The sequence below is a fragment of the Squalius cephalus genome (assembly GCF_949319135.1).
Source record: "Squalius cephalus genome assembly, chromosome: 24".
Taxonomy (NCBI): domain Eukaryota; kingdom Metazoa; phylum Chordata; class Actinopteri; order Cypriniformes; family Leuciscidae; genus Squalius; species Squalius cephalus.
The window spans coordinates 9,585,021-9,645,968 of NC_137145.1; the positions used below are offsets into that span (position 1 = coordinate 9,585,021).

Here is a 60,948-nt window from a genome sequence, read left to right on the forward strand (position 1 = left end):
ACGCTGGAAAATCCCTCTCTTCCTTCAAAACATCAAACCGCTCTTTCATTAGAAACGATTATTATCCCCTCTCTCAGTTACTAACAATATTATTTGATTTAATTTCGTTTTTATTATAAATTTACTTATATTTTGAACTGTTTTGGGATTATTTTTGTTGTTGTTTTTTTGTGGTCTAATTTTGAACTCTGTCAAGTCTGTGTGCAACCGCGCCGGTATTTCAGTTAAACGAAATTATTTATTTATTTGCTAATTTCTGAGAGCTTACTGCTGGACACTGAGTGAATTAAAAAAAAAATTTTTGTTTGGTGAAAATTTATATGCATGGACTTAACGAAATCAGCAAGTCTCTTGTTGTGGTTTTCTGTGTTTTCCGCACTCGGACAATAAAATTGTTTGTCAGTTATTTAAACTGTCTGGCGCCCAATGTGAACATTTAAAAGTTAAGTAACTCACCGTTACATCTTCCAAGCAGACCAGAACCACGAGAGAGGGACGGCTCACGTTTTCAACAGATCAGCTTCAGGCCAGATAATGGTAAGTATGCAGGTAATGACTCTTCTTCCAGGCAGGCCAGGTCAGCGAGAGATGAATAACTCACAGCTCTGTATAATACACTCAAACACTGGTTAGTAAAACCCGACGCCCCTCAAGGTAGGCGGTACAGCAGGTCGAAGGCATGAACACCGGCGGAACTTTTACTCCCCACACTCGTGTATTTAGCAAGACACTTCAAAGAATTTCACACATGCAAATATCCACCATAAGCACTGCAATCCACACACTCACAGTGAACTAGGGCCTTTGCTCGTGGCTCCGACCGGGTTCCTCGTCTTTGATGTAAGGATGACTCGGAGGCAGCCGGGGATATAGTTGTCAATGAACAGCACTGGATGCAAGGGCTGTATCCTCGTCCTCAATACCTTCCAACTCAGAGACGACATGAAGGGTGGACAACAGCAAACATGACTGGTTCGAGAGATCAAAACATCAGGAGGTTAGTTTCAAGCAAACAATCATCGGTCTGGTGCATACAGGCAGAAACAGGATGTTTCGCTTCAAGGAGATTATAACTCACAGCAGCGTGAAAGATGGACAACAACAAATATACTGGCGTCGAGAGGTTAGAACATCATAATGTTGATTGGAAGCAAACAATCATCACACGGGTGCGTAAAGGCAAGAACAGAATATCCAGCTTCGAGGAGATTGTAGCTCAAAGACAGCGTGAGAGATGGACAACAACAAACATGCTGGCATTGAGAATTTAGACCTTCACAGTGTTTAGCTTCCAACCAGCGATCATCCAATCATCACATCCATGTGGGAACAACAAGCTTCGAGGAACAATATAGAAGGTAAACGTGGTACTTAACTTGTTCCAAATATACCGTACATGTGCACATCCGTTCTTCGTCCCCCGTGAATCCTCTGTTGCAGAAAAGATTTTACCTCCAATCCACAGCCTGCGAAAATCCGTTTCTGTCACACTTCCTCTCTTCCCGGTCTCTCTCTCTCTCTCTCTCTCTCTCTCTCACGCTGATTTCTCCCGCAGCATACTTCAACCTCTCCTTCACCCCAAAGTGTGCTTTTATAAGCCGCATTCCTGCTACATGTCCCAATCACCGATCGCCACCCTCTCGTCACGCACCTGATACTCATTTCTTCGCTTGATCTCTGCGTCTGAGCATAGCTCATGGGGCAACCGGAACCGGCCAGGTGTCGCACCGGAACTACTCCGGCGGGGAAACATCCTCCACGAGAAATGGTTACGCCTGTCTCTCGTCACCCCGTGACACATACATCCCCCGTAGGTATACTTCTCTGTCTAGAAACACCAGCTAGACCTGGGCAGACCACCAGCTGTAAGTTTGGTTAGGGCGCCTTGATCGTGTGCCAGATAGGGATTGTTTTTTAAAATTTTTTATTGGGGGTTATTATAGGTTAGGGGTGGGGTCCTTTTTGTTTATTTCTTTGCTTTGGTCTGTCCAGCGCTCCCCTTTTCCCAGAAAATTATTATTGTTTATTATTTACACTATTACCGTGGCTAAATAAAAGCTTCGTTGGTGTTTGTGTCCTTTTCTCGCACCAGGACTCCATACCTCCTTTGCTGGCATCGGTGGGCCCGAGCAGTGGGTTGTCGGGCTTTCCTCCCTTTGGGAGCTAGAACGTAACATTCAGTTAAACACATGTACAGTATGGCTGATGTCCTACATTTCATATTTAAATGTGTGACTGACAGCTTGTACCTCGTTGTTCCCTAGCAGTTTTGAAACTGGGGAGCTGGTTCAGAGCACCATAGAACAGAAATAAAACACAATGACACAGATAAATTAAGAAAAAGCAGGAAAGACAACTAATTAGAAGGGAGTGGAAGTTAAATTATGGTAAGCAAAGTAATTACATAAGCTGACACAGTATATTTCATGTTATATAAAGGGTGGACTGGTGGATTGCGACCCAAAAGTGGGTAGATAAACGTGTTGTCCTGATTCATTATCTGTGGTCAAATGAGATGTTGTCAGGCTATAAATCAGGATCATTATTCTAACATTATTTTCTTACGTTGTTACGAAATAAAAATAACTTTCCTTTCCTATCAGCCATTATATTTTTCTTGTAGTGAGCACTCTTCAATTGCACATGCAATTTAGGCAAATTCCATTTAAAAAAATTGGGTTATGGCTTAATGACATGGGAAAATTTGGGTCCCATGGCCAAACAAGTTGAGAACCATTAAAAAAAGTGTATATATCAAAATGCTCTGTTCTATAATACATTTTCTAGCCAGCTATCCAGCTAACGACATGAAATTGCTTTTCTTAGGTAAATGTAACATGTTGTGACAGTCGTCAATGTGTTTTTCCTATTTCGTACTGGGGATGGCGCTGTTGCGCGTATATCCGGGGAACCAGGTGGGAAGTTATTTAAGGAAGTGTGATTGCGTCTCTCTCTCTCTCTCTCTCTTGCGCGCTCGCTAGCCTTTGTTGTCAGGCGCGGGACATTTCGGTCATGGCCACGCTAGCGGATGGCTTGTGAGTATTGTTGTTGTAGCCCGCGTGGCATCGATTGTGTTAATGCTGCGGTCTTTTCTTGGGAAGTTGTTTAGAGCGATTCGGTGTTTTGCAGGTAAATGGAGCGGTTGAGAGAGAGCTTGTTCCAATCCGGTATATTGTGGTTTAGACACTAATTCAGGGCTTTATAGGTAGTATGTTTTGAGGAGGTTTTGGTGTAGGGAGGGTTTTCTTTTGGGGTTTATTTTGGCGCTTGAGTTGCCGAATTATTTTTGTAAAAATTGTGTTTGATGTAATGAATTACATTTCGGGCCCAGTAGTTTTATGAGTGACATGGTAAGCAAACGTTTTTTCTTTATGGCCGTTTTCTTATGCGGCTGCTGTATTTGATTTAGTTGTCATTCATATATTGTTGTGAGGTAATTAAAAGGTAAATGTTTTTTGCATTACAGTTGATTACATGAATTATTTCATAGATTTGATATTTATTGTTGTGCGGTAATTAAAATGTAAATGTTTTTTGCATTACAGTTGATTACATGAATTATTTGATTTATTTGATATTCACTTATTGTTGTGAGGTAATTAAAAGGTAAAGGCTTCTTGCATTGCCATTCATTACATGAGTTAGGCTATTTATTTGATTTATTTGTCATTCATATATTGTTGTGAGGTAATTAAAAGGTAAATGTTTCTGGGCCTGAAATTAATAGGTGTTTTGTTTAATTAGTTTTTTTTTTCTCTTCGTTTATTTCTTTTTTGAATTGAGCGCCTTGATGTACTGAGTGGTAATATGACTGGAATGGAATTTGAATAGAAAACTTCTTTTCCTCAATTTTCTTGTGGTTCCTTGGTCTGTTATTTCCTAATTTATTGTCAACCCTTATGTGTAGTGTTCCTAATGAGGGATTAATTAAATAATTGTGGTGGTTTTTACCCCTGGCGCCCGAACCCAAACCTTTAAGGCCAAATAATGTCACAGAAGTGGCGCCCGAACAGGGACCCTCAGATGTTGTGTGTTTATTGGCCTCTTGTGATTATTTGTGTAATTATGGAACCCTGTTCTCCTCTTATAAATTTTACTGGATCTGGAGATGATAGCAGACTGGGGCCATTTCATGATAGCCCTTCCACTCCTCGGGATGTGGAGCGGTCTTTATTAGACGATGACACAGGTTTAGAACAACCATTTCTTGGTGTCCCTCTGATTGGCTCAGGGAACCAAGCAGATGATTTAACTATATTTTCTCAAGCAATTGATTCATTGAAAAGTGTATTTGTGGACACTGTAGCCTGGCAGAAAAAATGGTTTGAGGAAAATGCTAAACTTTGTGCTAGAGACATTCCTAAAGAGACATTAACACTAGTTGAAAAGGCGAAAACTGATTTTTTGGAGGTTCTTAATGATCGTATGAAGAATTTTACCAATCAAACATTTGATGCCATTAAGTGGAATGCAAAACAGTCATGTACCGAGTTTAAGGAATTGGTTGAAGATGCTAATAATTCATTACTTTCTTCTTTTAAAACAGCTATCAAAGAACATAGTGTAGGTGGAAAGGAGTTGCAAGGAGAAGTACGCAGTCTGAAGCAGCAAGTGTTTACTATGCAAACTTCTCTTGATGCCCTTATGCAGAAAAGCCCACAACTTGACAGTAAGATAGTTGAACGGGAGGATGTTGCCCCTACTCCTTCTCAGGTATGTTTAGGTTCAACTGTACCATGTAATACTGGTGACTTGGTCAGTCAGGTTTCTGTTCCATCTAATTTGACCTGTGGCCGTGTCCTGCCTATTAAGATGATATTTCCATCCTTTGGGGGGGGTGCATGATGAGAACGATCCATTAGTTTACTTGGAAAGATGTAAGGATTTTTTGGCTCTTAGACCAATGTCAAATAGTGAAATTCTTGCAACCATGCGTAGTGTTCTGCATGCTTCTGCCCGTGATTGGTGGGAGACAGTGAGATTTAAAGTTGACACTTGGGAAAGTTTTCAGCAAGCTTTTTTAGCTGTCTTTTTGCCCGAAGACTATCAAGACGTGTTGGAGGATCAAGTACGAAATCGGTTACAAGGAGTAAATGAAAGTGTTCGTGATTTTACTTTCTCATTTCAAGCTTTGTTTAAGCGTTGGAAAAAGGAAGCTACTGAGGATGAGGTTTTAAAAGCTCTTTTAAAAGCTATGAACCCTTGTTTTGCTAGTCAGCTTCGGGGTCGTGTACAGACTGTTGAGGAACTAGTGAGGCTGGGAACTCAAATAGAAAGGGATTATGATCATCAGAGAAAGTATAATCAGCTTCAGTTGTCCAAGAGCACTACATTTGACCAGAATTCACAAGCTAGGAAAATAAAAGAGGTAGAACCAAAAGCTATCTTGCCTTCAGAGCAACGAAATCCAAGCTTGTTGTGTTGGAGGTGTCATGAAAATCATTCTCCAGGTTCTTGTCCTAATTTCAAGGCTTCTTTGAGTGGAAAACACTCTGGAGGGCACATGCAGGGTGGTAAAGAACAATCCCAGGGTCGTAGTCATCAACGCGGTGTAGTATCTGCTTATGATGTTCAACGACTTGAAAAGAAAGATCTAACTAGTAGCAGACAGGACAAGAGAGTTGGCCCTGTAGCTCTTAAACAGTTAGTTGTTCCCTTAACTGTGAGGAACTGCACTGGGAAAGCGCTTGTAGATACAGGGGCCACCTACACATTGTTACATTTTGATTTATGGAACAAGATGAAAGGACCTAAGGAGCAACTTGATGCATGGCGTGAAGGACCACTTTATTTGGCTAATGGTGATGCTACTGTTCCTCTTGGACAGAAAATGCTTGATCTTTATTTGCATGATTGGCACTTTCAGGTTCCTGCAGTAGTTCTTCCAGCGCAGAAACTTGTCTATTCGATGGTGCTGGGGTTAGATTTTATAGCGTTGACTGGTTTGCAGCTTAATATCAAAGATCAGTTGTACAGTTTTTCAGGGGATCTGGAAAATCGTGTTTTCCCCTTCCAGCCTCCAATTACTTCGGGAGATTCTTGGAGGTCTTGTAAACCACCTGTGGATTGTAAACCTACTGCTTCTCTTTATTCCTCTGTTCCTCCTGTCCAGCTTGAGTGGTCAGGGAGTGGGTATATGGAGAATTATGTGCAGGAAAAAACTGTTACAGATCTTGTCGAGCTAGTGCAAAGCAAAGTCAATGAGAGTAATTTACCAGACAAAGAATCTCATGTTCTTTTTACGCTTTTGTATGATCATCCTGAAGTATGTACTCCTTCTCTTGGTAGAACTCATCTGGTTCAGCATAAGATCGCTGTCCATACAGATGTGGTTGTGGCGCAAAAGCCCTATAGGTTACCAGTACATAAAAAGGAAATAGTTAAGGATCAAATTGATGATATGCTTTCACGAGACATTATTCAGCCATCTCATTCTCCTTGGGCATCTCCTATTGTACTGGTTCCTAAAAAAGATGGAGGCCAGCGGTTTTGTGTCGATTATCGACGATTAAATTCTGTGAGTGAAAGTGATGCATTCCCTCTCCCTACTGTGGGTGAAATTCTGGAGTCACTTGCTGGAGCCAGTGTGTTCAGTACTCTGGATCTTAACAGCGGGTACTGGCAAGTGGCAATGGACCCAGACAGTATGGCTAAGACTGCCTTTGTGTCCCCTTTTGGGTTGTATGAATTCAGGGTTTTACCTTTTGGTTTGAAGAATGCCCCAGCCACATTTCAACGGCTCATGAATAAGGTGTTGGCTGACTGTTTAGGACAGTGTTGTTTGGTTTATCTAGATGACATAGTCATTTATTCATCAAATTTCAGTCAGCATATACAAGATCTCCAAAGGGTTTTGAATTGTTTACAAAAGGCAGGATTAACTCTGAAACTTCAGAAATGTCATTTCTGTTTAACAGAAATTAAGTTTCTTGGCCACGTGGTGACCACCGAAGGGGTGAAAGCAGATCCTGCTAAAACGGAGGCAATCCAGAACTTCCCTGTTCCAAAAAATCTAAAAGAACTTCAGCGGTTCTTGGGGATGAGTGGGTGGTATCATAGGTATGTTCCTAATTTTTCAGCTATTGCCGAACCCTTAAACGCCTTGAAACGAAAAGGAGCCCGTTTCCAGTGGTCAGCTGATTGTCAGGCTGCTTTTGAGAGTTTGAAAATGCACCTTTCTTCTTCACCAATACTGGGACACCCTAACCATGCTTGTACATTTATAGTTTATACAGATGCTAGTTCAACCGGTTTGGGTGCTGTTCTGGGTCAGCGACCATCTACACTGGGTATGACTGAAGAAGTACTAGCATATGCAAGCCGTACACTTACTGGTGCAGAAAGGAATTATTCCACCACAGAGAGGGAGTGTTTGGCTGTAGTTTGGGCTGTCGAGAGGTGGCGGCATTATTTGGAGGGCAAGTCTTTTATTGTTGTGACTGATCATGCATCTCTCCTTTGGGTGTTTAACACTACCAAGGCAAACTCTCGCCTGATCCGTTGGGCTTTGAAATTGCAAGAGTTTGAATTTACTCTTGAATACCGCAAGGGAAAGCTTAACAGTGCTCCCATGCTTTGTCCCGCATCAGTAACCCTGACTCTACTCCATTAGTCGCTGCTTATACTAAGCAAACCCCAGATAGTCTGGTCTTGCAGTTTCCTCTCTCTGATGAGGATATCTGGACAGCACAGCAGCAAGATATAGAGGTCCAAAGAGTATATCAGAGTATAGTTGATAATATGCAGAGTCCTGATGAGTCTGGATCTGGATTTGTTATTTTAGAGGACAAGGTTTACCGGAAGGTGACTCATCCTTCCAAGGGAACCTATTTCCAAGTGTATGTCCCACAGATCCTTCGCCAGACTATGTTGGAAGCATATCATTCCAACCCATTAAGTGGGCATTTTGGTCGGTATAAGACACAAAAAAGGTTAATGGAAGTTGCTTTTTGGCCAAAGATGTGGGGGGATGTTTCAGAGTTTGTTAAAAACTGTGTCAGTTGTCAACAATGTAAGCCTGAGTGTTGTAAACCAGCGGGCCTGTTACAGCAGACTGAAGCACATGAACCATGGGAATTGCTCGGTGTGGATCTTATGGGACCGTTGCCTCGTAGTACGCAAGGTAACACCCAGCTAATGGTGGTAGTAGATTATTATAGCCATTGGGTGGAGTTGTTTCCACTTCGAAAAGCTACTGCAGTGACAATTGCACAGACGCTAAGGAAAGAAATTTTGACACGGTGGGGTGTTCCGAAATTTTTGTTGTCGGACAGAGGTCCTCAATTTACCTCTGAAATTTTGCGGGAGCTGTGTAGCAGGTGGGGAGTGGTGCAAAAATTGACAACAGCATACCATCCCCAAACCAACTTCACAGAACGTGTGAATCGGACCGTTAAGGGGATGATATCATCTTACGTGTTTGGTGAGCATAATCATTGGGATCATTATTTGCCAGAGTTGAGGTATGCTATCAATTCTGCTGTTCAGGAGAGTACCGGATACTCCCCAGCAGAATTACTCCTGCAAAGAAGGTTGAAAGGACCTTTTGAACGCGTTTTAGAACCACACCAGACTAGTCTCAGGGTTCTTAAAGATTTGCAGGAGATCGTAGAAAAGAACTTGTCTCGAGCTAAGGAGAAACAGAAACGTTTTTATGATGCCGGTCGTAGGAATGTGACTTACTCCAGGGAAGATAGGGTTTGGATGAAAGCACATCCCCTCTCTAAGGCCTCTCAACAATTTGCAGCCAAATTTGCAGCAAAATGGGTTGGGCCTTATCGAATTGTAGAAAAATTAGGTCCAGTAAATTATCGGATTGTACGTGAAGACAATGGAGAGGACTTGCGTACAGTCCATGTGTGTAATTTGAAGCCTGCCTTTCCCGCTGCTGCAGAGTTTGATCTTAAGGAAAGGGAGGAAGTCTTGAAAGTTTTTACTGAGGAGTCTGATGATGAGGATTTTCTTGGGTTTTAATATTGATAAACTTATGTCCTGGATTAATTAGTACGCTGTATTGCAAGGCCAAATGATTTACAAATGACTGAAAACTAAATGTTGAAGGCAGGAATTTGTGCTTTATGCTGTTGTAATTGCAGGGTTTCATGTATTGACATTACCCTGATGATGAGCATATATATATTTAATGTTTCAGAATATTAGGGAATCTTTCTCCATGGGGGGAAGAATGTGACAGTCGTCAATGTGTTTTTCCTATTTCGTACTGGGGATGGCGCTGTTGCGCGTATATCCGGAGAACCAGGTGGGAAGTTATTTAAGGAAGTGTGATTGCGTCTCTCTCTCTCTCTCTCTCTCTTGCGCGCTCGCTAGCCTTTGTTGTCAGGCGCGGGACATTTCGGTCATGGCCACGCTAGCGGATGGCTTGTGAGTATTGTTGTTGTAGCCCGCGTGGCATCGATTGTGTTAATGCTGCGGTCTTTTCTTGGGAAGTTGTTTAGAGCGATTCGGTGTTTTGCGGGTAAATGAAGCGGTTGAGAGAGAGCTTGTTCCAATCCGGTATATTGTGGTTTAGACGCTAATTCAGGGCTTTATATGTAGTATGTTTTGAGGAGGTTTTGGTGTAGGGAGGGTTTTCTTTTGGGGTTTATTTTGGTGCTTGAGTTGCCGAATTATTTTTGTAAAAATTGTGTTTGATGTAATGAATTACATTTCGGGCCCAGTAGTTTTATGAGTGACATGGTAAGCAAACGTTTTTTCTTTATGGCCGTTTTCTTATGCGGCTGCTGTATTTGATTTAGTTGTCATTCATATATTGTTGTGAGGTAATTAAAAGGTAAATGTTTTTTGCATTACAGTTGATTACATGAATTATTTCATTGATTTGATATTTATTGTTGTGAGGTAATTAAAAGGTAAATGTTTTTTGCATTACAGTTGATTACATGAATTATTTGATTTATTTGATATTCACTTATTGTTGTGAGGTAATTAAAAGGTAAAGGCTTCTTGCATTGCCATTCATTACATGAGTTAGGCTATTTATTTGATTTATTTGTCATTCATATATTGTTGTGAGGTAATTAAAAGGTAAATGTTTCTGGGCCTGAAATTAATAGGTGTTTTGTTTAATTAGTTTTTTTTTTCTCTTCGTTTATTTCTTTTTTGAATTGAGCGCCTTGATGTACTGAGTGGTAATATGACTGGAATGGAATTTGAATAGAAAACTTCTTTTCCTCAATTTTCTTGTGGTTCCTTGGTCTGTTATTTCCTAATTTATTGTCAACCCTTATGTGTAGTGTTCCTAATGAGGGATTAATTAAATAATTGTGGTGGTTTTTACCCCTGGCGCCCGAACCCAAACCTTTAAGGCCAAATACCGTCACAATGTTTACAAGCTGTTAAAACACTGAGCGATTACACCAGACATTACGGTACTGTACTGTATCTTTCAACATACCTCCTAATATGTATTTCATAATTATTTCACTAGTAGTAGGCTAAAGAGGATGAGATTATTAGTTCACATGCACAAAGCTCTGCGCTTCGCTTGAACTTGAACTCTATTAAAATCACCTTGATCACCATCTGATCTCTCACCTTGGCCAGAGTAGGAATTAACAGACAAAGGGGAGGGAATGTGTAGAGCAGCACGTTGGGCCATGTCAACGAGCGCGTCCTCGTGACCTCGTCCCATAGCGAGAAGAACATAGGACAATGGGCGTTTTTGGTTGAGGTTTCATGAGGCTTTACTTTATGAAATCCCTAATTCTCCGAAGACCCAGAGGCAGGAAGAATTTAGGCTTTTATACACATACAGTATAAACATTTACATTTATCTGGGCCAGTGTTGCCAGATCCTAATTTCACCAAGTGCAACATATTCCTGGATCAACATCTTTGTCAATCCTCGAATAACAATCCAATCAACAAATTAAATTTGAGGGACAAGTATATAGTTTATAGTTTAGTCTTAGAACCAGGGTTAGGTCCTTCTACATCAATGTTATTCACCTATCGTTACCCTCTGATTTTAGGGATAACTCACGGGTTGGGTAAAAGTTAGGGGTAGGGTTATGGTTAGGATTAAATTTATGGACAGGAATGTTGTTCCAGGATCAACAAAATATGTTGACCCAGGAACGTGTGTAACTCGGCAAAATCAGGACATGCAATGTGGACAGCTGTTATTTTTAATGTCACCCATGCGCTGAAGTATATGTTGTAATGTGTGTTCTATAAATTATTATGAATATTAGTTATTGGATGATTTGAATTTTAGATAAATATTATATGATTTGGTATGTTGTATTTTGACTGAATAATGTCAAAGGTCATGAACAGGCCCTCACTGTATAAATGGCTTAGACTAGTTACTCCTCTTTGAATTTATGTGAAAAAAAAAAAAAAAAAAAATTAAATTAAAACTATTTAGTATTGCCATACTGGTGTGTGGATTGATGGTTCCAGATTGTAATGCATGATATCTTAGCCAGTTGCAAAAAAATAAACAACAAATGAACACACACAAAAACACTTAATAGCTAAACCATTAAGTAATAGCACCCTTCCAGTTATTACTCAATTACTCAGAGGTTTCTCAATTTAATGTTATTCATTTAACTTATTGCAAGAGATCAGGTATGATTTTTTTTCCCCGTCAACAACTTAAAATTTCGTTATCTTCCTCATACAAATCTTTAGTAATTCAGCACATGAGTCTGAGACTTTAAAATCACTTGAAACATTGTATTATGATGCACAGCTTTAGAAGTGTAAGAATATTGACAAATCTCCAAATAGGTTTTCCTATTTTCTTTTTCTTTATTTTGAAAACAGACAAGATAGCAACATACCTACTGTATTTCTTGTCTCTAATGTGAACAAAACATGCATCACAAACATTTTTACAATCATCCATGATTATTAACACAATAATGAATAATTGTATCAATATAATAATATTATGATAAAACCTTTAAGTGGTTTGGTACAATTCTTTTGCGCAAAAATACATCTGATAATCGTTTCCTGATTTCTTTAGTCCTGGTGCAATAAACAGTGGGGTTTATTAAGGGAGGAACAAGAGAGGCTACAATCGTTATTGCATTTCTCTCTGTTAAATTTAGCACAACACCTATTCGAGTTAGTAAAATAGAGACCAGCTTTGGTGCAAAATAACTAAACAAGACAATTAGGTGACTCAAACAAGTGTTGATCATTTGCTTTTTGCTTGAGTTGTTGGAGAGTTTAGTCACACTATACGCCAGAACAGCATACGTGCAGATAATAAAGGGAAATTGTCCACACAACAACCACAGACTAATCATTGCAGGCAAGAAAAAATATGGTTCAGGATTGACACAAGCAGCTCTGATCATGGCTGAATAATCACAGAACACATGTCTGATAACAGGCTGACAGTATGGGAGACTGTCTGCCACAGAAGTCAAAACACCCATTAGAGTGAAACCAATGAGCCATGTCAGTAAAATAAGCAGAAATGTTTGTGGATTTGTTACAATGCTGTGGTATCTTAATGGTAGCCTAATCGCAATAAGTCGGTCTAATGCCATTAATGTCAGAGCCATGCATACTTTGATATCACCAAGATGATAGAAGAACATCCTTGAGATACAAGAGTAGTATGACACAGTTTTAATCTCAGCCAGCAGCACTGAGATCATGGTTGTGCTGCAGGTAGAGGTGTACATTATGTCAACGACAGCTAGATTACAGATTAATATGTACATTGGTTTGTGTAAATGTCTGTCAGTCAAGATGATACACAGATTGATGCTGTTCCCAAGCAATATGAGCATGTAGGTTATTAAGATGAGGAATCCAAGGAGCTTTTGGTTCTGCAGGTGATCAAATCCAGTGATTATAAAGTCGTCTACATTGTTCCAAGTGTAATTTTCATTCGCCATTTTCAGTCACCCAGCTCCTAACATACAGACACAAATCTTTTAAAAACAACAACAATAAAATCTAAAGAAAAACAATTAGATCCTTAATGTATTCATATATGCACAGAAAATAAGCTCCTGTGAAGGAAAATGGCAGAAAGATGCAGACAGCGTCTGTAACAGCAAGGTGATGAAAACTGTGAAAGTTGAGGTATAGTTTCAAAAGAAACACAAAAAGAGTTTTGATCATTTTAAATCCTAAATATGAATAAAATGAAAAACATTTTCTAGTCTCATTATTCTTTGGGAACTCCTTTTTAGACTCTTTTGAATTTCTTATGCAAGAGCTTCTGAGATGCTGCTCTCATCCATTTAAAAACATGTGTGTGTTGTCCTGCCTTTTATTTCTTTAAAATTGTATGACATGATACGTCATAGTTCCCCTTCGAGGGAAGTCGCACTGCGTTGTCGTCGTGACGACACTTTGGGGAACGCCCTTAGCATAGCGCATCTGAAGCATGAATCAGAGCCATAGAGAGAAAAGGCTTGTTCGACTTCATGCAGCTCTGCGCAGACCGATCGGGGGCTGACTTGAAGCAGTGCATGCCGGTTAGAAATTTTGTCCCACTTGATGCAGCGCCGACGCCACGTGACTGTGACGTGTGCCATCAAAGTGTCGCAAGGGCGATTTGAGAGTAGCCGGAGAACTCAGCCAGCGCAGCTTCTCAAGAGCGGCTGCACGAGGGCTGATGACAACACAGCTGTTCCATGATTGGCCGGATTCACCGCATGTGTTTCGTGTTTATTCGAACACCTTTAGTTCCTCTAAAGCTCACAAATCAGTTTTTTATAACAGTAAACACTCTTTTCATGTAGTTGCGATGTTATATTGTGTCATGTTTATCAAATTAAAACTAATTAAAAAACATAGACTCCACTTCATTGATAGTAGCTTACGTTGACCTTTATTCTTGTTCAAACAGACGCTGTATGAAGCAGTACATAAAGTATTGAATGAAAATGTCTCTGAAACATCTGTGCATTATTAGGCAAATATTGCATTTATTTCACTTCAGCTGTGGTAAAGTATGCAGCGCGTAGATTACGGCTACTCTGGAATAAAGATTCTGTGACTGTTCTCGCGTTTGCCGAGGCAGCGCGTAGATTAAAGATGAACTGAACTGAAAGAATCAACATTGATAACGTGTTGTTTATGACAATTAAAAGTAAATTACACAAAAAAAATTATTAAAAATATCAATATAGCTTCTTTGAAAAGCAACACAAAAATGCGTTTGTTAGTATAAGAACGCTGGCCATTCTGATGACGTCACTGGGATGGTAGGATCTGCGAAGGTATATAGGCAGCTGCAGCTGCAGGTCCTATACACACGAAAATTAGTCATTTTGGTTACGCATTTGAGCCTGTGAGGGACAGGCCAGTAGTACCTGACTACCACCACAAGGAGGACGATCAGTTTCAGGCTCCACCTACAGTACAGGATCGTTTGGGGGGGAAGTGACTGGTGTGGGTGCGGGCGCTGCCGGAGCATAGACATTGCACCGGAATCGATCTGTTGCAGAGAGGTCAACCTGGAACATTTATTTTTGAAATGCGATATGGAATTAGACCATATCGCATATATCAATAGAGTTCAAATTTGTGATCCTTACTCCCTGCGCCCCCGCTCCGCCTTTTCCACTCTGCGTGCATGTTTAGAGCATGTTATGTTATGAGAGGCGAATAATGACTACTTCAGAAAACCCAGCACAATAGGAACTACCAGGCAGCGACATAAGTGTACGCTGAAATAAAGTCTTTCACCTCAGAAAAACTGACTTTCTTGTCCTGTCAGCCGTTATCCTGTTATCGTAGCGCACACTCTTCAATTGCACGCGCAAATGTGGCAGCGCGCGCTGTATCGCCTCACTGATCCAAGTGTAAAAGAAACTACGAGCATGCAACGCCGTTGTAAATTACACAAAATAAAAGTAATGCAGGTATGATACAGATTGTATTTGCAATGTACATAGTCAATTATTAATGGAGCAATAGTGGTTCATGGTGTTATAAGAGGGAAATGTGGTGGGAGGTTGGAGGGCTGTAGCCTGTCATGCACTCTCATTTATTGTATACAAGCACATTATGCATTTTAATAGAGACTGCTTGTATATGTCGTGTGCATTTAAGAGAAAAATACTAAAACATGGTTGAGGTACTGTGCGTTTTAGAAAATCGAGGCAGATAAATGGCAAATGTGATTGGACGAATTCATCCAATGGGATCACTTGTTAAGTTAGCTGCACGCAAAATGTTAAAATCAAAATACTGCACGGCCAGTTACTGCCCAGATACTTCTTACTATGGACCTAACAGCTAGCGTTAGTTCTGCGAGTTGAACTCCCTGCATCAACAATGTTTCCAGACACGATGAACATCAGCTAGCTTCAGGGTGAGTAGAGGGACATTGGATTCTGTTTACAGACCTGCTGCGGTTTAGTTAGCCACTAGTAAACGCATTATTATCGATCTGTGCTATCGTCGGAGTCATGATTTATGATTTATTTATACAGTTTATATGGTCGGAGTGGTGGCTAGCTTGTGGAGTTTGACAAAAGTGCTTCCAACGTGTTTAGCTTCTAGCTCTTTACATTGGTTGGATCGTTTGATATCTAGCTTGGTTTTGTTACTCAAGTTCAATTTCAATGAATGCAGAGTGTGTCAGTCTCACTTTTGTTGAACGCTATAAAGCCTAACGTTACACGTTATATGTGCGTGTAAGTGAATATGTACATGTTTTGTGTATGTGACAACGTTACATCCAGCCCTTTGCTTAGTATACTTAATAGCATGATAACAGTTAACATACTTCTCTGTCCTCTGCCTGACATGAGCGTTCCAGCCTCAGACTATGTACATGTTATGGCTGCTCTGCTTGTGTTGGTTAGCAACAGAGTAGCTTACCATTCCAGTGACGTAGCAGAATGCTGAAATCCAACATGGCGGCGCCCGTGTAACAACAACAACATTTTCAATGTACCATTTTATCCCTTTTAACAAATTCTGCCATTTTAATAATTGTACCAATGAGAATAAATAAAATACATCTGTTATATCACCTTTACTCAAATTTTCAGTTCAGTTCATAGGTCTGCATTGCAATACAGAATCTATAGTAGCTCGGATCTCGCGTTTGCCGAGGCAGCGCGCAGATTACGGGGATACTCTGCAATAAAGATTCTGTGTGGGTGCGAGGCATGCACAGTCAGCTCCTGAGGGTGCTGGCTGTGTTCATTGAAAAATATCTCGACGCACACAGCCGTGCGTTTCGGGTGTTTCAGCTTCGCGCCCGTTGACTTTCTTCTCGAGAGATGAAAGCCAAATATATTGTGAACGACTCGAATCTCGCGTTTGCCGAGGCAGCGCGTAGATTACGAGTCTGCTATAAAAGGGACACATGCAATCTGTGAAATAATAGGCTACTGTTTGGGTGCGTGGCATTCACAGTCAGCTCCTGAGGGTGCTGGCAGTGTTCATTGAGAAATATCTCGGCGCGAGTGCATAGAAAAAAGCCGTGCGCTGTCGGATGTTTCAACCTCGCACCATGTTGACTTTCTTCTCGAGGGATGAAAGCCGATAAGGGGCCCTATTTTAACGATCTGAAACGCAAGTGTCAAAGCGCAAAGCGCAAGTAACTTTGTGGGCGGGTCTTGGCGTTGTTGCTATTTTCCCGGCGGGATAAATGACTCTTGCGCCAGGCGCAAATCTAAAATGGGTTGGTCTGAAGTAGCTTCATTATTCATAGGTGTGGTTTGGGCGTAACGTGAAATAAACCAATCAGAGCGTCATCTCACATTCCCTTTAAGAGCAGGCGCGCTTGTTCTAAAGCGGATTCCTATTATAACGGCGGATTTGCCAGGCGCGCGCCAGGATCGGTTCACAGCCAAGGAGAGCAACGCTCTCGTCAGGGACGTTGGGGATGGAGAAACCCACCCAAATTAACTTCGGTTAAAAAGGCGTATGATAATTTGGGTAAATGTGTAAGCTAGATGTATGCTTTTATAATAAATTGTCTATCTATCTATCTATCTATCGTAATAATGTATGATTTGCAAAAATGAAAACTGCTGCTTCTGTGTAGATGAGAGAATCAAAGTGTATGCGCGTTGTGCACACGCTACATTGATTATGGCCAAGCATGCGCCCTTAAAATAGCATATGAATAACATGCGCAACGCGCCACTGACTTTAAACTATTTTTTCCTGGTTAGTGGCGCAATTGTTTTCTAAACCTGCAAAATAGCATGAAGGAACGTTTGCGCCTGAACACGCCTCCTTTTTTGCGCTGAACCGCCCAGGGAGCGCAAGTTCATTCCCTAGTTTAGCGACGTGCTTCTGTGGAGGGAAAAACGCGCTTTGCGCGGGTGCAAAATAGGAATGATACATGCGTCGGTGTACAAAGTCATTTGCGCTGGGTGCAAGATAGGGCCCATATTGTGACGGCTTGAATCTCGCGTTTGCCGAGGCAGCGCATAGATTACGAAACCGTATAAATAAATATTAAACAGTATTGTCTGGTGATTATGGCTGCATTTAATTCTATGGAATTAAAATGATGGAATATTATCTGACTTTGAGAAGTTAGATATTTTAATTCAGCCTACCATCCAGACCGTGTTTCACTTATCCAGTGTTTTTGGCTGCATTTAATTTTGAGGAATTAAAATGTTGAGCCTCGCACCGACAGGTGCAAAAAGAGAGTGTCGCCTCCCGCGCCCCTCCCGAGGGAAGCCTGGTAAAGGAGGCGGCGCTCTCGCGGCAAGCCTTCTGAGCCTAAGGTCAATCTGAGGACCGTCCTTCAGGCAAAGAAGGCTTCCGCCAAGCGGTCCTAGCTGCGGCTGGATCGATCGAGGTTGCCTCCCCCCCGGAGCTCCCGCACACGCACGCCACTCCAGCCGCCTCTAGAAAGACCTGCGGCTGGGCAGCGAACGCGTCCGCACACCGAAAATCATTCTCGACAGCTCCCTGCTGGTCAGCCGCTTCAGGGGGTCAGGAACGAGGCTCGGTTGACACCCAAGGCCAGCCTCGAGAGGCTGGTTCCCTTAGTAGATTATCTCGGCGCATGGTCATGCCTTCCGAATATATCTGCGTGGGCCCTGCGTACTGTAGAGCTGGGTTACAGACTGCAGTTCAGCTCCCCTCCCCCAAAGTTCAACAGGGTGGTCTGGACTGTGGTCGGCCCAGAGCAGGTTCGGGTTATGGAACAGGAAGTTCAATCCCTGTTGGTCAAGGAGGCCATAGAACGTGTTCCTCTGCCAGACAGGGAGTCCGGGTTCTACAGCCGGTACTTCATAGTTCCCAAGAAGGATGGGGGATTGCGTCCAATAATAGATCTCAGGCACTTGAATCGTTCTCTGAAGAGATTCAGGTTCAAGATGCTCACAATTCCAGCCATCGTGAGTCAGATCCAGTTCGAGGACTAGTTTGTCACGATAGATTTGAAGGACGCATACTTCCATATATCCATCCTTCCATGTCACAGGAAGTTCCTGAGGTTCACTTTCGGGGGCGAAGCGTACCAATATCGGGGTTTTCCCTTTGGCCTAGCTCTCTCCCCTCGCACCTTCACCAAGTGCATGGATGCAGCGCTGGCTCCGCTGAGACTCCAGGGCATCCGTGTACTCAATTATATCGACGACTGGCTAATATTGGCCAGGTTGCGCGAGATGGCAGTTCGGCATCGAGATGTCGTTCTGGCCCATATCAGATGCTTGGGGCTGAGACTCAACACAAAAAAGAGTGTGTTGACGCCCTCCCAGAGGACTACCTTCCTGGGAGTTGTATGGGACTCCACGAAGATGCGGGCACAAATGTCTCCCGCGCGTGTGGAGTCCATACGGGCGATGGTCTCCAGAGCGAAGCTAGGCCACAACCTCACTGTGAAGCAGTTTCAGAGGCTGCTGGGGCTCATGGCAGCAGCATCCAACGTCATACCTTTTGGCCTGCTACACATGAGACCCCTACAGTGGTGGTTGAGAGCCAAGGGGTTTTCCCCGAGGGGAAATCCGTTCCGTATGATCAGGGTAACGCGCAGAAGCCTTCGTTCCTTTGTCATATGGAGGAAACCTTGGTTCCTGTCCCAGGGACCGGTGCTGGGAGCATCATGTTGCCGGAAAACCATTTCAACAGATGCCTCCCTCACTGGTTGGGGCGCGGTCATGGACGGCCGCTTTGCGAGAGGTCTGTGGGAGACCCGGCATTCTTCCTGGCACATCAACTGCCTGGAAATGCTGGCGGTCTACAAAGCTCTGAGGAGCTTTTTCCCAGTCTGAGGTCGCGCCCTCTATGCAGACTGGCACACCAGATCCTTCTGTGGTCCCAAGGGAAACTGTCGTCTCTAAGAGCGATGTACGTCCCTGGGGACCAAAATCAGGGAGCAGATGTCCTGTCGAGGCAGGGGCTGAGGCCCGGGAAGTGGCGACTCCACCCCGAGGTGGTGGAAGCCATGTGCGTGAGATTCGGCCCAGTGGAAGTGGATCTGTTCGCGTCTCAAGAGACGTCCCACTGTCCACTGTGGTTCTCTCTCAGGCATCCAGCTCCGCTGGGGCTGGACGCTATGATGCAGACGTGGCCGAGGCTGCGTCTGTACGCATTTCCCCTGATCGCTCTGCTCCCGGGAGTCTTGGAGCGGGTCCGCCGGGAGGGGATCAGCCTACTTTTAGTAGCCCCCCGCTGGCCGACCCGGGTATGGTTCTTGAACATTGTAGCACTGCTGGACGGCCTCCCGTGGCAGGTCCCTCTGAGGAGCGATCTGCTGTCGCAGGCAGGGGGCACAATATTTCATCTCCTGCCAGAGCTGTGGAACCTCTGGGTCTGGCCCTTGAGGGGGCTCGGTACCTAGAGGCTGGCCTGTCAGCAGGTGTTGTCGAGACCCTACTCAGCTCCAGGGCTCCTTCTACCAGGAGACTGTACAGCCTGAAGTGGAATGTGTTTTCCACTTGGTGTAGAGAGCGTGAGGTGGACCCAGTTAACTGCCCAGTGGCTTCAATGCTGGAGTTCCTCCAAGATCGTTTCTCCACCGGTCTTACCCCGTCCACACTTAAGGTGTATGTGGCTGCCATTGCGGCTTTCCACTCGCCTGTAGGTGATGGGCCTTTGGGAAAGCATCATCTGGTTGTACGTTTCCTCCATGGGGCTCGGAGGATGAGGCCTGCGGCTCACTCCAGAGTCCCAACTTGGGACCTGGCGGTGGTACTTGAAGGGTTGGCTGAGGCCCCCTTCGAGCCACTGGAGTCGGCTGAGGCAAAGAACCTGACCCTTAAGGTGGCCTTTCTCCTTGCTATCACCTCTCTGAGGAGAGTGGGGGATCTCCAGGCCTTGGCTATAATGCCAACTTGCCTGGAGTTTGCCCCCGGTGGAGTTAAGGCCATCTTACTTCCTAGACCGGGCTATGTGCCCAAGGTGCCGTCTAATGTGGCATGGTCAGTGGTTCTTCAGGCCTTCTATCCTCCACCTCACGTGATGGTAGCCTGGTAATACCAAACTCTGCTACTTCGCTTTGCTTCGTAGACAGAGTCTGGAATGGCATAATAGAGAAGTGTTTTCTCTCTCGCGGGGGGCGCTTGTCTGAAGTTTAAAATCATTGGTTACCCGTAAGCCAATCACATAACATTTGGTTATGGCGTGTGTTATGCGCATGCTCAGCCGCATCTAACTTCCACTGTAAACACATGTATGATGCGAAAACAAAACCATCGAGCGAAATACCGGAGTGAACATGGCTGTGCGCGACTTTTGCAGATTATGTGAAGTAAAAATCTACGCATCCACGGTACAATCAGTGTCTACGTCACGGCTCTCAGCCCGCCCTCTGTTCGTTGATTGGCCCGGCTGTTTTCAGGCCGGAGGAAAACGGAAAGCTATTACGCTGTCTCAGACTGAATACAGAAGCGAAATGAAATTGAGCGGAAGTAAGAAGTCTGACGTAGTCAGGCTAACGTGATGGCGGAAGAGGGGAGACTTCACCTGCTCTGCCCAGTCAGAGCCCTGAGAGTGTACTTGGAGAAGTCTTCTCAATGGAGGAAGTCAGACCAGTTGTTGGTGTGCTTTGGTTCACCCAAGAAAGGGCTGCCTGCATCTAAACAGACAATCAGCAAATGGATTGTCCAGGCTATAGCCACGGCTTATCAGGGGCCGTATTCACAAAGAATTTTAAGGCTAAAAGTAGCTCCTAACTGGCGAATTTAGGAGCAACTCCTAAAAATAATGGGCGTGTCACTCGTAACTTTAGGACTCCTAATTTTTTTGACTAAGAGTAATTCACGAGAAGGGAACGAGACACTGCGTCTGGTCGCCACACCTATCACGGGCAGAGTGCTTGCTTCATTGCAAGAGAGCTAACGTGTGTTTGTGCCGGCTTCCCTTTGTATCTTCCGGTTATGCCGTCATCTACTACGTCATGACGCAGCACCAATCAGGATTGAACAGATTTCATTCATGCTTGAGATGCGCTAGGCTAAGGGCATTCCCCAAAGTGTCGTCACGACGACGACGCAGTGTCTCGTTCCCTTCTCGGGGAACAAGGGTTACAGTCGTAACCCGAGACGTTCCCTTTCAGTCGTTCACGTTCGACGTAGTTGACGACGACTGAATGGGCTCACGCTAGGGAGCCTGTCATCTTCGAGTACTATTGAACGAGCCAATGCAATTGGAGTGCGTGATTCGCATCACACGCCGCGGGTATAAATACGGAAGTGGGATGCATGCACTAGTTGCTTTTTGCTTCAGAGCCGATCGTTTTTGATGTCTCTGAAGAGTATTGTTGTATACAATGAGCGAGTGTGTCGGTGTTCTTCTAGGAAGACTTTCCCAGTTGCTGGTGGTTCTACAGCGCGAGAGCAGCAGTGATTGTGAGCTTTGAGCTCTCAACTGCTGTTTTAACAGCATAACATTTCTGTGTTTGTTGACGGCTGGTTAGAGGGCGGAAAAATTAGTGCTTCACTGTTTCAGTCCACTGTTCAGTGTTGCCGCGGTCATTGCCCTGTGTGCTCCGGCACTGGTGATGGGTCCCATTTCCTGAAAGAGCAACACGGATGCGTTTGCGTCTTTTTCAAGATGCCATTCCACCCGTGCGTTTCTGGATGCGATCGTTGCCTGTCCCCCCAAATGGACGGTCACAATAGTTGTATCACATGTCTATAGAACGTGTGTGTGTGTATATATATATATATAATGTATGTGTATGTATGCAGCACGTTGAAGCAGCTTTTGTGGATAATTTGTGTTCTTTTTGCGAGGATATGACTATCGCTGTGTTGTTTGAGATCGAGACTGGCCTTCATGCATGAAGGTGGAGTCCCCATTACCATGCCCCGCTACGGCGCCGTGTGGGATGGGTGATCAGAGGATCATAGTGAGGCTTCCCCGCCTGGTAACCAATCCCTGTAGGCCCCTCAGATCTCCATCCTTCCGCTCCACAGGCCTCCTGTGTTCTTGTGTTCGAAGGTACGAAGTATCAGGACATGGTCCTACCCTTTGAATGCTCCATAGCCAGTTGGGTCTTCAGGTCAACTGGGAAAGAGTAAACCCGCCCAAGGGTTGAGGATCTCTTTTCTAGTATGGAGATGGTCTCGGTCCAGCGCATCTCTCAGATAGAGGTGTGTCAGCTCAGTGCCATTCAAGAAGTGAGAAAGGGTCCCACTGAAACTTTTTCAGAGGCTCCTGGGGCATATGGCAGATGCAGCCACACGGCTTCCTCCATATGAAGACCGCTTCAGCACTGGCTTCACAGCTGAGTCCCGAGGTGGCCGTGGCAGAGAGACACGCTCCATGTGATAAACACCCTGGCCTGTCGCCAAAGCCTCAGCCCATATAAAGACCTTTCGTATCTCAGAGCCAATGGCTCCTAGAACGAGTGTTCACTAATACCAGCTGAGGGGCCACGTATAAAGAGCAAGCAGTAACAGAGGTCTGGGCGCCCTCCGACTGCATTGGCATCTATTGCCTCCAGTTTCCTCGCTTCGAGACACCGCTGCTCAGCGAGCATGTACTTGTCTGAAAAGAAAATATTGCGACCTTCGAGCTACGCTCCCCTTGCATGTTGCAAACTCGCCCGCCACCTCCTCCTTGGAGTCAGAAGCTTCTAAGTTCGCTTCATTCCACTTATTACTGCTGGCCTGCTCAATAGTGCCGCTGATAAGCCTCACGACAGCCTCTGGCCCAGAGAGAGTGGAGACTCCGTCCCCAGCTGGCCAGCTGTTTGGGACCACTTTGGGGCCACACAGTTACATCTGTTGCCCCTCCAGACTCGTCCCTCCACCAGTTATTTCTTCTCCGTCTGAGTGGATATCCCTCGACACAGAGAAACTCTGGCCACAGCTGGCCCTGGGGCCCCCGCAGAAATGCATTCCCCAGTGAGCCTTCTTGCACTACGGTGCTAAAATCAGGAAGAGATGGAGCAGGTCCTGATAGTTGCCCCTTATTGGCCCAACTGACCTCTCCTCTCTACAGCCTTCCTGACTCATTCCTCTGAGTACGTTCTCAGGGATGGGGCATGATGGCACCCTCGTCTAGACCTTGGAGAGTTCCAGGCCTGGTTCTAAAAAGAACGGGACAGAGTTTTCTGGTTACTACCGCAAGAATTTATGCCATAGAGACCATCACTTCTGTGAGAGCACCTCTTTAAAAAGAGGCTCGCTCCCCCTTAGAAGTGGAACCTATTCGTTAAATTGAGTCTTCTGTCCGTGAGGAGATCCCGAAGGTGTTCAATCACTTCAGTGCTTCCTTCCTGCTAACGGTTGGAGTGAGGGCTGTCTCCTCCACCTCAAAATGTTGTGGCCTCTGTATTGACGCACATCATGATGCAGTAGATACAAATTCATGGGAAGTACGACTTGATCGTCAAGTTCCTGAGGGGAGCAAGGAGAAAAGAAATAACCTCCTTGCATCCCCTCTTTACCCTCTTGGGACTTATCTCTGGTGCTACTGCACTGCAGAGACCTCCCTTGATCCCTACAGGCAGTGAGTTAAAAATTCTGTTTTTAAAGAAACAGTTTTCCTGCTTGTTTGGTCTCTAGGGACTTGCCCACATTTTAGGTCAATGAATCGTGCCTAGAGTTCGGGCCGGCTAACTCTCATGACACCTGAGACCCCGGCCTGGATATGTGCCCAAGGTTCCTACCTCTCCTACGGGACCAGATGATGAGCCTGCAAGCGCTGCCCCAGAGGAGGCAGACGCAGCCCTGGCTTTTCTCTGTCTGTCCGTTCCAGTGCGGTTATACGTAATCAGAATGCAAAGCCTAGACCTTAGACCAGCTCTGTCTGTTACGGAAACCAGCAGAAGGGAAGGCTGTTTCCAAGCAGTGGTTGGGGGTTGGGCGACACCTATACACGTTCGCTAGAGAACTAGCCTATGTGTCGAACCGTTGCTTCCCGTGGGCTCCCTTCACATGAAGCCAGTTTCACTGTAAGCACGGTTCAAAGTGTCGGCTTGCTGCGCCATTCCCCTCCTATGGATTGGATACGTGTGCAATTCTTACTCCAGTGAGTTCCCTTTATTAGCCGAACCGTGACGAGTTCCTCCATACCCTTCGGCAACGGATGTGGCGGAACGTCCGAAGACAGGCCTATCACTCGTATGCACTGGTGTAACCTGTGTTAGGCTGGGTCCATATGTTGTGATCTCTACGGTGATCCCATATGTGTATTCTTCCACGGTACTGCTCCCTGTGGCGAGCCCGTGTCTTCCCGTCACTGTTCGGTTGATCCTCCCCCCTGTAATAGGCTGGAGTCATCCCAGTAACATTCCATATGTTGTACAGCCGTTCATCTGCTCAGTCCATATGTGTATTCTCCACATGTCACCTCCCTTTGGGTAGGATGTGGTGTCCGCAGCGTCCCTTCCTTCCGTTGATAGGGTACGCTTTCCCAGTGGTCCTGTGGAACAGCAGTTGACTTCCCTGGCCTAAGCCTTGCCCTTCCTCGCCTCAAAATTGCGGGGGGTCAGGAGGCTTTCGTCCAGGCACTGGAAGGTGGCAGCCCTAGTGGCACTTTCCATAGTAGATCACATTCAGTCGAAAGGGAACGTCTCGGTTGCGTAAGCAACCCTCGTTCCCTGAAGGAGGGAACGGAGACATATGGCCCTATTTTAACGATCTGAAACGCAAGTATCAAGCGCGAAACGCAAGTAACTTTGTGGGCAGGTCTTGGGCACTCTTGCTATTATACCAGCGGGATAAATGACTCTTGCGCCCGACGCAAATCTAAAATGGGTTGGTCTGAAGTAGCTTCATTATTCATAGGTGTGGTTTGGGCGTAACGTGAAATAAACCAATCAGAGCGACATCTCACATTCCCTTTAAGAGCAGGCGCGCTTGTTCCATGGTGTATTGCTATTATAACGGCGGATTTGCCAGGCGCACGCCAGGAGCAGTTCACAGCCGAGGAGACCGACGTTCTCGTCAGGGCCGTAAAATATGAAGAAGTGACATTGTATGGGGATGGGAGAAACCCACCCAAATTAGCTTTGGTTAAACAGGCATATAAAAATTTGGGTAAATGTGTAAGCTAGATTTCTGCCTATTTTTTCACATCTTCATGGACACAACAATGATTTCCCTCATGTGTTCATATTTTTCCTTGTAATAATGTATGGTTTTCTAAAAATGAGAATTGCTGCGTCTGTGTGTAGATGAGATAAGCACACGCTACATTGATTATGGCCAAGCATGCGCCCTAAAAATAGCATATCAACGACTTTAGGTTTTTCCTGGTCAGTGGCGGAATTGTTTTCTAAACCTGCAAAGTAGCACCAGGGAACGTTTGCGCCGGAACAAGCCTCCTCTTTGCGCTAAACCGCCCCCGGGAGCACAAGTTAATTTCCTAATTTACCGACGTGCGTCTGTGGAGTGAAAAGTCCGCTGTGCGCGGGTGAAAAAATAGGAATGGTACATGCGTCGGTGTACAAAGTCAATTGAGCTGGGTGCAAGATAGGGCCCATTGTCCCTTAGCCACTATAGCTGGACTACCACTGACTCCGAGTTACTCTCAGCTCTTAAGCAAAAAGCAACTAGTGCGTGCATGGGTGGAGTGTGTGATGCGAATCACACGTGCCAATTGCACTGGCTCGTTCAATAGTACTCGAAGATGACAGGCTCCCTAACGTGATCCCATTTAGTCGACATCGACTACATCTCCGTTCACTCCTTCAGGGAACAAGGGTTGCATATGCAACTAAGACGTTTCCTAGCAACCATGATTAAGAATATTCAAAATCACAAAAATATTTTCTTTAGTGGTGGTAACTACATGTACTTACTTTAGGGTTAGGGTAGGATTAGGATTTGGTTAAAGGCAGGGTAGGCAGGTTTTTTCTTAAAAACTTTTTCCCAAATTTGTTTAAACTGTCTTTATATTGAATTGAATTGAATTGAATTTATTTCAGGATAACACCTTGAGATGTATCATCTCATTTTCAAGGGGGTCCTGCGCATATGTACAGACACAAAAGGTCAATCACACAGTACATATTCAAAAAAACACAGATACAAACATATATACAAAACAATACCTCGCTCACCTGCCCTTGCACCCATAATTAATATAGCACACATATTAAAGTATATTCACAAATAATCAACCGAATACATAAAAAAAAAAAAAATAAATAAATAAAAAAATAATAATAAATCGATTATCAATATGCCTTATGACAAATGTAACATACAGGATAACGTCACATCTCACATGGAAATGTAAAAGAAAATCAAGGTAATGATAATAACAAAGAAAGTGATAATTGTACACATATTACTAAATGTTTTTTACATGAACCAATTATATGTACTCCCACTGGTGTCCCTAATTACAAGAACATGTAGTTTTAAGAAAAGAAAAAAGTGACGATTTGAATAACCCAAATGTAGAAATAGACCTTAAAAAAAGAGGAAGGTTATTCCAGTCATATGTTATATGCGCGCCAGCGCCGAGCGGAGGGGAGCCCAGTGCATGTAGTGACATCATGTCAGAATCACATGTAATAAAATACCTAACTTTATCATTATGAATAAACAACTAACATGGCTGTTAGTACTCACTATCAAGCTAGCATATCGATACTGGTAAAGTTTAAAATATATTGAGTTTGATTCGGTAACGAGCTAGTAACATAAGGCAAAGCTAAAAACAGGTTGCATTGATACACGTTTTCCCATTACCATCAGTTACACTGTGATGACGGTGAATTTCGTGTAAGATTCATAACATATATGGTGTTTTGCATGTAAGAGCTTCCACGATGAAAGCACTGTTGGCTCTGATGAGGACTACACTATGTTGACTCTCGTCTGACTTCTTGCTTTATCCAAAGACTTTTTGGTCATAGTCTTTTCGAATACTGTCTTCCTTTTTTTGCCCTGTTTGCCTTCGCTGACTGTATATGCAGGTACTGGGAATTTTGACTGCTCTTTCTCTGCCATAATTGTGATTCTTCCTAGCTTCCGTGCCTCTTCCCCTCCTTGAGTCAAACAGGTGCGCGCATGTGGGCAGCTCCTGTAGCAGCAGGGGTGGTAGCCATGGTAGCGAGGGAGAGTGACAGTCGCCCAGCCAATCATTTCATTCGTTCTGAATGGAAATAAGTAGCTGTGTTTATTGCAGCCCTGAGAGGACTACAGACACTCTATTTTTATACTCTCCTTTTCAGAGTACTTACATTTTAATTATGTATTGGTATATAAAGACAGTTTAAACAAATTTGGGAAAAAGTTTTTTAGAAAAAATCTGCCTACCCTGCCCTTAAGAGTTAGTTGCATGTAATTATGCATAATTTACTGTTATTAGTATGGTAAGTCAAGTCAAGTCAAGTTCAAGTCAAGTTCATTTATTCGTCTCCCTTGGGAGAAATTTGGTTTAGAGACAGGGTACTGCTGCATAGGCAGACATAAAATATTATAGACAGCATAAAACATAAAACATCCAAACAAAGGAGAGGGTACATAACTGGCAACCAGATAGGGACAAAAGTGCAAGAGGATCAAAGCTTCAATACTTGAAGTACATTGCTAATACACATTTAAAGTGCAATGCACAGTAAAGTGCTGGTGCATGTTAAAGTGCGGTGCACAATACAGTACTGATACACCACAATGCTAGTACATATTTAAAAATACTGGTACGAATTAAAAAAAAAGAAAAAAAGAAGATGCTGGTACATGTTACAGTTCTGGTAAACCTCCCTACATTTGCTCATTTATGAGCTTAACTGACACTGGGACAAAGGAATGTTTGAACCGGTTGTATTTACATAAGGAGACCCTGTATCTTCTCCCTGAGGGCATCTGCGAGTATTCGCTGAACAAAACATGGGAACTGTCATTTAAAATATTTTTTGCCTGAGTAAGGACAGCCTCATTGAACAGTTCCTGGGGGTTAAGGGGGGGGGTGACCCATAATCCTGCCCGCTACTCTGACCAGGTTGAGAATCTGTGATTTAAGTTTGACACTCAGATTACCAAACCAACTGGTGATACCATACCGTAAGATAGACTCTATTGCTGCCCTATAAAAGATTAACATTATGTTTTTACTGACACCAAACAACCGCAGTCTGCGTAAAAAGTGGAGGCGCTGATGGATTCTGGCACAGACAGTGGCTACCTGTGTCTGCCAGCTCAGGTCACTGTCAATGTGAATGCCTAGGTACTTGCATGAATTTTGTTGATGTTATTGCCATGTATGGTCACAGGGCTTCGGTCACCAATTGATTTGGGATCAAAGAGCATTTCTACAGTCTTACAGGTGTTAATCTGTAGTTTATTATTGTCGCACCAGTCCACAAACCTGTCCACAGCATCTCTGTGAATGGATGAGTCAGAGTTCTTAGTGAGCAGACTAAGAACAGCTGTATCATCCGAAAACTTCACCACATATTGATTAGGCTCAGAACTAACACAGTCATTTGTATACAGAATAAACAAAAATGGTGAACTGACACATCCCTGAGGGGCACCAGTACTACATATTTCTGTATTTGATAAGGAGGAGTTAAACTTCACCTGCTGTGGCCTCTTAGTAAGGAATGAGTGGTACCACCTGATTAAAAATGGATTTACATTCAGAAGGGCTAATTTTCTTAGGAGAATATGTGGCTGAATTGTATTAAAAGCAGAGCTAAAATCAATAAGGAGCAGTCTAGCATATGCACCTGGGGTTTCAAGGTGCTTCAATGTAAGGTGCATTATAGTTGATATGGCATCACTTGTACTTTGTTTCTTTGTATATGCAAACTGATATTTGTCTAATACTGGCTCCACCTCTGAGCGAAGTACATTTAACATAAGTCGTTCCAGGCCCTTGAAGACATTGGAAGTTAATGCAACAGGTCTATAATCATTGTCCTCCTGAGGACATGCCTTTTTTGGAACTGGAATTATAGTGGACTTTTTCCAGATCTCAGGTACAACATGTTTATCAATAGAAAGTTGGAACAGCTGGTGCCATACCGGAGTCAATTCCTCTGCAAATGTCTTTAAAAGAAAAGTGGACATAATATCTGGCCCCGTCGCTTTTTTCAGGTACATTGATTTAAAAACCTTAGTTACCGCATGTGGCTCTATAAAAATCCTGTCTTTCACATTACAGTTTACATTATCTAAAACATCACAGCAGTCCCTATTGTTATCAGATTCAAAACGCATATAAAATTGGTTCAGTGCATTTGCTTTTAAACTCTCATCCTGAGCAAACAGGGGCTTCCTTTTAGCCTCCATGTTTGTCATTCCTCTAATTGAGTCCCACAGTTTCTTGGAGTTGAACAGGGACAAGTTCTGTTCTGCCCGCTCATTGTGCTGCAGCCTAGCTGCTCTCATATGTTTATTTAGCTCTTTTTGAGCTGTTTTGACTCCATCTGTATCGCTAAGTTTAAAGGCAGACTTTTTCCACTTAATACACTCCTTAATATCTTTTGTTATGTAAGGTTTATTGTTCGGATATATCTTAACAGTTTTCTGTGGAATGATGGAGTCAACACAAAAGGAGATATAGGCAGTTGTGGATTCCGTTGCCCTGTCAATGTCCGCCTCCTTGAGAAAGACGTCCCAGTCTGTCGAGAGGAAACATCCTTTCAGTTCCTCAATTTTATCGTCCGACCACACCTTTACAGTTCGGATTTCTGGTTTGCTGGACTTAAAGACTGACCGATATGTAGGTAGCAGATGAATTGCATTGTGGTCAGAGTTGGCATGGGGAGGTTTGGCTCTGGCTGTATAAGCATCCCTGACATTACCATAGCACTTGTAGAGAATGTTATTTTTCCTGGTGTTGCATTTCACATATTGATAGAAACCAGGTAGACTCTTGTTCAGGCTGCTGTGGTTAAAATCCCCTAGTATCAGTATTGGGGCGTCAGGTTTATTCTGTAGGTGACGATGAACACAGTCAGCAATTTGGTTTGCTGCTCTGTTGGCATTCCCACTTGGTGGGACATAGACGGTGCACACAAAAATGTTGCTAAATTCTCTTGGCAGGTAGTGTGGACGTAAAGTAACACACAGTAGCTCCAAGTCCGGGTTGCATATAGTGTCTCTTATTGCAAAGTTTGAGCACCAACTGTCTTTGATATAAATACATACTCCTCCTCCCCCTACTTTGCCAGAGTTTGCGTCTCTGTCCAGGCGTACATGAGAAAACCGTCTACCTGTACGAAATTGTCTGGTACATCTTTACTAAACCAAGTCTCAGTGAAAATCATTAGGCCTGACTCACGGTATTCATAGCAACCTCTAGCCAGTAAACACAGTTCATCCAGCTTATTTCTCAGGGAGCGGGAGTTACAAAGCAGCATCTGAGGCAGCGGTAACTTACTAGCCCTCCGAGTGCGCTGTCTCACGCCGCCTCTCTTGCCCCTCTTCCTCGCCTTCCCATCGCGACGATGACCTGCGCCGTGATGCCGATATAGCTCCCTGGGCACGTCGTTGAGTAGTCCTGCCGATGGTAGAACTCCGCCGTCTCGCAGTGCCAGCAGCTCGGTTCCGCTGTACGTTAGCTGGTTGATGATCCCATCCGCAAAACACTGGATGAACTGGCCAGACAGGATTCCCCTCTGTCTCATGTCGCATATATAAAGTAAACAGTTTAGAGCACGAGTCACTGTCAGCGTATGTCTTGCACAGTGTGCCCACTGGACACCGACGTAAAACGGGAACATAAACGGAGACATAACGAGTAGTACGAGTAAACAAACAATTTGCAGCAGGAGCCCTCCTCTATGGAATGATATTCCGGACATTATTCAAAAGGAATTGCAAATTGTATTTGCAATTGCGTTTTCAAATTGTGGACGCATAAAATGTGACATAATCCAAACGCAAATGCAAATCGCGCATTACCGTTTGCATTTTCGTTTAAGCGAACGCACAGTGACTGCCAAATTTAAAATGGAAATGCAAAGTCCGTTTGCAACTGTGTTTCCCATATCTTACGAGTCTTGACCCTGTCATATTTAAATAGCAATTTCAATTACCACGTCTGCTTTTTCACTTTCTCAGCGTCGCGTATGTAGCCAGCCAAAACTCAAATGAAATCGCAATTCCCTTAGTATTTCCATTTCCGATGCCTTACACGGAAACCTGTCAATCAGCGTCAAGGGTGGGATTATGCTATGGGGCGTGTTCGTGTTGGGACGTGACGTCACTCACAGTCGACGGTTAAGAGGTGATGCCCTGAACAGACAGACGCAGATTTATTTTAAACAATGGAGGTAGTTGGTGAAATTGTGGAGGACCTTATGATGCTCTCGCAGCAAGTTGATGACAGTACATCCTCTACAGATGTAGGTAATGTAACAAAAGTCACAAAATTCCATGACACTGTGTAATGATGACTTGATAGGACTATATAGCTAGTTGGGGATAAGTGACCACTGTGGTGCATCGATAAGAATGCAATTGGATGCTTTGAATCTCTTCAGTGGGTTTATTGATAGTCAGCAGAGGATTATCTGTCGTCATGAATGTACAGTATGTGGTTCTACAATAAACAATAAAAGAAAAGAAAATATCAGCATAGAATTAAACAAAAGTGCTGACATGATTCAATTAGAAAAGCTAATAAATTGTAATTATTATACCTTTCCCTTTAAGTAGCTCTAGCTGCTTATACATATCAAATAACCAAATAAAAATACCAGGTAACACACATTATCTTCTTATTGAATTAAAGAACAGCTTTCATACTGCTAGTTCTTAATACTATCAACCCAAAAAAACATAGTTCTCTACTACTCAACCACTCAAATAATTACACTCAAATAATAACTATACAGAGTCAGGTGAGCACACATGTAAGCACAATATTTATATAAAACTAATAATACTAGGCATTAGCATGATGCTAGCGAACTTTATGCTAACATACTACATTCCAATGGAGCATCTCAAAATAGACTCTGTTAACAACCTAAGGCGCAGAAATACACATACGTTAACACTTCCACCAGGGTACTCACATGTCTCTGAACGCACACATGCACAGACAGCGACACGGACGACAACTATTCACCTCAGAAACATCTACGATGCGCTTTCCGGCCAATCTCACGGCTAACTCAAAACGAAACTAAAAAACTTTAACAAAGGTTATCCCAGGTTATATTTAAACAGTATTTTTGCCAGCTGTAGTAGCTCCACAACAGCACGCATCTGTGCGTTCATTCATTCCGATTAGAACAAAGCAAACAGAACTGACCTAATTCCTCAGCGGGATCCGTTTGCTCCTCGAAATGATACTTCCAAAACTTCTGAGGTAAATTTTTGCAGGATTATTATCAAGATAGTATTATTCCTCACAGCATCGTAAAGTACATAAGTCTGAAAGTGAACTCGCGGTGTGTGTTATCCAGCTGATGTGGGCGTTTCACAGGTTTGTTTGGATCGCCTCACATTTGCGTTTGAATAGCGCGCGCTCTCCGTGGGCGGAGCACATTAAAACTTAATTAGCTGAGATGAGAACGACTGACATCTCTCTCTTTGCATACATATTACATAAACTGTGAATATTTGTTTTTTATAAAAATTACTTCATTTAAAAGAAGAGAATTCAAGCTTCATGCCTGTGTGACTGTATGCCTGTTTGACTGAGTATTCGCTGAGTTACAGTTCATTTTCGGACGCGTTTCAGAATTGACTTCACTGACGGAGAGTAGGCAGAACTCGCATCATGTTTATTTTTCTTTATTTGGCGAAAAGCACAACACTTTGTTTTTATTATGAGCATACACAAAAAAAATACACACTAAACAGGATCGATTGATGTATAACACAAGCATATAAGATAAAAATTAATATTTTTTTTTATTATTTTTTTGCACTCATACGGAAAAAAACGAGCCTATCGCGCCGGCGCGATAGCCGACCTCAGGGGGTTAAATAGGATACCCCAACGCTTCTCATTACGCCGTCCGATTTTGACCATGAAGGGCCCGAAACAATCCATCCCTGTAGAGAAAAATGGAGGCTTCATCAACCGCAGGCGGGCGAGAGGTAAGTCTGCCATTTGTGGCACTGTAGGCTTCGCTCTCCATCTCCGACAATCAGGGCAGGAGTACTGGTGCCGCTTCACAGCTTCTCTTCCACGAAGGATCCAGTATCGTCGGCGAAGTTCTGCGAATAATCGCTCTGAGCCTGGATGATGGAGGTCTCGGTCAGCATCTTGAATGATGAGTTTAGTCACCTGGTGAGCTGGGTCCAGAACTATGGGATGAATGGCTTCTGTGTCCAGCAAGTCACTGCGACGCAATCTGCCTCCAACTCGAATCAACTTCAGTCAATCATCGAATTCAGGAGCTAATGTAATCAAACGGCAAGTGGAAGGGACAGGTTTCCTTTCTGAAAGGTGTTGATAGTCCTCCTCGAAGCAGTCTACCTGAACTCGTCTCAGTAGGTCTATCTCAGCATCTCTATAGTCTTGTGCAGATGGCGTTGACTGACTACCTGCCGCCCCATGGCGGGACCTCACCACTGCCTCTATCATGTCCCTGAAACCATTGAATTGGCTGGCATCAAGTAAGGGCGGAAGAGGAACGGTGATGATGGAGCCGCAAAATGTGGCCTTACGAAGCTCTGTGGCATCCAACTGCTCAGCCTGTGGCTTAGTAGGCCATTGCTGAGGTGACAGGCGCAAAAAGGCTGGGCCATGGTTCCACCGGCTCTCCCCTGCCAGCTCCCTCAGGGTCTTCCCGCGCGTAATGTCATCTGCGGGATTATTTTCAGAATCCACGTACCTCCATGCTTGGGCATCAGTCAGCTCCTGGATCTCAGCGACTCTGGTGCCCACAAACACCTTAAACCTGCAAGAGTCTGACTGAAGCCACGTGAGAACTGTAGTGGAGTCCGTCCAGAGCACCACTCCATGAAGTACCAGGGTGAGTTCGCGCTGCAACAGCACTGCTAGCTGAGCTCCAGTCACCGCTGCACATAGCTCCAATCGCGGTATCGACTGCTGGCGCTTGGGGGCCACTCTCGACCGTGCAGTCAGAAAGGCCACCTCCACCTTACCACCTGAACCCTCCGTACGAAGGTACGCAACTGAACCGTAAGCTTTTTCAGATGCGTCACAGAATATATGGAGGCTTCTGCCAGAACTGGGGTGGTCCAGAGGGGGACTTGAGTAGCACCGTGGCAAGACAATCTCTGGAAGGTGTTGCAGCTCATTCTCCCAAGTTAGCCAGGCCTTGAGGGCATCATCTGGCAGCGACGGGTCATCCCACTCTCTCTCTTTGTTCCATAGGTGCTGCACAATGATTTTGGCTCGCGTGGCGAAGGGAACGTGAAAGCCTAACGGATCATAAAGTCGTGCCAGTGTACTATAGATGTTCCTCATAGTCGGTGTGGGACGGTCAGTGATGTTACACTTGTAGGCCAGAGTGTCCAAGGCGCAAAGCCATCGGAGTCCAAGTGCAAGCTCCTGTGGATCCTCCATTGACTCTGTGAGCCATAACTCGCTGCTCTGGGATCTTGCCCCTTTAGGAAGTTGACTGATAACTTCGGGGACATTACTAGCCCACTGACGCAGCTCAAACCCCCCTGAGGCTAACAGCATCTTCAATTTGTCAACCAGCTGTCTTGCTGCTGTAGAGGAGGAGAGGCTCTGTAAGTGGTTATCCACATAAAAGTAACGCTCGATGGCCACCCGGACATCCTCCTCTAGCTGGCTGTGGTCTGTCACATGCTTTTGCAGTGCAAACGTTGCACAGCAGGGGCTACATGTTGTTCCGAAGGGGAGGACCTGCCACTCATAGACGCCGGGTGGCGCCTCTTTGTTCATGTCCCTCCACACGAAACGAAGCAGGGATCTGACCTCTGGCAGCAACCTGATCTGATGGAACATGCCTTTTATGTCGCTGCTTACAGCAACAGAATGCTCCCTGAATCTCAGCAGGACACCTAGCAGGCTGGAGGTCAATGTGGGGCCTGGTAGTAAAAGCTCATGTAGGTTGTAGCCCTTGTATGCGAAGGAGCAGTTGAATACGAGTCTGTTTTTTCCATTATGACTCACCATGTGGTGAGGTATAAACCAGGACTCTGTTGATTTATCCAGCTCCTCCTCTGCTACCTTTTCCACGTACCCTGCCTGTTCCAGTTTCAGGATATCTGCTGCATAGGCTGATGCTCGTGTTGGGTCTTTCATCAGACGTCTCTCAGTGCTCCGCAGACTCGCCAGTACAGCATCTTTGGGGGCGTGGAGACGCGGCATGTTATTAACACAAAGCAAGGGGGTGGCGTAGCGATGGACTCCGTCAACTTCCACCCTCACTGTCCTGGTTTCCAGCATGCGAACTGCCTCTTTATCTTGCTTTGAGCGGATCACTACCTTCTCACTCCTGTACTGCAATACGTCCATTTTCCATAGCTTCTCCACGTGATAAAGGAGCTCTGCAGAGGGTGACTGTGTGGATATATGCAGACACTGCTGTGGCTGAAGATGCTGTCGGATGATTTTGGTTGGGCCCTGAATAGTCCAGCCCAACTTGGTCTTTACAGCACCTGGTCCTCCAGGCGGACCCATACGAACCGGCTCTACTGGGGTGATCAGGTGCGTATAGTCTGACCCAATGAGGACCATGGGGTGAATGCATTCCAGTGTTTGCAAGGGAAGTCCTCTCAGGTGCTTCTATTTGCGCTGAAGAGTCTTCACCGGTTGTGAATGCTCTGCCAGCCCCAGCTGATCAGCAGTAAAGGCTCTCCGGATCCTGTAAGTCTTTTGGGGGTGCCTGGCAGGAGAAATGGAGAAGGAGACAGACATTCCATGCAAAACTCTAAGATCCTGGCGCACAGTCCTCAAAGCCAGGTTCTCTGGCTCCCCTTTAAGTTTGAGCTCCTTAGCAGCAGCTGGAAGTAGCATAGTCCGCTCTGACCCGTCATCCAGTATTGCGTAGGTCTCCATGGCCTGCTCTCCATTATGTAGCACAACCTTTGTCACCTTCAGGAGCACCTGACTGCTGCCGGACGGCCTATCCAGATAGAGAACTTCATTGGCAGTACTCACTAAGCATGATGTGTTCTCTGTGGCTGGTGTCGCTATGGCTGGTCTAATGTTAAGGTCGTGGAGAGCTTCCAGATGTCTGCCATCACAATTCTTGCACCTTGCCTTTAGTTTGCACTGTGCGGCCTGGTGACAACGACCACAACGCCAGCACCGCCTGTTTTTCTTAACCCAATCTCTCCGCTGCTCAGTTGTTAACTGGCTGAAGTTAGTGCACTGGTTCAGGTAATGCAGGGCGTTGGTACAGTATGGGCAGGGTAGGGCGACTTTGCCTTGTGGATTGGCACTGGTAGATGAGAATACTGGGACAGTCGGGCAACTTGAAGATTGTTCAGCTCCATGGAGGACTGTGGTTAGCCTGCCAAACTTTGAGTCCTTCCGTCTATCCCTCTTACCGTCTGGGTTCTCTCTGGGTCGAGACTCATATCCATACTCCTGAATCTGCAGCTCAAACTCCAGCCAGCGGGCGAAGTCTAACAGCGTAGGGACACGGATACTGAGGGGATGTAGGTATCTCATAAACCCAGACCGCAGGTCTTGTGGAAGCTTGGACATAAGCCTAGTGACATGAGACCCACACTGAAGCTCAATATGACCTTTTTCTCCAAGCTGGTCGAGCATGCCAACTAAGGCTCTCACTCTGAGAGCAAATCCTTTAAAGGCAGTGATGTCCTGGCTACGAATGTTAGGCGCCTCCATCAAGTCTGCAATGCGCCTTAATGCTAGCTGGTGAGGTTGCCCATAATGCTCTGTTAAGGAGGCCATAGTGTCGGTATAGGGTTGTGTAGAGTTGGTGTATGAATCTGCGATGAGGAGCGCTTCTTTTTAAATTTAAGATGATCAACTAAAATCTGATATTTAAACCTCTCCGTAGCATCGTGGGGGAGGAGATTTTCCAGGGAGGTCTTCAGCCTAGCAAACTCGCGTGGGTCCCCTCTATTCAAGTCTGGGATGGTGGGTTGAGGACCCCGATATGTGTACTCTGTTGCTCGGCGAGAGTGAAAGTCCTCGTGTCTCTGTTCATTAGCTGCGCCTGGCTCAGGAGGAATAAAATGGGGTGATATCTGTAAACGGACTTGCGGATCCGTTGGCTGATGTGACCTCCCCATCCGACCAGATGCAACCCGATTATCGTTGCCAAATACCGGAATTCCAGGGAGCTGCTCTTGAGTGATCCCCATCTTCTTAAGGCATGTCATCAGCTCTGCCACTAACTCTGTGGGCAGTGTGGTAGTGGATAGCTGTGGCTTATCCTCCTCATCTGCCACTGGAGGGGGGGGGAAGGGGCCAGTCTTCATCGTCCACTTCTACTTCACTGGGTACCTGCACAGGTGCTAATGTGTTATGGACCGTAACCTGTGTTGTGGGCCTTGGTGGGCTAATGGCCGAGGTGAGCACTCCCGAATGAGCGTGCGGGCTGTACTCCGCAGGGGAGAGGGCAGTGTGGTGTGATGGATCTGGGCCTCTGCTTGAACTGAGCTGTGTTTGCATCTCCATTACGATAAGTTGAAGCCTCCGGTTATCCTCCCTAATCTTTTGCAGCTCATCTAATATTTCAGGTGAAGCCCCTGGGTTTCCTCTGTGAGACAGTGGCTCTGGGGTGCTCTGATAATGGGGTCCCGAGAACACTGACTCTCTGGGATACTTAGGGCGAGCACCAGTCTGGTTCCACTGATCATAGAGCTGGGAGGTGCGCGTTAACAGCTGATCGATCCTGTCACCACCGTAGTAGGGCTCCTGCATCTGATGGTGGGGCTGTGGAGAGAGTGCTGCAGCCTGGGGGGGTCTCTCCACAATAGGCAGGGAGACTTCATAGTCAGCAAACCAGGTTGGCGGACGTATCTGACGTCTCGGGCGGGTATCAGGAAGTGGCGTTACCTCTCTCGCATATGGGAACATCCTTACGCACAGCGGTTACACACAATATCCGGCTCGAAGGACCAATTTGTAATGATGACTTGATAGGACTGTATAGCTAGTTGGGGATAAGTGACCACTGTGGTGCATCGATAAGAATGCAATTGGATGCTTTGAATCTCTTCAGTGGGTTTATTGATAGTCAGCAGAGGATTATCTGTCGTCATGAATGTACAGTATGTGGTTCTACAATAAACAATAAAAGAAAAGAAAATATCAGCATAGAATTAAACAAAAGTGCTGACATGATTCAATTAGAAAAGCTAATAAATTGTAATTATTATACCTTTCCCTTTAAGTAGCTCTAGCTGCTTATACATATCAAATAACCAAATAAAAATACCAGGTAACACACATTATCTTCTTATTGAATTAAAGAAAAGCTTTCATACTGCTAGTTCTTAATACTATCAACCCAAAAAAACATAGTTCTCTACTACTCAACCACTCAAATAATTACACTCAAATAATAACTATACAGAGTCAGGTGAGCACACATGTAAGCACAATATTTATATAAAACTAATAATACTAGGCATTAGCATGATGCTAGCGAACTTTATGCTAACATACTACATTCCAATGGAGTATCTCAAAATAGACTCTGTTAACAACCTAAGGCGCAGAAATACACATATACGTTAACACTTCCACCAGGGTACTCACATGTCTCTGAACGCACACATGCACAGACAGCGACACGGATGACAACTATTCACCTCAGAAACATCTACGATGCGCTTTCCGGCCAATCTCACGGCTAACTCAAAACGAAACTAAAAAACTGTCGGTGCGAAAACGGTGTTCTCTCTGTGACCCCGAAACAAAGCGGCTGATTGGCTGATCCCCGTTACAGCAAGTCCTTCTTCACACACTGAGATAAAGATTTGGTTTTGGTTTAGTTTAAAATGAATATTTCTTAAAAAACCCTCATGTTTTCTTTGGGTTCTGTTTGGATCTCATTTGATATTTTCCCCCCATTCAAAAAAACATATCTCCCTTATCTCAGTGTCATGGAATTTTGTGACTTTTGTTACATTATTTGTCTAAACACACAAAAAAACCTGGGTTTGATTTAATTGGTCTGAAAGTAGCCTATGTATAATTTTGTTTTTGTCCATTTCACAGTTGAGATTAATTTAAAATGATTAAATCCCACATAAATCTAAACAAATTGACTACACCATAAATGTAAAGTGGAACAAACATTCTCTCTCTCTCTCTCTCTCTCTCTCTCTCTCTCTCTCTCTCTCTCTCTCTCTCTCTCTCTCTCTCTCTCTCTCTCTCTCTCTCTCGAGTGCATGCTGGGAGTGAGTGGGCGGAGCGTGGTGAGTGTGGATGTGAGTGGTTTGCCGACTGTGGCTGGTAAGAGTGCTTTTTCCAAACTTTTTCCTTTTTTTCTTGTAAGTGTTTTGTTTGTATTTTTCGTTGTTGTTTTGTTTATTGTTTTTGTGAGGATAGTCTGCTTCCAGCATTTTTGCTGGGAAGCATGGCGACTCCAAACACAATGGCTTTTGAAAATTTAACTCGACGTCATGGAGTAAAAATTGATTCAAACGCTAACGTGGAAGATGTTTGTTTGGCTGTAGGAGACGTTGTGGGTCATGAAAACATTGTGTCCGCTTCGCGAATGAATAATGCGTTTGTGCTTTTCTTTAGCACTATTGAGAAGGCGAACGAAATAGTGCAAAATGGTGTTGTAATCAAAGGTTCGCTCACGCCGGTGTTTCCTCTGAGCACTCCCGCCAAGAAAATAATGATTTCAAACGTCCCTCCGTTTGTGAAAGATGAGATGATTGTGCAGGAATTGTCACGATATGGAAAGATAGTTTCTCCTATCAAAAAAATTCCGCTTGGATGTAAATCGCCTTTAGTGAAACATCTCGTGTCCTTTAGGAGACAGGTGTTTATGATTCTGAAGAATGGCGAGGATGAACTTGACCTGGTTTTTAAATTTAAAATAGAAGGCTTTGATTATGCTGTTTTCGCATCATCCGATACGACGATGAAATGTTTTGGTTGTTCTAAAATCGGACATCTTAGTCGTAATTGTCCTGATAAAATGAACACGAACACAGAGCAGATTAATGCAGGTAAAACGGGGAGCGCTGTTGATGAATCTAGCGCGCCCGAAACCAGCGCAGCGGTGAATCCCGCGAATACACCGACCGACGAGGCAGTGAACAGCGCGGAGGCGCGGGCGGTGCTTTCTACTGTTGTTGATGATGGAGGTGTTGTGGCGGAGTCCGTGGCAGCAGAGAACGCGCTGGGGTTGAGTACATTATCTTCTGTGATTGTAGAACAAGACCGAGATATTGTAAAGGAAGATCTGAGATTGAATGACTGTGGATTGGATATGGAAGTTGAATCAACTTTCAAAACACCAATTAAAAGAAGAAAGAGTCGAAATGATAAAACCAGTAAGCAAATCAAAATAACTGACGCTGCTGAAGATGAAATCATAGCTTCTGACGATGATGATTCTGACTCTTGCGTTTCTGTTTGTTCTGAGTTTTCTGCTTGTTCTCAAAATGAAGCAGTAAATGTTTTGTACAAAGCTGAAGACATTCGTGTTTTTATTCAGGAAACGAAAGGGTTAAAAGGCGTGCAAATTGAGGATTATTTTCCTAATAGTGCACAATTTGTGAAGGACACCAGATATTTGATAAAAGAAGGGGCTTTCGTAGATCTTGAAGTGTATCGTTTACGGAAATTTGTCAACAAGTTAAAAAAACAAAATCCTAGAGATGATAAGAATGCCATGGTTTAAATCCCTAAGCTTGTTTTTTTTTTACCATAATCTCTGTCTTTTCCCATCTGAGTTTCTTGCTGAACCTAAATAAAACTATGAGTCAGCTAAAAATTGGAACTCTCAATTTAAATGGAGCTAGAGATGTTCGTAAAAGGATGATGTTGTATGAATATATTAATCAGAAGTCTGTTGATGTCATGTTTATACAAGAAACGCATAGTGATCAAAGAAATGAGGTGGACTGGAAAAGAGAGTGGGGAGGTCAACTTTTTCTTAGTCACAAATCCTCTGTAAGTGGAGGGGTTGCAGTTTTATTTTCTAAAAATATGACTCCAGTATCTTTTGAATCTGTTGAAATTGAAAAAGGTCGCTTTTTAAAAGTTATTGTTAAATTTGAAAAAATTGTTATGGTTTTTTTTAAATATCTATGCTCCTAATAGTGGAGTGGAAAGAGTTTTGTTCTTAAATTTAGTCAACACTACTTTGAAAAGCCTAAGTACAGATGATTTCTTAGTTTTAGGGGGAGATTTTAACTGTACTGAGAATGATAAAGTAGACCGAAATCATTTAGAACCGCATGTTGCATCTCAAAGAGTTATTAAACAACTCGTTCAAACTTTTGATCTCTGTGATGTATGGAGAAAAATGCATAAAAAATGAAGGCAATATACATGGGTTCATTGTAAAGATAATTCGTTGTCTTTGGCACGTCTTGATCGGTTTTACACCTTTAAGCACCAGCTCAATATTTTCAAATCTTGTCAAATTAATCCTGTAGGATTTTCAGATCACAGTGCAGTTCTTTGTTCTGTTTTAGTAAGTTGTGTGAAGTCAAACAGTGCCTATTGGCATTTTAATACATCTTTGCTTGATGATAAACATTTTAAAGATTCTTTTTTTTTTTTTTTTTGGGATGTTTTTAAGCAACAAAAGTATTTATATAGCTCTCTGCAACAGTGGTGGGATTGCGGGAAAATACAAATCAAAAACTTTTGCCAGCAATACACTCTTAATGTTACAAGAGAAATAACTCGATCATTGAAGACTCTAGAGACTGATATAGTTGATTTGTACAGTTTGTCTGCATCTACAGGCAAAAAAGAACACATTGAAGCTCTAACATCAAAGAAAACTTTATTGACAAACCTGTTGGACATTAAGGCACAGGGAGCGCTGGTTCGCTCACGTTTCCAGAATATCACACAGATGGATGCACCTTCTAAATTTTTCTTCAGTATGGAGAAAAAAAATAGTCAAAGCAGAATAATTCATTCCTTGGTCTCTGATACAGGACAGGAATTAACTAAAACTTCTGAGATAAGAGAAGTTGCTGTGCAGTTTTATAAGAAATTGTATACAGTTGATCTGATAAATGAAAAGATGACTATTAGTAGTTTTTTTGAAGGTCTGCCAAAACTTGATGAAGAGAGCAATGAGAGTTTGCAACTACCTCTGAAAGAGCAAGAACTTTATACAGCAATGATGGGCATGGAGAATGGGAAATCTCCCGGGATTGATGGGTTACCCATTGAATTTTATAAAACTTTCTGGCCCGTTTTAAGAGAAGATCTCTTAGTGGTGTTTGATGAAAGCCTTACTAATGGTTTTCTTCCCCTTAGCTGCAGAAGGGCAGTTATCACTTTATTGCCCAAAAAAGGTGATCTTCAGAATATAAAAAATTGGAGGCCTGTTTCTCTCCTGTGTTCAGAGTATAAAATCTTGTCTAAGACATTAGCTACAAGATTAAGTAAAATAATAGGGAAGGTGATACACTACGATCAAACATATTGTATACCAAATAGATCGATTTTTGATAATATAACTTTAATCAGAGATGTTTTAGAAGTTTCAAAGCTGTTTGGTGTAAACATTGGCCTTATTTCTCTAGACCAAGAGAAGGCATTTGATCGGGTTGAACACCTTTATTTGTGGCATACTTTAGAAGCTTTTGGTTTTAATTCACGATTTATTGATATGATTAAAACAATGTATTGTGACATTGAGAGTGTTATTAAAATGAATGGTAGTTTGTGTGCTCCCTTTAATGTACAGAGAGGGGTTCGGCAAGGTTGTGCCATGTCTGGGCTATTATATGTGCTGGCTATAGAACCACTGTTGTCCATGTTAAGAAATAAGTTAAAGGGTTTAACATTGCCACAGTGTAATAATGCTTTCCATTTATCTGCATATGCTGATGATGTAATTGCTTTTATAAATGATGATGATGATGTTGAAATGTTACGACAGATTGTTAATGATTTTAAGGATATTTCATCAGCAATTGTAAATTGGGGGAAAAGTGATGCTTTATTGATTGGAAAATGGGAAGGAGGAAATCCCATTCTACCAGGAGGCTTATTATGGAAAAAAGATGGGCTAAAGTATCTTGGTGTTTTCTTAGGCAATGAAGCCTTTATGCAGAAGAACTGGGAAGGAATGGCAGATAAAGTAACTGGACGTTTGAAAAAATGGAAATGGGTGCTTCCTCAGTTGTCTTTTAAAGGACGCACACTCATTATCAACAATCTTGCAGCTTCTTCTCTGTGGCATAGACTTGCATGCGTCGACCCTCCGGTTGGTCTCTTAGCAAACATTCAAACAGAAACAGTGAACTTTTTCTGGGACAATTTGCATTGGATCCCTCAAAGCGTTTTGTTTCTGGCTAAAGAAGATGGAGGCCAAGGTCTAGTGCATTTGTCAAGTAGATGTGCTGCTTATCGTCTTCAGTTTTTGCAGAAGTTAATTCTAGGATCTGAAAGACTGGTATGGAGACCAGTGGCTCAATGCATTTTGCGAAGAATAAGTGGACTTGGCCTGGACAATGTGTTGTTTTTAATGGACTCTAAAAAATTTGATTTTAGAGGAGTTCCTGCCTTCTATCGAAGTCTCTTTAAAATATGGAGTCTGTTTAAGCCTCAATGGATGGAACCATTAATGTCCCTGTACTGGCTACTCGAAGAGCCCATTGTGTGCGGAGCACGTTTCGATGTATCTGGTGACGAAATACCAGGTCTTAAGGATTTGTTGTATAGAAGTGGATCTCTACAGTTGAAACACATTATAAATAAGGCTGGGTCTGATTTTAATGATGTAGAAGCAGTTTCAGCCTTTTTAAAGGTAAAATCTGCACGATACATTAAACGGTTTTTAGATAAACTGCAGGGGGCTTTGAATGTACAAGAAAGAGTTTTACTTGATGAGTACAATAAGAAATGTATATTTCCATTTTTTCCCAGATATAAGTATTGTACCTGATCTTTCTTCATTTAATGACATTAATCCCATGTTGAAGAAGGAAATTGATGTGCAAATTGATTTCTTTGAAGTTAAAGGGAAAGCATTGTATAGAAGTATTGTTAAAGTGACGAATATTAAATGGTTAAATAGAAGTGATACTGTTTGGAGAGACATTTTAGAGATCACTGAAAAAACAAAACCAGTGTGGAGGATTTTGTACAAACCTCTGTTACCTAAAAGAGTTGGTGATCTTCAATGGAGGATACTCCATGGCGCTATAGCAGTTAACTCTTTTGTGGCAATGTTGAACCCAAATGTAAGTGAGGATTGTCCTTTTTGCAGTGAAAGGGAGACTGTGTTTCATTGTTTTATGTTTTGTAACAGACTTCCGTTTTTGTTTAGTCTTCTGGAGTTTCTTTTTGAATCTTTTGAGGTATGTTTTACGAAGCAGGATTTTATTCTTGGTTGTATGTATACCATTAAGAAAAAATACAAATGTCAGTTGCTTAATTTTATTGTTGGTATTGCAAAATTAGCCATTTACATAACTAGGAGAAATAAAATTGAACAGAAAGGAGAACAAGAACTTGTAACAGCTTTTAAAAAAATGGTAAAATCACGACTTGTAATTGAGTTTAATTTTTATAAACTGATGAGTACATTGAATATTTTTGAAATTGAGTGGTGCTGTGATAATCAGAGATGTATAAAGTACTAGAGACCCAGACTTGAGTAAAAGTACAAGTGCTCTATCAAAAAAGTGACTTGAGTAGAAGTTGAAGTGCTCTTTAAGCAGAATACTTAAGTAGAAGTACTAAAGTATTCAATATTTTTTGTACTTAAGTATTGCAAGTAGTTTATTTAAAAATTTACTACTCAAGTACTGAAAGTAAAAGTACAAGTATTGTGTTATGAAGTTATTAAAGAAAACAGTCAAAAGTTTGAACATATTGTTTATATAATTTCAAATGTTTAGGACACTCACAATTAGTGGTCGACCGATATATCGCCGAGGCCGATATATCGGCCGATATTTGGAATTTTTTAGATATCGGCATCGGCCGATAAATATTTCCGTTTGGCCGATATATTTCAAAACAGTTTGTGACTGTGCATTAGCGCTTTTTTCCACTGACGCGAACAGAGCAAGCGTGAATGAACTGAATACACTCGCTCTGCTCCGCCCAGCACCGTAAGACAAGCCACTCAGAAGTGAAGCAGACATCTGACAGACACAGTAAATGACCATTCCCATTCGCTTTCTAACCTGACGCTACATTGTGTTACACACTAAAACACTCCGGCGTGCAGCAGAGTCTATTCAAACAGTACCGTGATATGTCAGATCCGCAGCCCAGCGGTAGCTCCAGTGGGGGTCACAGATGTGATATAAACGAATTCAAACAAAACTGAAAACATTTTACCTCACAAACAGTCAAAAATCCTGTGACTGGCTGTTCCTCAGATACGCGCGTTGTTCTCGGGTTACATTTAAACTAGACGCTGTTTTCCAACGGACTCGCGTGCACGGAAAAGCTGGGTCGCGTCAGATTGCGTGCATTACAGATCAGTTGGTCGCGTGAGGTGGATGAGAGGAGAACACTATGTAATAATATTACGTTTGAAAATAAATCCTTGAAAATGTTATTCACTATCTACTGTATTTATTTATCCATGATTGGCGTAATATCGTGTGTAGTATACATTTTCATATGTTCATGTATGTCATGCAAATACATGTGACGGCTTGCAACGTTTTAAAGAAACAAACAAGCAAAACTAAACGCATAAATCATTATTATTTAAATATACTTGAAGTAAAACAACCTGTTTAAAGTAAATAGTGTAAATAAACTGTGATATTTATATTTAACTATGTATTGTACATAAAATGTATAATTTCACATACTATTTTGTCATTAATTTATGAATATTGTTTAGATTGGTTAATTAATGATAAATGTTATTTGTAACCTGCAGTAAGCAGCAGTAATTATTTGACTGAAAAAATGACTAAATATTAAAGCAGACAAGAAGCTGCACTAAAACTTTATTTATTGAAGTGTTACCTTACCTTTTTGTTTACATTTTAACTTCTTAGTAAATATTTTTTTATTGCAAAAAGAATTTTGCATAAATAGTATGTACAATAAATGTTCATTTAGTTTCACCAATATTCTTTATGTCTCTCATTTACTGTATTCACATGTATTGTATCGGCCTCATATCGGCCAATCGGCCAGATTGCTTTCTCAATATCGGCATCGGCATCGGCCATTAAAAATCCCATATCGGTCGACCACTACTCACAATTAATTTGGCTGAAGCAGCAGTACAAGGACTGAATGTTCAAGAACACCTTAACACACTGAGCTTAACTCTTTGTAAAGAAAAACAGATCAAATATGTCCCTTCCCCCTCTAAAGCATCCCTCTCTTCTCTTCCCTGCTTGTGCCTTTTTTCTCTACAGCTTATTGGGTATTTATCAGCATGTAACAGCGATCTCTGGAAGCTTTGTTTATGTCAGGGAGTTCCTGGAATGGCTCTTCTTCGTGTGTTCCATATATGGTCTAATGTGCATAGGGCGCCATCAGGCTGCCGGTATGGACTGAAAACACAGTACATCAGAGATCCAGCGCTCATAATGATTACATCGGCCCATTTTGGTTATAATAATTTAAATAAATATTATTCCTCTCTATAGAAATCTAACGTAAAACTATGAAATCTATCAATCTATCAAAATCTGCACATTTTTGAGCTAAAAGCCCCGAGGGACGTTGTTTGGTCAAGCACTTTCATGACGACCGCACATGAGTTTTTTTTTTTTCTGAATGGGTGCGGCTGACGCTCATAATTCATATTAAAGGTATCGACTATTTTTTCCTGATTTTTAACTGACACAAATTAAGACATAACTGTCCCTATAAGTTTCTCAGAATAAAATAGTGCTCAAATACTGAAACTTGAGTCTTATATCATTTTAATGATGTATAGTTTGTCAAGGTAATGATATTACATATAATAGTAGCCTAACTTTAAACTATTTAAACAAGTAACGAACGATTCAGTTCATCGGCGTCCTCATGACAGCTAACAGTTACGCACTTCAATCTATATGAATTGTCTTTCACTCCGACAAATGAAAACATGGACTAGTAGGGCCAGGAGTGGTCTCCTTCCTCACCCTCACCCTCACCGCCACCGCCACCGCCACGATCACTCGAAGTTCTGGTTCTTCCATCTCGAAACAAATTAACAAAGCTCAAGTGTTCTCACTGGAGGCAGGCAGCAGAGCGAAAGGCAGAACGGGAGCACGCGCGGTCTTCTTGATCGTTTGATTCGCTGGGCTAGCTTCATCAAACCTGGTGACAGAGCCATCTACCGCTCTGGCAGTGATAATGTGGGTTTGGAATGATTCGTAACATTTTTATAATTGTAACGAGTAACGATGCAGCACATAAAAAAAGTATCGGAGTAAAAGTATTACACTCGCCGAAAATATGTACTGAAGTAAAAGTGGAAGTAGGAGAAAAAAATAATACTCTAGAAAAGTACAGATACAGCCTTTTAGTACTTAAGTACAGTAGTGAAGCAAGCGTGCCGCACAAGCCCTGAAAAGTGAAGCCAAAACGTCTCGATCGCCCCCCGGTGACTGGTCCTAGTATAGGTCATAAGCCCCGCCTCCCCGTGTTATTCAACGGGACGCGAGACCAACTAAACAATTAAATTACACTTCAAATATCTTTTTCCAAAGGTGGTTTCTTTCATTTGCTGTCGTTTTTATCACGCTGATGTAAGTTCAAGTGTCTGTTTCTAAAATAAGTTGGTTTTTAGTTAGTTACGTGATGCGGTGGTGTAACGTCATGATGGACAGCTGTGATTGACAGATTCTCCGAGCGAAGTAGTCACTGAAGCACCAACGGACATTTATTTCGAGATCTTCGGAGGACTGAGGTGATTGTATTTACTTTATTTTAATAAGCCTCTTGTCGTACTGCAATCAATTTTTTAAAAAGTGTGCAGAATGCACTTTCCCTGCGAGAGTGAGGGCGGAGCGTTGATTTCACGGCTTTACTTCCTGCTCACTACTGCGCAGGTCTGGTCCCGAAATCGCTACTGCGCAGACTCAAGTTCCAATATGTCAGCGCCATATCGGGACTCTTGCGGCTTCAGTTCTGATCAATGGAAGAGAGCGAAGGGGTGTCGTCCATCTTTTTTTACAGTCTATGTAGTGAAGTAGTTCTACTTCGTTACTATACATCTCTGGTGATAATGTGCTGTGTTCATTAGTTGATAATGAACTGGTTATCTCAGAAGTGTTGAAGTAAGATTTTTTTATCAAATTGAAAAATATGTGATTTGTTTTTGTGAATATTTTTTTGCCATGATTTTTTGTAATAAAAGGATTGTCAAATTCTCTCTCTCTCTCTCTCTCTCTCTCTCTCTCTCTCTCTCTCTCTCTCTCACACTCACACTCACTCTCACTCTCACTCTCACACTCACACTCACACTCACACTCACACTCACACACACACACACACACACACACACACACACACACACACACACACACACACACACACACACCAGCCGCGGCGCTACATTTTAGGTCCGGGCCCATCCATTTTCTACTATGTACGTTTCTTCATTCGGATCTATTTGCGATCCATTCCATTCTAAACAACGCAGTTTACATGCTTCGTCCTTGTTACATTATTCATTAAGATAATAATTAATAACGCATAATTATCAGTGAACTTGATAAATGTTGCAGATATGTTTTACTATGCATGCAAACAAATGCCTTTCAACTTATGCGTGCAAAATTCAGAATAAAATGAATGTGCAGCAATTTGTACAAATAGAGAGTCTGTATACTATACTTGTTGTAGCCATTAAATAAGCTCATTTAGTTTCATATTTGTTAAAATATTATAATGTTATTTTTTTCATCTATGTTGATTATGAAAAGTGAACCGCATGAGTAAGATAGGATGCGCAATATATCGAGAGATGTGGGTCAGACATGATTTTGACCACGTTTTGTTTTGTAGAAAGCCTTTTTAAGTGAATTTCGTTTTGTATAAATTGTATCTTAATTTTAATAATTTTTTTATCAACCAATATTTTTTTTATTGCCTGGATTTAATAAATAAGCAGGAAATATAGCAGACAATAAAATCATGGAGGCGCCCGCGCGGTAATTGCATTGCTCGTAAACAGGAGCGCATCTCATCCTAACTTAACGAAACTCAACGTATGCCTCACAGACATGAAATATATCTTAAGAAAGCCCAAAATGTCTTTTTAACAATTTAAAACGAAAAGAAAAAGGCTACTCTCTGATTATGTAATCCATGATGTGCATTTCTCTCTATAGGCGCGTTTACTATACGGAGATGACGATCGTCAACTTCATCTTTACAGCTGTTGTTGCTGTTAATAAACTAAAAAAATAATAGGCCTATAATTTTATTAAACAATAAATTAAATTAAATTGTAATTGTATTAAAAAAGCAGCAAAAAAAATCCGGTTTGTTTTTTAAACCTATGCTAACTACGCATTAAATTCAGGTAGGCTTAGTCGCTGTCCTCAGTGCCGCAGAAAAGCACTGAAACGGAGATGAAGGGGAACCCGTTTTTTTTTTTTTTTTTTTTGGCTTATTTTAACTGGCCCATCCAGTTTTCTGGAGGCCCACCTACAATCAAAATCCTGCGCCGCTAGTGACACACACACACACACACACAGGTTTAACTGCAACAGACAGCATTTTTATTGAATTTCGCAAATTGAGAACACTTATTTGAAGGGGTGAGACCTAGCACCGACACTCATCTCTTGTGGTATGTCCAGTAAAGGACGTCCAGGTTCTTTAGTTGTCCTGTCCTTCACAAAAAGCCTATTAGCTACTTCACTGAGGTTGGCGAAGACAACATTACTGATGTTGCTGTTGGTCAAGGCCACGAAAACATTTAACTTATCCAAAATGAAATGGCTTCTGAGTAAGAGGACATCTGTAGAGGATGTACTGTCATCAACTTGCTGCGCGAGCATCATAAGGTCCTCCACAATTTCACCAACTACCTCCATTGTTTAAAATAAATCGGCGTCTGTCTGTTCAGGGCATCACCTCTTAACCGTCGACTGTGAGTGACGTCACGTCCCAACACGAACACGCCCCATAGCATAATCCCACCCTTGACGCTGATTGACAGGTTTCCGTGTAAGGCATCTGAAATGGAAATACTAAGGGAATTGCGATTTCATTTGAGTTTTGGCTGGCTACATACGCGACGCTGAGAAAGTGAAAAAGCAGACGTGGTAATTGAAATTGCTATTTAAATATGACAGGGTCAAGACTCGTAAGATATGGGAAACACAGTTGCAAACGGACTTTGCATTTCCATTTTAAATTTGGCAGTCACTGTGCGTTCGCTTAAACGCAAATGCAAACGGTAATGCGCGATTTGCATTTGCGTTTGGATTATGTCACATTTTATGCGTCCACAATTTGAAAACGCAAAATACAATTTGCAATTCCTTTTGAATAATGTCCGGAATATCATTCCATACTCCCCCATGTCGCCGGCCGGGCAGCGCCATTTTGAGTGACTCATGTGACTCATGACTCAAGTACATCTAATGTAACAAGGACACTGTAAAATAAAGTGTTACCTATGAATGCAATGCAATTAATTATACGTTAGGCTGTTACAAGTGTTTTCCTCCCATATAACCAAGATAAAGCTTAATGAGGCTTCATGGACAAACAGTTATAAAAAAAAAGGACTAAATTCATTATTTGCAAAAGCCAAATCTGCCTACTCACACTTAGATTGCCTTAAACACAGAGGGAGAACTATGACAAGCTATCCTTCGCAATCTTGCACCCTGAACACAAATTTGCTTTCTTTCATCATATGGGCTCATCTGCTTTTATGCTTTATTAGTATGGTGCTTACTGAGTTTGGTCTTTTAATATCACTAATTAAGCCACATTAAGCGTTTTCTTTATAATGGTTTTCAGAAAACGCTTAACGTGTAATTAAACGGGTTGCATTCATATTCTTGACTCATCTGCTTTTCTGTACATAGAATGCTTTATTACTATGCATTATAGTAAGCAAAGTTAAGCGTTCTTCAAATTAAGCATTTTAGAATGTCCTGTCATCACGCATCACTCTTGTCACGTGACTCCTGCAGCTCTGCGCCGCACGTGACTCATCCCCAGATGGTCCAGCTGATTTGGAGTCACAGGTAGACCTGTTCGCCTCTCAAGAATCCTCCTATTATCCTCTGTGATACTCCCTGACCGAGGACCCCTCTTCTCTGAGCCGGGCAAATCCCCCTGAGGAAGGACCTTCTTTCTCAGAAGTACCCACTTTTTTTTCACACCACAGGAACTTAGAATGATTTTAGTTATAGGAGCACATTTTGTTCTCGAGGGACCACCCTGGTGGCTAGTTCCAATAACTGAACTATAGGCCTATAGTATCCAAATAGCAAGCTGCTTTTTCCATGTAGGTTGTAGTTCTGAAGATTCATTTGTGTCTTATAGCTAGCTACATTTAGTTAGCTAGCTAAGCTTGCCCAATATTGGGACATATCTACAATGTTTTTTTCCTTACACAAGGGTCCACATAATCATCCATTAATAACTGATCAGATAAGTGGTTTAGATACCAGTGCACAAATGTTTTAATGGAATTAGTAATTGAAATGTTTGGACTCAGGGACAACAGAATTATTTTGTTTATTATGATTATTGTTATTATTAATGCTTCACATACATAGTATTATTCATATACAAAGATGGGATATACAATGTATCTATAAACAGTTTTGTTTAACAACTCTTTGTCAATGCATAGAAAGTCTTTCTATTTTACATTTCATTTTAAATTTCTGCCAATACTGTCATTTAAAAAATAATCAGAGCTCCAAATATTTTCCCTATTTTTCATTTACTCTATTTGAAAACAAACAATTCAACATCAGCATGTCTATGCTTTGGCTTATCTAACACGAGTAACAGCAAAAGCATCACAAAACATTATCAAAACAACCAATAGCAACATCATTACAATCAGAATTAAGATGATATAGCTATTGATATTGACTTTAAATGATTTGGTACTATTTTTTTGTGCAAAAATATATCTGCTAATCGTTTCCTGATCGCCTTAGTCCTGGTGCAATAAACAGTGGGGTTTATTAAGGCAGGAACAAGAGAGGATACAATCAAAATTCCGTTTCGCTCTGTTAAATTTAGCACAACTCCTATTCGAGTTAGTAAAATAGAGACTAGCTTTGGTACAAAAAAACTGATCAGAACAATGAGGTGACTCAAACAAGTGTTAATCATTTGCTTTCTGCTTGAGTTGTTGGAGAGTTTGGTCACACTATATGCCAACACAGCATAACTGCATATTATAAAGGGAAATTGTCCACACATTGGCCACAGACCTAACATTACAGGCAAGAAAAAATATGGTTCAGGATTGACACAAGCAGCTCTGATCATGGATGGCTGATCACAGAACACATATCTGATAACAGGCTGACAGTATGGGAGATTGTCTGCCACAGAAGTCAAAACACCCGCTATAGTGATAGTAATGAGCCAAGTCAGAAAAATTAGCAGAAACGTTCGTGAATTTGTTACAATGCTGTGATACCTTAAAGGAAGTCTAATTGCAAGAAGTCGGTCTAATGCCATTAATGTCAGAGCCATGCATACTGTGAAATCACCAAGATGATAGATAAACATCCTTGAGATACAAGAGTAGTATGACACAGTTTTAATCTCAGCCAGTAGCACTGAGATCATGGTTGTGCTGCAGGTAGAGGTGTACATTATGTCAATGGCAGCTAGATTACAGATTAATATGTACATTGGTTTATGTAAACGTCTGTCAGTCAAGATGATACACAGATTGATGCTGTTCCCAAGCAATATGAGCATGTAAGTTATTAAGATGAGGAATCCAAGGAGCTTTTTGTTCTGCAGGTGATCAAATCCAGTGATTATGAAGCTGTCTACATTATTCACAGTGTAGTTTTCATTTGCCATTTTAAGTCACCCAATTCCTATAACATACAGACACAAATATTTTAAAATACAGTTTGTATAGATGAAAAAATTAAATCAATTAGATCCTCAATGTACTCATAAATGCACATAAAAAAAGCTCCTGTGAAGGAAAATGGCAGAAAGATGCAGACAGTGTCTGTATCGGCAAGGTGATGAAAACTCTGAATGTTGAAGTATAGTTTTAACAAAAATATAAAAAGAGTTTCATGCATTCTTGAAAAGAAAAAAGAAGCTATTCTGTAAAATGATTTCTTGCCCTTTACTTCTTTAGGTCCTTAATAAAAAAATAAGAACATTTAAAAAAAAAAAATTAGAGTACATTAAAATGCCATATGATAAACCATCTGAGATGTTCCTCTCATCCAGATAAATACATGACAGAAATGCTGCCTTTTATATTATATTGTGAGACAGATACGTCATGGTTTCCTAGCACCCGTGATCAAGCTAGTAATCAACAACATAGACAATTTTACCACATATAGTTTGTGGTAAAAAAAAACCCCAAAAACCCCCCAAAAAACACACACATTTAAGGAAAATTCCTCAACAATATCATAATGCATTAACCTATGATTTTAAAGTGCACATTTATCCAGAAATTGTAAGTATTATAATGAGGCATGATATTGGGAGACCGTTTCTCACACAGGTAAACAGGAGACAAATCTTTAGAGTCCTTTACATTTTAAGTTTAACCATTTTCTTAGGAAAGTGATAGTTTTCATAAATGTCAGAGTAGGGGGAAGTTGTCACTTGTTTTATGTTGTAATTTTATAGAATTTATTAATTATGATATCTATATATTTTTATTGAGGCAAATCATCACGTTTATGTTATAGTTTTATATAATTTATTAGTTAATTTCGTTGGCCATAACAATGGCTTGATATATTTGTGCGTTTCAAACATAAACTATTTTAATTAAGCTAATAAAAAAGGTTCCATGTGAAAACCTACCCCATATAGTGTGACAATCATTTATAGTTGAGGCGTTATAATGGAGGCACTCACAAATTTTAGTTACAGAAACATGGATTACGTTAACATTCATTTAGTTGGTAACTAAAAGTGGGGCATCTAATAGGAAATTAATGTTTCAAGTGTAATCCATGTTGCTGTAACATATATATATATATTTTAGTGCATCCATTATAATGCACCAACATTAAATGATGTAGGGTACTTTGCAGCTTGTGGACATAAGAATTAAGACTGAGAATTAACTTTGTTTTCTGGTATTTTTTTCTGTTAAATTCCATGTGACCTCTGCCCCCTCTGTGTTTGTTTTCTTGTGGGTGCACTGCAAGAAACGCTCCACTTGTTTTTTTCACTGTTGCTTCACACTAATGAGCTTTGAGACACTATAATGAAATCTCTTAGGTTCCATATGAACCTCTCCACAGATTTACCTGAGCAAACACAGTGCCTTTAGTAGAATAATTAACACGTTTCTCACCTAGATGATGCAATACTTGTTGATTACTACACATCCTCAACACACACATTTGAGGGCAGACTTTGCAGTGGGTAAAAAAAAAAAAAAGTCATGAACTTACTTTGATGTATATGACCAAAATTTAAATGACCTCAACACAAACAAAATATTATGAATAAACCAGTGGTTAGCAAATAAATTCTGTCATCAGCTGACAAATATACACAATTTGACTTTTGGCTGCATAACTTATGACATATAGCCACAGAACAGTATATCATTTACTATACTTTACTAAAAATGTACTATTTAAAAAGTTTTGATCATGACTTCATCACTTTCTCACAAACTGTAATTTCCATACTTTTTGAGGGCAAAGGGCGCCCTTCACATTGTCCAGGTTGTAGATAGTAAAAAATCTCTCCAGAGGCTAGAGTTTCCAAAATGAAGTCTCTTTTATTTGGAATAAACAATTAGAGTGAAAGGTGAAAGCGTACTCTTGAAATTAAAAAACTGCAAATACGAGCATTGCCTTTTTGTCTAAATAATTAGAAGCAGAAGCACAACAGTTTCTCCTCTCTATGGATTAGTAGCTGTATTTGGCGTAGATGATTATGCTATATCAAAGCCATGATTGGTCAGCTGACAAGTCCGAAGAGTAACAGCTATGTAACAGCTCGGAGTCTTTTGACAGTATATAAGCAACTTTCCAGGGCCCTACTGAACTGCTCTTTACCTTTCTGTGGAAATATCATACATACTGTAGTAGCACTGTAGCTTTCTCTTTAAATCTTGCATATTTTATAACAAATGTGAATTGAATGAAACAATGTAAGATTCAGATTTTAAATGTGCATGCATGGTTTTAGAATGTAGAATGTCTTATATGCTTGTCTGGCCTTTTTGGTTGGGATCAAATTTAAAGTCTTAATTATAATGTAGATTTAAAAAAATATATATATATTATAATTGCATTGCATGAAAATCAATTTTAACCCAATTCGTGCTTCTCTACCCAGACAGCATGAAGGCAGGATCAGTGAGTGAAATCAACATGAATCAAGATTTCACTGAAAATGAAAATATATCCATTCCGTCTTATTTCTATATCAGTGGTTTTTCTGGTATACTTTACATGAGATACTACTATATATTTCTGTTTTTTGTCTACATCATTACTGTGCTTGGAAACTCTTGCCTCATGCTTGTTATCATTACGGACAGAAATCTTCACACTCCTAAATATATCGCTGTCTTTAATTTATCACTGACCGACATTTGTGAAAGTACCGCTGTAATCTCTCAGCAACTGGACACATTTTTGTTTGGGAATCAGTTGATTCCGTATGGATTGTGTTTGTGCAATATGTTCTCTGTTTTATTATTTTTCACAATGCAGTCACTAACTCTGACTATTTTGTCTTTTGACAGATTAGTAGCCATTTGTTTACCCTTGAGGTATTGTATGATTGTGACCCATAGATCAATTCTTGTTATAATTGGTGCTTCATGGAAACTTGCACTGTTGCTAGCAATCATTGGACCAATTTTCATAAGCAGACTTTCTTTCTGCAAAGTTATTGTCACTGTTAACAGTTTCTACTGTGATCATGGGCCAATATATCGCTCTGCCTGTAACAATAATTTCCCAAGTACTGTAATTGCCAATTTGTTTCCGGCAATAATCATTGGGTTCCCAGTGTTTTTTATTATCTTTTCATATACATGCATAGCTGTGACATTATTCAGAATCACAACTCCACAAGACCGTCAAAGAGCCACCAAGACATGTACTGCTCATTTAATATTAGTGGCTATATTCTATGTACCTATCACATTTACATATGCATTTTGGTCCTTTATAAACACTAACACAAGGATCATTAATCTTTCTCTGACCTATGTGCTTCCTCCAATGCTTAACCCTATAATCTACACATTCATGACAGAGGAGTTCATGGTGTCTGTGAAAAGACTTCTTAAAAGTAGATTCATTTTCCCATCTCGGAAATAAACCTATTTTTTCCCCCATTTTAATAATATTAATAGTTGTGGTTTTTCTTTTTTTTTTTCCCCCAATGTAGATTTCTTCGTGATGTTTACAATAATTGTTAAAAATGTTTTTTTTTTTTTTAGAATGCATTTCAACAATTAATTATCAGGTATCACAATGTCAGCTTCTTCTGCACATATAACCTTTGTCCATCCTATTTATATGGATTGGTATTCCAATAATACTAATCATCATCTCATATTTTTGCATTGCTGTGTATCTGCTTAACATTGATTTAATTGACTTAAAGAACTTTTAATGGAAATCCTGATTTAGAAATTCTACAAAATCGCTTCATGTTATATGTCACCTCAACAATGTAAATATGACAATTAATGTTTTTAAATTGTCACACATCTGGTGAATATACTTTGCCCCCTGACTTGAGATCCTTATCCTCCTGATCCTGTTTCCCTCTCTGCCCTTCCATTGGTTTGCTGTTTGTCCTTAACTGTCTTATGTAATAAAAATGACAAAATAAGGGCCCTATCTTGCACCCAGCGCAATTGACTTTGTACACCGACGCATGTATCATTCCTATTTTGCACCCGCACAGCGGACTTTTCCCTCCACAGACGCACGTCGGTAAACTAGGAAATACACTTGCGCTCCCCGGGGCGGTTCAGCGCAAAGAGGAGGCGTGTTCCGGCGCAAACGTTCCCTGATGCTATTTTGCAGGTTTAGAAAACAATTCCGCCACAGACCAGGAAAAACCTAAAGTCAGTGGCGCGTTGCGCATGTTATTCATATGCTATTTTAAGGGCGCATGCTTGGCCATAATCAATGTAGCATGTGCACAATGCACATACACTTTGATTCTCTCATCTACACAGAAGCAGCAGTTTTCATTTTTGCAAATCATACATTATTACAATAGATAGATAGATAGATAGATAGACAATTTATTATAAAAGCATACATCTAGCTTACACATTTACCCAAATTATCATACGCCTGTTTAACCGAAGTTAATTTGGGTGGGTTTCTCCATCCCCAATGTAACTTCTCTCTCTTTTACGGCCGTGACGAGAGCGTTGCTCTCCTCGGCTGTGAACCGCTCCTGGCGCGCGCCTGGCAAATCCACTGTTACAATAGCAATCCACCATGGAAAAAGCGCGTCTGCTCTTAAAGGGAATATGATATGTCGCTCTGATTGGTTTATTTCACGTTACGCCAAAACCACACTTAAGAATAATGAAGCTACTTCAGACCAACCCATTTTAGATTTGCGTTGGGTGCAAGAGTCATTTATCCCGCCGGTATAATAGCAACAGCGCCCAAGATCCGCCCACAAAGTTACTTGCGTTTCGCGCTTGATGCTTGCGTTTCAGATCGTTAAAATAGGGCCCTATAACTTAATAGTGTACATATATTAACTTAATAGTACGCAATAGTGTGATACATTTTCAAACAGGCATTACAAACGGCTACTACTTGGAGACCAAGAGGATAGGAATCAATAAAGAGGATAGGAATCAGTAAAGAGATAGGCTCTCTCCCAAATGGAATCCTATGCCTTCACGGTCTTTTGTGGCATAATGTCGCTTTGACTGTCGTGTAGAAGTCTGCTGAGGGTTCTGCTGAGCACGCCTCAGTGTGGGATTGGCAAAAGTGCACATCAAGGGCACATTTCGACCACAAAGTAGGCACTCGCGAGCACTCTTCTGACACCTAAAATGACCAGTGGGACACCCTATGGTCTTGTGGTCTTAACGTACATGGCGCACGCGTTGACCACAAGTCCGCAAGTGCACATGAATTATGCCATTTGGGACAGGGCCAAATAAGCCACATTTACACTGCAGGTCTTGATGCACAATTCTGATTTGTTGACTATATCTGATTTTTTCGACCAGCTTACATCTTCTTTTCAAAGTTACCCATAGCCGATATCTGCACTTACACTATTTTACTTAGTGGTACTTAGGGAAACAGCTGTACCACAATGGAAAATGGTCAAAAAAAGTAGTTTTTCTATTAAAAAATATGGTTTTCTTTTCTATTTAATTGCACATTTCTTTTCGGAATTTATATATATAGGCCCTATATATATATATATATATATATATACCTGGAACTTATGCAAACCAAAAATAAAAAATGGGTCAAGCAAAACGTCACTGGTCCCACTCATCGTCTTAATCATACACTAGATTTAATTATATCAGATGGAACCAATCCAACCGATATAGATATTATACCGCAAAGTGATGATGTCACTGATCATTACATGGTAACTTGCATACTACGTACTGCTGAAATTTGTCACGTTGCGCCAAGTTATCGACCAGGCAAAACAATCCTTCCAACCACTATGGATAGATTCTCAAATAGCTTACCTGATCTATCTCAGCTGCTCAGTGAACCCAAACAAACAGATGAACTAGAGGAAATGACTAGCACTATGAGCACCATTTTCTCTAGTACATTAGACATTGTTGCACCAATTAGATTAAAAAGGTTAGAGAGAAAACTGAAGCACCATGGTACAACAGTGCTACACATGTTATCAAGAGAGAAACTCGTAATTTAGAGCGTAAATGGAAACAAACTAATTTAGAGGTCTTTAGAATCGCGTGGAAAGACAGTATGTCACATTATAAAAAAGCCCTAAAAGCAGCCAGGGCTGAGCATCTCCGCAAACTAATAGAAAATAACCAAAATAATCCAAGGTTTTTATTTAACACCGTGGCTAGACTAACAAATAAACAGACATCAACTGAGCAAAATATCACGTTACAGTGTAGTAGTAATGATTTTATGAATTTCTTCACTGAGAAAATAGAAAGCATCAGAAACACAATTGTAAATGTACAATCTTTAATGGTGTCTTATGATTCAGCCTCAACTATCACCCCTCAAGAACAACTACACCGCTTTACAACTATAGGACAGAAAGAGCTAAATAAACTTATCATTGCATCTAAACCAACAACGTGTTTATTAGATCCAATACCCACTAAACTACTGAAAGAAGTGTTACCTGTAGTGGAAGAGCCTCTTCTCAATATTATTAACTCGTCTTTATCCTTAGGTCATGTTCCAAGAATATTCAAGTTGGCAGTTATAAAACCTCTCATTAAGAAACCACAATTAGATCATAATAACCTAGAAAATTGCAGACCCATTTCAAATCTTCCATGTATGTCTAAAATACTAGAAAAAGCTGTGTCCGCTCAATTGTGGTCTTTCTTGCAAGAAAATGATATCTATGAAAAATTTCAGTCAGGATTCAGGCCGCATCATAGCACAGAAACTGCGCTCGTTAAAATTACAAATTATTTACTTCTAGCTTAAATTACAAAGTATTACTACTGACCTATAAAGCCCTAAATGGTTTTGCTCCTGGGTAACTTCTATCGCCCTACAATCCATTGCGCTCTTCAAGATCACTAAATTCAAAGATTCTGGTCATTCCTAGGATATCTAAGTCCACTAAAGGAGGGAGGGCGTTTTCACATTTAGCTCCTAAACTCTGGAATGGCCTTCCTGATATTGTTCGAGGCTCAGACTCGCTGTCCCAGTTTAAAACTAGATTAAAGACGCATCTCTTTAGCCAAGCATTCACATAATACTTACCTTTTATACTACAGTTGAATCGGATCGAATGCCTTAATATTATGAACAGCAGCTATATGCTAATTATTTCCCATCTGCTTATCTGTTGTTATCTCGGGACGTTAGTTCGTCAGCTCCAGTTTGTATCCAGCCTCTCATGGAAACTTCAGATGCCCCAACACCTGTGAAGAGACGACTCGACGCCTGTGAAGAGACGACTCAACGCCTGTGAAGAGACGACTCAACGCTGGCGATATGTTATGCCCTAAATGAATACGATTAACTAACTGTATTTTTCTATGTACATTTCTGAAATGCACTTTCTGTAAAGCTGCTTTGAAACAATATGTATTGTGAAAAGCGCTATACAAATAAATTTGAATTGAATTGAATTGAAAAATAAGTAGATCTATATCATTTTATCCCTATCATTCCCAATCATTTGGCTAACTCATCCTCACTCTCATCACATGGAAGAGCTAACTCTGCATTCTTCCTA

The 60,948-nt window shown here is 41.8% G+C and overlaps 4 protein-coding genes across 7 annotated transcripts in view; 1 reads left to right on the forward strand and 3 right to left on the reverse strand.

The window, feature by feature from the left end:
* LOC307152774 (olfactory receptor 10G4-like) overlaps window positions 1-1,707 on the reverse strand; it is a gene marked incomplete at its 3' end in the record, with an annotated part of 17,617 nt that extends 15,910 nt beyond the window's left edge. For 2 of the 4 annotated variants that reach the window (XR_013820046.1, XR_013820047.1), the window contains exons 1-2: window positions 1,079-1,685; window positions 457-969 (exon numbers count right to left, since the gene is read on the reverse strand). Of the gene's footprint in view, window positions 1-456 lie in introns of all 4 variants that reach the window. The other 2 variants (XM_079861695.1, XM_079861694.1) reach the window with 2 other exon arrangements.
* Window positions 1,708-11,918: 10,211 nt separating this feature from the next.
* Window positions 11,919-12,884, reverse strand: LOC307153097 (olfactory receptor 6N1-like; the record flags this gene model as incomplete). Its single annotated transcript, XM_079862275.1, has 1 exon — window positions 11,919-12,884. One exon carries the CDS (start codon window positions 12,882-12,884, stop codon window positions 11,919-11,921), a length of 966 nt encoding a protein of 321 aa, XP_079718401.1.
* Window positions 12,885-52,398: 39,514 nt separating this feature from the next.
* LOC307152656 (olfactory receptor 10G4-like) lies at window positions 52,399-53,379 on the reverse strand (the record flags this gene model as incomplete). The annotated part of the gene is made up of 1 exon (XM_079861481.1): window positions 52,399-53,379. One exon carries the CDS (start codon window positions 53,377-53,379, stop codon window positions 52,399-52,401), a length of 981 nt encoding a protein of 326 aa, XP_079717607.1.
* A 2,513-nt stretch (window positions 53,380-55,892) lies between these two features.
* On the forward strand, window positions 55,893-56,852 carry or42b2 (odorant receptor, family 42, subfamily B, member 2; the record flags this gene model as incomplete). The annotated part of the gene is made up of 1 exon (XM_079861359.1): window positions 55,893-56,852. One exon carries the CDS (start codon window positions 55,893-55,895, stop codon window positions 56,850-56,852), a length of 960 nt encoding a protein of 319 aa, XP_079717485.1.
* Window positions 56,853-60,948: the final 4,096 nt, after the last annotated feature.